We start from the raw sequence: 60,948 nt of genomic DNA, 5'->3' as shown, positions 1-60,948 counted from the left end.
GTTGAATGTCTAATTCACCATTGCCATTTGTTGTTTTATATTAATCCGAATACAACTCATTGTTAACTCTATCACCTAGATGTCCTTCGAGCCGGTCTAGGTGAGAATCGAACATACGTCTCCACTTTAGGAGGACAAGCCTCTTATCACTAGACCAACCGACCTAAACAAAATAATAATAACAATTTAAATCCATAAAAAATAATAATTTACGTCAAAGAGTTCTGCTCTTGTGATGACACATCGACTATCAAGTGTAAGCCGTCGGTATGGTTTCCCATGGGAACGCTCAAGTCAAACTCTGAAACCAGCGTGGACCCAGTTAAGACAACATAATATGGCCAGTGTGGAGCAACGGGCTCTCCAAATTGGAGATTGCGGTGACTTAAAAGTTAAAACACAAAAAATAAGAATAATATTATTATTATTAATCAAATGGCTTCCCACAAACTTTCAAAAATCTGGTAAAGATTTTCCGTTATAATTGCAACTAATTTTACCTATATCCTTCTCTTTTCCCACCATTTTCGTTCACCTGTAATGTTCTAATTTCAATCTGTAATATTCATCCCCATCAACCTCTTCCATTATCAAAGGTACATACATACATTCATACATACATACATCTCTATATTATTAATTTATAAACACTCTTATCATATACATATATATACATATATACATATTTAGGTTAGGTTTTATCATATCAAATTGTTGTGATCTATATTGTGATTACAATTATTATTATTATTATACATGATATGATTAATCCACATGAACCATAATTGCATGCATGTCTCTTTGTGTGCATATATGAATGCATGGCTAACAATAACCCTAATTCCAATCAACCACCTTACCCTTACCCGTACCCATACCAGTACCAGTATCCATACCAATATCCCTATCCTTTCCCATACCAATCACCGCCGGGCGCACCACCACAACACCCTCCTCAACCCTTCGTATGCCAGTATCCCGGATACATATATCCACTTTCTTCTCAACCAAATACTCATGATCAAAGTGTTGATGTTGATAGTGTGCCCACTATGAACACTCGTAGCATTGATGACACGTCGTGTTTATTGACTAGTTCCGAAAATAAAAAAGTGTCTCACAATCATCATCATCATCATAGTGCTTCTTATCCAAGTGCTTTCACAGGCTCTTCTTCTCATATGGGCTCACTTGATTCAACTCAACTTGTTGCTATACAACATCACGCGTCGTTAGATCTAGCCAACCATCAAAACTACCAAATCGTGCCGTTTGGGACACAGAAAAAGGCTTTAAAAGTTCTTTTGTTACATGGGAATCTTGATATTTGGGTGCACGAGGCGAAGAACCTTCCGAATATGGATGTGTTTCATAAAACAATGGGGGATGTTTTGAACAAGTTTTCCGGGAAACAAACGAGTGACCCCTATGTGGCGGTTGCTATAACGAGTGCCGTAATTGGAAGGACTTATGTGCTTACAAACAGTGAAAATCCCATTTGGAATCAACATTTTAGTGTACCGGTCGCTCATCATACAGCTGAAATTCATTTTCTTGTTAAAGATAGTGATGTTGTCGGGTCACAATTAATAGGAGCGGTTGCTATACCGGTTGAACATATATATACAGGGTCGAAAATCGAAGGTCTTTTCCCATTAATAAATGCAAATGGAAGACCATGTAAAAATGGAGCAAGTTTAGCACTTACTATGCAATATATACCAATGGCAAGGTTGAGTTTATATAAAAACGGCGTTGGGGCGGGCCCACAATATGACGGTGTGCCCGGACTTACTTCCCGTTAAGTAAAGGCGGGAGGGTTACTTTGTACCAAGATGCACATGTGCCGCATAAAAGTCTTCCGGATGTTGAGTTAAGTGATGGCACACATTATGTTAATGGGACATGTTGGGTTGATATATTTAACGCGATTACTGATGCAAAACGTCTTGTTTACATCACCGGATGGTCTGTGTGGCATAAAGTGAGGTTGGTTCGTGACGAGGAGAATGAGCCGGTGTGTGCGTTGGGAGATCTTTTGAAAATGAAATCGCAAGAAGGTGTTAGAGTGTTGCTTCTTGTTTGGGATGATCCTACTTCAAGAAACATAATGGGGTACAAAACAGTAAGTTTCTTTGTTTCTAATGTTAATTTAAGCTTGATAATAACTATGTGGCAAAATGGATGGTTTGTATAACAAATCAACGCGGTTCGGGTCAACGAAGGTAATTGTTTGGCTTCTGTTTAAACTCATCAGCTTGCGTTGACCCGAATCACCTTTTGTTAATAATTTTTTTAATAAAATTAGTGTGTTAAATATGACTACAAAATTTTACTATTTATGAAATCTTACCTTTGAAGAAGCGATTAGAAGGTTTTAAGCGTTAAAACTAAACTTTAACTCGTTTATTTTAAGCTATATTTTTAACCTGTGTGATCTACAATGATCAGTTAGTTCCTAAGTAATATGTTTTTTTGAACGGAGTAAACTGTGGTTTTTGTCCCTGTGGTTTGTTCAAATCTGCGGTTTTAGTTCAATAGTTTCAAATATGCGGTTTTCGTCCTTGCGGTTTCATTTCACTTGCAATTAAACCCGAATTCACTAACCCCGTTAAGTTTGATCGTTAAACCCATCAGCATGCCACTCACGTGAGGGGCAGGGCTGTTTTGTCCCTTTTCTCCCCAAATAAACCCCAGTCCAAATTCACAAGGCCCCTCACGTGAAAGGTTGGGGTGTATTTGGGAAAAAAGGACAAAACTGTCCCTCAAATGAAGGGCACGCTGATGGGTTTAACGACCAGACTTAACAGGATTAGTAAATTCGGGTTTAATTGCAAGTGAAATGAAACCACAGGGACGAAAATCGCAAATTTAAAACTATTGGCATTAAATCGCATATTTGGACAAACCATGGACGAAAACCACAGCTCACTCTTTTGAACGGCTGCCATGTCTAGTATGGTATATAACAAATAAGGATATGATTATGTACAACATAAGATGATATTGTTAACTGGTGTAAATGAGTTAAAATCTTCAGGACGGACTAATGGCAACTCATGATGAAGGAACTCGACGTTTCTTTAAACACTCTCCCGTGCAAGTACTGCTTTGCCCTCGTATGGCTGGTAAAAAACATAGTTGGGTCAAGAAAAAGGTACCTTTAGAATATTAATCTAACTAGTTTTATTTACTCCCAGCTTCATAACTATTTATATACATATTTTGTTTCATAGGAAGTCGGAACGATCTACACACACCACCAGAAAACCGTGATTGTAGATGCTGACGCTGGAAACGGTAGAAGAAAGATCATATCTTTCATAGGTGGACTTGACCTCTGCAACGGGCGATATGATAATCCACAACATCCGATTTTTAGATCTTTAGAGACCCTACATGCACAAGATTATCATAACCCAACATTCACGGTAATCGAAAGTTAAAAATGAAAGATTGAACTACGGTTTTCGTCCCTGTGGTTTGTCCAAATCTGCGGTTTTGTCCAATAGTTTCAAATTTGTGATTTCCGTCCCTATGGTTTCATTTCATTTACAATTAAACCCGGATTCATTAACCCGTCAAGTCTGGTCGTTAAACCCATCAGTGTGCCCCTCACGTGGGGGGCAGTTTTGTCCTTTTTATCCCCAAAATACACCTCAGCCCCTCACGTGAGGGGACTTGCGATTTAGGATTGGGGTTTATTTGAGAAAGGGACAAAACTGTCCCTCACGTGAGGGGCACGCTGATGGGTTTAATGGCCAAACTTAACGGGTTAATGAATTCGGGTTTAATTGCAAGTGAAATGAAACCGCAGGGACAAAAATCACAAATTTGAAACTATTGGACTAAAACCGCAGATTTGGACAAACCATAGGGACGAAAACCGCAGTTTACTCAAAATGAAGTATGTACAATTTACATGAAGAAATATGGAAATTATTAAAGTTTTGGTATTTTTCGTATTAGGGGAGTGTTAGTGGTTGTCCAAGAGAACCATGGCATGATTTGCATAGCAAGATTGACGGGCCTGCAGCGTATGATATTATGACCAACTTTGAGGAACGATGGGTAAAGGCGTCAAAGCCACGAGGCATAAAGAAACTGAAGACTACGACCGATGCTTTGCTAAAACTAGAAATGTTTCCGGAAATTTTGGGTCAAAATGATCAAACTTGCTCTAGTGATGATGACCCTGAGGAGTGGCATGTACAGGTAAATAAGATAAATAAAAAATAGAGTTAGTAACTGCGGCCCGTTTACTTTAAATGAATAAGAAGCACACTGTTTTTTCTTTTTTTTTTTAATAATATGCATGATATAATTATGTTTTGTGCAATGCAGATATTCCGTTCGATTGATTCAAACTCTGTAAAAGGATTTCCAAAGGACCCTCAGGAAGCTACTGCCAAGGTGCTGATATAAATCATTTTATTTTGGATTTCAAGGGTATATTTATATTTGCAAAAAAAAAAAAAAAAAAAAAAAACATTAATACTTTTTGAAAACATAACATTTGTGTGAAACTGTGAATATGTGATTAATAAACTTGTTGGAACAGAATTTGGTTTGTGGGAAGAACGTGTTAATCGATATGAGCATACATTCTGCATATGTAAAAGCGATCCGTTCTGCACAACATTTCATCTACATTGAAAATCAGTACTTTATCGGGTCGTCATACAACTGGAAATCTTACAAAGACTTGGGTAAGCAACATTCTTTTAATGTTATATTATCGTTCAGTTATTTTAACTCAACGGATTATTGTTAAAACATATAGGTGCCAACAACTTGATTCCAATGGAGATTGCTCTTAAGGTTGCTAGTAAAATTAGGGCCCACGAACGGTTTGCTGTGTATATTGTCATACCTATGTGGCCCGAGGGCTTCCCCACAGGTTCTGCAACTCAGAGGATTTTATTTTGGCAGGTATATTATTATTGGGATGTTATATTCAGACATCAGCATGTCAGGGCCTATATAACTCGTATAGGCCTATAGGACCTAATGTCTTGTATAGAGACTGAGGCCTATACGACTTGTATAGGCCTATACGGATTGTATATACGCCTAGTATTGGGTGTTGTCCAAGATTCTTGCCTTGTTATACTCTGGAGGACGTAGCCAACTTATCGTATAAAAAATAACAAAAATAGGGTGTTTTTTTAGAATTTGTTATAAAATCCCATTAAAAGTTAAGAGTTTTGATTCTATTCTAAAGCATAAAATTAATAAATATATGACGTCTTTTAAGACGTTGTGCCATCTGTATAGGCCTACGCGAGTCGTATAGATGGGACCTGGCGTCTGGTTATAAGGGTCTAGTGTATGTATAGCGCATGCCTTATTATTACATTCTTTGACTTCAATTTTGAAAGTATTAACTAATGATAATTTGCAGAACAAAACAATGCAAATGATGTATCAAACTATCTACAAGGCTTTGGTGGAAGTTGGTCTTGAAGAAGCATTTTCGCCGCAAGACTATTTAAATTTCTTTTGTTTAGGGAACCGTGAGGCGTACGACCATATTTCACCTGGCCTTAGTCCTGATGCTACTCCTCAGGTTAGCCACCTTCTATTCAAAAGGGGGTTGCGGCGCAACTTGTTGCCTGTTTGCCTGCCACTTTATTGTAATCGCTTTGTTGTAACTAATTACTATTATTAATCTTGAAAAAAAAAACAAAACATTATATTGCATTTAACACGGTGAACAAATAGCTGCTTTTGATTATTTGTAGGGGTTGGCACGTAAATACAGACGTTTCATGATCTATGTTCATTCAAAAGGCATGATAGTGGACGATGAGTTTGTACTTATAGGCTCTGCAAACATAAATCAACGGTCTATGGAGGGAACTCGAGATACAGAAATCGCAATGGGGGCCTACCAACCTCGTCACACTTGGGCTAAAAATCTCACCGATCCACGAGGACAGGTAACCAGTCGTATATTATTGTTATAAAAGTTTCACACTTTTTAACATGTGAAATGACATGAAAAATGTTATGATGGTTTTGTAAGATACATGGATATAGAATGTCTCTTTGGGCCGAGCATCTCGGCACATTGCATGAGAGCTTCTTGAAGCCCGAATCGATAGAGTGCGTGAGACAGGTTAGATCCATGGGTGAAGCGAATTGGAACCAATTTGCGTATGAAGAAATAAGTGAAATGAAAGGTCATCTGCTGAAATATCCAGTCGAAGTTGTTAGAAGTGGTAAGGTGAAATCTCTTCCGGGATTCGAAAGCTTCTTGGATGTAGGCGGTCAAATCATCGGGTCGTTTCTTGGTATTCAAGAGAATTTGACTATTTGATAAAAATGAGTTTTTGATTTTTGTAAAGAACCAACTTTTAGTTTATAGATTCTTTGTTGTTGCAAATAATTGACTTCAAATATGTATATGATCATAACAAGGAAGATTTACACTACAAAAGCATTACAAGTTTGAGAAAAGATTTGTTTTATCTATTTACATATATATTAAATTTTAGCACTTTAAACGAGCAAAATCGATAAAAAAAAACTGTAAGACATAATGATTAAACAGGTTAACAGTAACAATAAGTGTCTCGTGTGTTTATAGCTTATGAAATTGTTAGCTTAATAGTTGATTTAAATATCAAATGATAAAAACGCCAATGGTCCTTGGCCTAGTAGCATCTGATGTTTATTCTCATCAAAGTTTGAATCCCTTTAAGTATGCAATAAATATATTTTAGAGTACGTTTAAATCTTTTTTTTTTAAATCATCTATAAAAAACAAACCTTTACTACTTAAGATAACATCTTAAATTCGCTCGATCTAATTTTACGCTTTTGTCTAGCATAGTGTACTTTTTTATCCCAGTCAATGTCATGCCATCGGCACATCCAAAACATAATCTAATTGGTTAGCAGAGTATTCGAGTGGTCCATTAGGCTTTTTTTTGGCAACGGCTCTTCAGTCGCCAATTAAAATACGATAGCAACAAGATCAAAAGTATAAAACTTCTTTTAAGAAACTTATTCATGCGACATTCATCTTTTCCAAGTTCCAGTCAAAAACACAATCTGTGACTAAGCTAATTCTGCATCTTTAGCTGTGATTATTCTCAAAAAAATTTACATTCTTTCGAAAACAAAATGCACAAATGAATTGTATTAATAATCCTCATTTCGAACCGCCAAAAATGATACTTACAGGCGTGTCTAAACTCTAAAGTCTAAACCTTAAAAGATCTTGTCAATGCTGGAAGAAAAGAACCAACTGCTGTGACATCATCATTCATCTGCAATACAATTAACATGTTATTTTTAGAATTGTTATCCACAATTTTATACACAATATGCAAAAAATAATAATAATAATAAAAAAAAATAAAAAAAAAAATTATCTGTATACATTAACCGCTCTAGCTTCCAGGATAGATCATGTGCTTTCAAGTTTCAACGACCTTCGGTCCAACGAACCCCTTGCTTTACAGGCCCGTATTTCTTGATATGTCCCGTCAAACGGGACCCACATATCATTATATCAAAATCAAGATTACTTGTTTCAAACGTATTCAAACACTCATGTTTTCAACCAACGTTACAGACGTATGTGGATTGATACGGTAACCTTTTTCCTCCATGACATCAGCGAGCTCAGAGCATTCGTTAACCAACCCGTGTTTTAACAACCCGTCAAGAAAAATCTTCCACGCGACTTCATCCGCGTTGTATTTGTACCCGTCAAGCAACCCACAAAAAACCTCTTTACCCTTTTCACGCTTTCCTTCATCGTACAATCCACAAATCAACAACTTATACGACTCTAAATGTGGTAAAAACCTATGGTCAACCATACTGTTTATTAAAGTCAACGCTTGGTCAAACATTCGCAAGTAACACGAACAGTTTACTAAAGAAGTGTATATATGCTCGTTTGGAACGAGCCCGTTTGTTAACATATGACGAACCAATCTACACGCTTCTTCAAGTCGATTTTCTTTGCATAGTCCAACAGTCAACGCTTCAAAAGTTTTGACATTCGGTTCACAACCCCGTTTGACCATTTCTGTAAACAACTCGAACGCGGTCTCTAAATCCATTAACTTCCACACGTTACCAATATTTAGATCCAAATTTTCGAATTTTATGTTTTCCCTTTGTTGCAAGACTAAAAGATGCTTCACTATTATAGCATACGTATGATGCGACGGTTCACATTTTGCATCCATCATACGTTTTAAAACATCAAAAGCAGAATCTATATTTCGTGCACGAAAATGCGTATCGATGAAAACCGTATACGTCGCTGTATCGGGTTCTACGCCTTTCACGATCATCTCATTCATCGTATCTTCCGCTTCTTTGACCATCCCTTGACTGCAATACGCAAGAATAAACGAAGTGTATGTACAAACGTCGGGTTTCAGTCCGGACGAACCGATTTCAATAAAAAGCTTACGAGCATCGACAAAATCGTATCTTTTTAAAAACCCTTCAATCAAAATTGTAAATGTAGTGAGTTCCGGTTTGAACCCGATTTTTATCATCTTTCCTAAAAAAACTAAAGCTTCTTGAATCTTGTCGTCTTTACACAAGCCGTATATCACCACATTATAAGTCCAAGAATTCGGTAAGCAATCGTTAATAAACATTTTGTTAAATAAAGTCAACCCGTGGTCAACTTGCCCAATTTGGAAATATCCATTTATAAGAGTCGTGTAGAGAATTTCATTCGCTTTTAACCCCTTCACCTCTAAAGAATTTAACAATTCACGAGCTTCGTCTACACTCCCTCGGTTACATAATGCCTGTATAACCGCACTATACGTCCACTCGTCAGGATCAACACCGTTCTCTTTCATTAAACCAATCAACCTATAAGCATTATCGACATCATTATGCTTACAATATCCGTGTATTAGCAAATTATAAGTCACAACAGTCGGTGATAGTTTCATCGTCATCATCTTATCAAGTAAAGCCATAGCCTTGTGAATATTATCGACTTTACAATATCCACCAATCAACTCGTTGTAAGTACGAACGTTCGGTTTTACTTCTTTCTTTTCCATAATTTCAAACATCTTGATCGCATCTTCAACGTTTCCGTCCTTACAATATCCATCAATCAAAGCATTGTACGTCACCACGGACCCCACCACTTGTTTCTCTTCCATCATGTCTAACAACTTTCTTGCTTCGTCTACCTTTCGTTCTTTACACAATCCATCAATAAGAACCGTGTACGTGTGAGCATTCGGCCGACACCCTCGTTCACTCATTTCGTTAAACAGTTCCCATGTTTTCGTCATTCTACCAACCCTACTTAACGCAGATATTAAAACCGTAAACGTATGAACCGTCGGGAAGCAGTTATCATCTCCCATTTGACGAAACAACCGTAAAGCTTCGTTAATCCGCGTCGCTTCACAAAACCCGTGTATTAGATTCGAATAAGAAACGTCGCTTCTTCGACACCCTTTCTTAACCATCGCATCAAACACGTTATACGCACTATCAACGTCTTTATTCCGACAATGCCCTAAAATCAACGACGTGTACGTATGCGTATCGGGACTAAGTCCCGCCTGCAAAATCTTATTAAAATACACCCGGGCCACATCAACTTTCCCTAACTTACAATACCCATTCACCATCGTATTATACGTATAAATATTCGGCATAATTTCATCATCCAACATCTCTAAAAACACACATTTCATCTCATCAACCATCGAAAACCGACACAAACACATTAACAATGTATTATAACACCTAACACTAATCTTAAACCCACAACCATTCAATTCCCTCAAAACCCCTAAAACAAACCTGGCATCATGTTCGGTCAAACACGCCTTGACCATCGAAATCCGGGTCTTTTCGGCGGCATTCCACGCGCGATTGTTCACCAAGATTCTCAGCAATGATGCAAAGGACTCAACAGAAGGGTTGAATCCGGATCTTTGGGTGAAAAGATTGAAAAAGGTGAGAGCTTTATGGTGTTCAAGATTAGGGTTTGTGTTGAAAAGATGGGTGATTTGTGATGGGGTTATTGATGGGATTAAAGATTTGAGATGTGGGTTTTGGTGGGTATTTGGAGAAGAAATTAAGGTGAGTAAATCAGATGTAAAGTCTTGGTTTTTATGATTATTATTATTATTATTATTATTATTATTATTATTGTGATGATGATTAATGGGTGATGGTGAAACAGAGGAGTGTGTGAAATTGATGGTGAAATGAATTGGGTTTTTGGGTTTGAGTTTGAGGATGAATGTTGAACGTAACATCATCCATGTAATAATAATAATTGGGTTTGAGTTTATGGATTCATTTTGAAGGTCTGCAGAAAATGGTTTGCAGCGGCAGGTGAAGAAGAAGAAGAAAGGGGGAATCTTGGAAGAGTTTTTGGGCTTTGTGAGTTTTTATGGGTTGGGCTTATATTTTCATCTCATGGGCCCAAAATGCCATTTGAACTTTTTAGTTAACTAAATGATTATAATTGAAAAGTAGATGTGTGTAGTGTACACGTGCACAAATCGGGTTTTTTTTAAACCTGGTTTCGGGTATAGAATTAGGTTTGAGAATGACCAGTTATTGGTAATTCCTGGGTTGGGTTTAGGTCCGAGTATTGTCTCTAAAAACTATACCCTGTGTACTTGGTTTGGGTCAGATATATAACTGAGTATTCTAAAACCGGACATTTGAATACCCTATTATAAGGTATTGAAAAAACCCAATTTTCGGGTTTTTCCTGGCTATTTTTCGGTATAGATTGAGTTTTTTAAGGGACTGCACTTTTTATGGTATTTTTCCGGTATTTTTCGGGTAATTTTGGATATAATTCGGGTATTGGAAAAACCCGGTTCAGGTTTTCGAATATTACTTGGTACAAATCGGGTCCGGTTCCGAGTACGGGTTTTGATACTGTAGGTTCTGATACGGGTTCGGGTAGTAAAATCTCGAAAATATAAAAACCCGGTTCATGTTTTTTTTGTGCACCTCTAGCGTGTACAGGTCGGTTTATGGGCCTAAATTGGTTCGATTGAAAAAAGGTTCGGAATTAACGTAATAGATACCCATAATATTTTTCCTAAAACTAAATAGTCTGTATAATCTTATTAATTAACATTGACGAAGGTGATTTAGACCGGGTTTTGGTATCTACTCCTTGTCTTATGGTGTATTTAACAAAAACAAATACTAATTAACTCTAATTTACTTTTATTTAGTGTTATAGAGTAAATTATTAAGTTTTAAAATACACTAAGCATGATGAATGCATCAATTTTTCAAACAGGTTGTATGATTTAATAAGCTTTTCAACACATGAAATGAACTAATATTGATGTATTATTGGTATATTTAAAAACAGCAAATATATATTTTATAATTCATAGTTTTGGCTTGGGATACTTACACCTCTCCGACGGCATGATCGATGATAGGATTTTATGAAAACGTAGAATTAAAGTTAAGAATTTTTGTATAAAAGTTATGATTGTCATTTGGGAACTTAGTTGTGTGCTTTGGATGACCATTGCATGTTTTATATTATTTGTTTATAATATTTATTTATTTTTTGAATTTTTATCTTTTTTTATTATATGAAAATTAATAATATACTTATGGTTTGATGATAAATTGTTTCACAAATAAATGAGATGTTATAACCCAGTTTAAAAGCTATATGGGTTTGCTGAGACCAAAGATACGTTTATTTTTTACTACAAATTGTTTTTTTTAATTATAAATAATATATATCCTTCTTTAAATAAATCATATATTAATTTTTAGTATATCCCTACTTTATAAGATTATTATATAAAATATATGGTGAGATTAGTTTTTAATTTAATGAGATGTTATAACCCGTTTATGAAATATATGGGTTTGATAAGACTCACACCCGTGAATTCGGGTCAAATGCATGAGAAGCCTCCATCTAAAAATCAAGCAAATCTGGTGACTCCAAAAAAGGGGGGAGCGACCACATCGCGACACCTAGAATTTTGGGTTTTCGTTTATATATATATATATATATATTATATATACACACACACTAGTTTTTATCTCTCGTATTACGGGGGTTGTTTTACATTTCTCGTTTTTAATATTTATATATTTTTTTTGGGTTTAATTTTATTTATTTTAATGATATTTATAATATACTTAGAGCTTGATGATAAAAAGATTTCACAAATAACTAAGATGTTATAACCCGGTTTAAAAGTTATATGGGTTTGGTAAGACTTAAGACCCGCTAATTTTTTTTACTATAAAATTGTTTTTTAATTATAAATAACTTTTTTTTGAAAATCATATAATAATTTTTAGTATATCCTATTTTATAGGATTTTACATCAATAATTTGGTGGGAATAATTTTTAATTTAATGAGATGTTATAACCCGTTTAAGAAATATCTGGGTTTGGTAAGACTCATACCCATGAATTCGGGTAAAATGCATGAGAAACCTCCATTTAAAAATCAAGCAAATCTGGTGACTCCTTAAAAAGTGGGAGCGACCACATCGCGACACTTAGGATTTTTGGGTTTTCGTTTATATATATTACAGATTAAGTACAGTGTTCTAAAGACTCGGGCTTTGCCAACTGGCTACCAACCTCTTACGCTATTTTTATTGGTGGCTTGATCTAACCTAAACTTTTATTAAAAGAAAATCTATCTTTCACATTTTTTAACGTTCAACGAATCCTTCAAATAGCTACTAGCTAAATTCATCACATCCGGATATACTCGTCTTTTGATCCGGGGAAAACTCTTACATGAGGCCAACGCCCATGAACACTCGTTCAACGGCACAACAATGTGATGAGATAAAAACTCGTTCAGTTTAAGGATCTAACTAGTGAATGTCACATACTCCTCAGTCTTGTCTAGTTTCTCATCATCACCCTAATATTGCTAAAACCAAATGTTAAAACTAAAATCGAACATGGGTCACATAAAACACTAAGTCTCTTCCATAATAATTCACCACAAGCTCATCCGTTTCTCTCTCCACCTACCTAACCTAAATCAACTCAATAGTTTACACACATACACAACCTAAGTTTTTATTAAATAAATGTAGGGCATGGTTATCTTTTATTTTATTAAAAGTAATAATTTTATTATAACTACTAACTTATTTTATTTAAAAAAAAGTTATTTTTTTAAATATAAAAAATTAAAATGTCAATATTTATTTTATACATTAAAATATACTTTCTTGAACAAACACAGTTTTTAATAAAATTTATACTAGGATGTTATAAAAAACTAAGTAATGCTTTGTTATTTTTTTATTTCAGTTTAAGGGATTACAAGTTTTTTAGTAATTAAATATTAGAGAAGTAGTTAAGAAAAAAATATATATATATAGATGTAACTATATTTTGATAAGTGGCATGAGAGTTGAATAAACTTGTAGATTTTTAAGTTGTTCAAACAACTAGGTTGTTGCGTTTGTTCTTTTTTATTTTTATGAAACCAATATTAGGTTGAAAAGTACTAGTCTTAACTTTATATATAGATGAGACTAAAGTAGTAAAGTTCTATCCTTAGGTGACTTTCACTTAGAGTATCTATAACGGTGGATGTTTCAAACTGCCACATTAGCTCAATATAATATTTCAAACTGCCACCTAGCAAGTTGGGGTGATGGAAGTGGATGTTTTGATATTATCCAATCGCTCTTTAACCAACCGATGGATATGGGCTCCAGAGCCGATGAGGGCTCCTTCGGGGGTGATCATTCGAGGGAGGGCCTCAATGCTAAGCAATGTATTCAGAAAGTTGCCGATGGGCACTTCACGGCCGCAGTTAAAGTTTTGTGCTCTTCGGGTGTTGTTCCTCTTGGTGACGCTACTATGAAAGCGTTGCTTGATAAGCATCCCCTCTTGCCCCCGCCCGCCTTGCCTGATGCCTTACTCTCGGTGGCCCCTTTGGTTGTGGACGTTGAAAGTGTCCTAGGGTGTATTAAATCGTTTCCTAAAGGGACTTCATGTGGTAGAGATGGGCTTAGGGCCCAACATATTTTGGATGCCCTATGTGGGGAAGGATCCGCGATTGTCGTGGGGTTGCTTAAGGTTATCACTGAGGTGGTTAACTTGTGGTTAGGGGGGAGATGCCCTGTTTCTTTGGCGGAGTTTGTGGCCTCGGCCCCTCTAACGCCACTGCTTAAGCCCGACAATGGGGTTAGGCCTATTGCCGTTGGCGCGACTTGGAGAAGACTTGTATCCAAAGTGGCTATGAGGAGTGTTGGGAAAGAGATGGCAAAATACCTTGGTGATTTTCAATTCGGGGTGGGGGTCTCGAGTGGAGCGGAGGCGGTGCTTCATAGCGGGAATAGATTTCTTAATATGTTCCACTCGGATGGGTCGTTGGCTTTGCTTACAGTAGATTTTTCTAATGCCTTCAACCTGGTGGATAGGACCACCCTCCTGCAGGAAGTTCGTGCCAGATGCCCATCTATTTCCCTATGGGTTAATTTTCTTTACGGACAACCTGCAAGGCTATATGTAGGGAATGATTGTATCCAGTCAACTATTGGGGTTCAACAAGGCGATCCTTTAGGACCCCTTCTCTTTGCTTTAGCTTTACACCCCCTCATTCATCAAGTACGAGATGGTTGCAAGTTACTTTTCCATGCATGGTACTTAGATGATGGCACGATTATAGGAGACGCCATTGAAGTGGCTAAAGCCTTGGATATAATTAGATCTAAGGGGCCAAGTTTAGGGCTTGAGCTTAATATTAAAAAGACAGAAGTATACTGGCCGTCGTGCAATGGGGTAAAGGCAAAAGTAGGTTTATTTCCTATAGGGATTGGGAGACCGGAGTTAGGGGTAAAACTTCTTGGAGGTGCGGTTAGCCGGGATGCTGGGTTTATCAGTAGTTTAGCCATTACCAGAGCTTCAAGAGCCGTGGAACTAATGAGATGTCTTACTCGTCTGCGTGACCCTCAATGTGAGCTTCTCTTGCTTCGCTCATGTATGGGGGTGGCTAAAATGTTGTTTGGACTCCGAACATGTCAGCCTATGTTTGTTAAGGAAGCTGTCTCTGTTTTTGACAAAGGGCTTCGAGCGGCGATTGAGGATATTGTGGTATGTGGGGGTCCGTTTTTTGGGGATTTTCAATGGAGACTAGCCTCTCTCCCTATCCATTTCGGTGGTTTAGGGTTATATTCAGCTGAGGATGTTTCCACCTATGCTTTCGTCGCCTCGAGAGCACAATCTTGGAAGTTACAGGACCACATTTTGCGTGATTGGGTTGGATTCCGATTTTGGGTGTGCGATGGATTATTTGCACAACTCTATTCCCGATTTTGATCTTGGCGGGTTCGCTAATAAGGACACTGCCCCCCCTAAAGCCCAAAATGCTTTGGTGAGTGCCCTTTATAGTAAAACCGTCCAAACTCGTCAAAGAGCGGTATTAGAATGTCTTCAGGCTCCTCATGCTCAAGACTTTTTGACTGTCACCCCAATCGAAGGGTTAGGCCAGCACATGTCAGCAGTGGAGTACCGAGCCATTCTTAAATATCGTTTAATGATCCCACTGTTCCCAGTTGATGAGCCATGCTCGGTCTGTCGTAAGGTTTGTTTAGATAATTTTGGTGAACACGCGATTCATTGCAAAGAACTCCCTGGGTTCAAATATAGACATGATTTGGTCAGAGATGTCCTTTGTAATGTGTTAAAACGGGCGGGAATCTCGGCAAGAAAAGAGGCTCCTGTGAATTTCTTGTCGGATCCACGTGAAGGAAGGTCTACTCTCCGACCAGCGGACATTCTTGTGTTTGGATGGGCGGGGGGGGGGGGGACATGCTTGTGTGGACCTTACTGGGGTGTCCCCTCTTGTCGGGCTTAGGGACACCGGGTTTGTTGCTAGGCATGCCGTGCTAAAGGCAGAAGCAGGAAAATTGCTAAGCACGAGAAGGCGTGTGTGGAGAATCAACACGCCTTCATTCCTTTTGCTTTTGACACATTTGGGTCTCTTGCCCCCGATGTTGTTGCGTTTCTAAAAAGAGTTCAGCGGGTCGTGCACAGTAACTCGTCGACACCGAAGAACGATAACTTTGTTTTCAGTAGAATCGGTTTTGCCATTCAAAAAGGGGTGGCGTCGCAGCTTGTTGCCCGCTTACCTGCCTCTTTATTGTAATTGGAACTATTTTTAATATAATTTAACTCTTTGAAATTTAAAACATCAATTTTCTTCTACAACACCACTCGTCCGTTCATGTTAGAGTTTGATGCAGTTCCGGATGAAATATGCCGAACGAAAGTCCGGACTCTATCCACAACGCCACTCATCCATTCACAGAGCCGCATGGGGCATAGGGCGACCGGCCGGGACACTTAACTTTCAGTGGCAAAATTTTTTTTTATATATATTTATAAAAACAAATATATGTATATTTAATGTTTTGCCCTAATTATGCAATAACTAGTTTTGTCTAGTAGCAAAGGGGTATTACTCCCAACAAAAATGTTATAGGTTTTAACTTACTTGAGACATTTTTAAGCTTAATTTTATACAAAAAACTTTTTACACAACCTATTTAATTTGTAGCTAAGTAAGCCTATTTAAAAATTTAATTGTTGAAACAAAACAAAAAACCATCTACATAAGGCCTAAAATTTTTTGCTTATATTATTTCGTTACTCGTTAAAGTCTAAGGTAGCGTTTGGTATGCAGGAATGACATGGGGAATTGAATGATTAATTGAGTGAGAATGAAAAAAATGGTGTTTAGTTGTTCAACGGAATGAAATCATTCATTACACATGGAATCTCATTCCATCAAAACCATTCTTTCCCACCCGTGTCCCATTCTTTTTTTTTTTTCATTTCATTCCTTCACCATACTTTCTCAACAACGCCATCACCTGATCACCACCACCTCCTCCTCCATCGCCACCGCCGCAACCACCTTACCACCAGCGCTACCACCTCCATCGCCACCTGACCATCACCGCCACCACCAATGTCGTTGTCGGACCCCCACCACCTGATCGCCACCACCGTTGTTGTTGCCACCCTACCATCGCCATCACTACCATTTCTACCACCGCTTGACCACCCCCAACTCCACCCCCGCCACCACCACCACCTCCACCATTACAACCACTGCTTATGCTGGTTGACCACCACCACCGTCGACACCGCCATCACCATTTTCGTTGCCGGAACTACCATTGACATCGTCGCCATTGCAGTTTTTTTTATTTTGGTAAAGAAAATAAATATATTTTGAGATAGGAGTGTTTATTATTTCTCTTTCATTCCTACAATATTTTTTGGATACCAAATAACATAAAGTAATAATTAATTTCATTCTAATAGTTTAACCAAACAAAACAAAGAAAATGTAATGATCCATTCAATTCATTCTCCCATTCCATTCCCTCTTCTTTCCATTACCTCCAACCAAACATACCATAAGAGTCTTTTTATTTCAGCTCGGTCGGGACATATAAATTCTCAGAGACGACCATGTCTATTCACGTTGGGGTTTGCTACATCCGGACCTCCAATAAACACCCGGCATGTTTACTATATATGCCGACTTAAATCAATGGTCTTTTTCCATAGACATGTTCGAAATCAAGTTTATTTTTGTTAATATTTTGATCTGTTCTTTTTTGTCAATGTATTTTTTCCAAGTTTTTTTATATTGATTGCATAAAATATACAGTTTTTGTTATACTTGTATTTAAATTATGTAAATGATAATTTGAACTTTATAAAGATTTAAAAAAAAAACCAAGTCATGTGAAACTCATGGCACTAACTTTATACAAGTATTAAGTTAGGAAAATTATTACTCATTATGATCTATGATATTCCAAATTGGTTGGCAGTAAATCTGACATGTATGATGCATTCTTAACTTCATTTACAGGTAAGGTTAAAGTAGTAAACTTTCAAGGTAATTAGTACCTATATATGTATCATCCCTGAACCAACCCAATAGTCCAATACCATAACCAAGCACTTGATTATAAATAATCCAACAAGGCAATAACGATCCTAAACCCTCAAGTCCGAAAATGCCGCAATTACTAGATCAAACCCAAGGCAGCATCAAGGCCACTAAAGATCACTCGGATATTATTGACTCGATTTTTGAATCGGGTATTGATGCAACTGCCACTTCCCCGCTACCTTCACCAATCCGAATCCCCAAAGTTCCAACAACGGTGGGCCAGTCAAAAGACTACGAGAAATACTATGTTCCAAAAGGTCGTCTCCATTGGTCCATACCATTTTTGGAACCCGAACCTCAAGGCGGTCCAGAATCTCAAGCCTCGTTTCACAATGAGGCTCCTTTCAGACGACAAGGACACCCTAACAAGTTTGTACAATAAGCTTTGTGAACCACAAATGGTGCAAGAGTTAAGAAACTTCTATGAAGAAAACTCGACAGCCGAGTTTAGCGATATGGAATTCGCTAAGATGATGTTGCTAGATGCTTGTTTTGTTTTGTATTACATTAAATATATATTTGGTAAAGATTGTCCAGAGTTAAATAATAGGCAGATTAAGTTTGCTCATCTAGATTTGTTATTGATGGAAAACCAGATTCCCTACAAAGCTCTAATAGAGGTGGTCCAGTTGACGGACATAGCTGCTCAACTTTCGTTAGAATATTTCATATCTGAAAGCAATATTGTGACACTAATGTGGCCGAAAATGAAGCGTTTTAGTCCTATTAGATTTAACTTCGATGCCTGTTATGATCATCTTCTCCAGGTTTTTCATTGTTGTCTCACTGGTGTAGAAGATTCCGAGTATCATGTTTTTTTTCCAAAATCACGAATGGTGCAGTTTTCGCAATGCTAGTGAGCTTGCACATATAGGGATTCATTTCCAGCCAAGTGGGAGGATGTCGTTGTCTAGCGTTAAGTTCTCTAGAGGTTGGTTGTGGTTTTTAGCGAATGTAAAACTCCCTCGAATAAAAGTGAATGGTTCCACCAAGCATATAAACTTGATAGCATATGAATCATCCTTACATGATAAAAAGAGGCATGGGTCACATCGTACGTATGTCTACTTGATTCTCTAATTGATAGCCCTGAGGACGTTAAGATTCTTATAAAAGCTTGGGTGCTTGAAACGTCTTTAGGCAACGATAAAGAAGTCGTGCAATTATTCAATGAAGTAGCCAGTGAGTTAGTTCCAAATAATAGGGCATATGCGGAAACCAGGGTCATGATACAAGTACATAGTGAAAAGACTGTTTCCTGCCCACCTTTCTACCAACTTTACTCCCAACTGAAGAGTAATTATTTCAGGAGCCCATGGGCGGTTTTTGTACTTCTTGGAGCTTTGTTAGGTCTTTTTCTTAGCGCTGTTCAAACTTAAGTCTCACAGGCGAATGTGATAATCTCTGCAAGTCGTTAAGGGAGAATCATCACTTATAAGAGGCTGCAGGTCTATCTATCGTTCAATGCTTATTGTATGTTCTTTTGGTGTGTGTTGTTTGATTTGAGTGTTGCAAGTCCTATGTAAGCTTGGTTTTATAATAATGTAACCATGAAGTCAACTATGTTGCTATCATGAAAAAATAAAGAGTATGCTATATATGTATGTGTGCAACCATGATTGGTAAAATAATGAAAATATGTTTATTATTCTATGGTGAGTATATTTAGTTATGTTAATCGATTTATCATCCATGTAATGAACAGGTTCGAGTTACCGATTCATTTCTTAGAGAAAGGGTGTCTGCAAATGGGGTTTGCAGCGGCACACGAAGAAGAAAGGGGGAATCTTTAGGAGTGTTCACCAAATCGAACTTCGAATATTCGATTTATTCAAATTTTTATAAAACATAATTTATTAAAACTTTTAAAAGAAAATAGAAACTGATTTGGTGGTTAAAATTATTATCTCCACCAAAACTAACAACTTAACAAAAGATTGTAATACCATTCGCAATATATTTAATATTTATAGCTTGCCTTAAAAAATAATTTAACCCATAGTAAACAAACATAATGACATGAAAAAAAAAGTTATAAAATTCATGAAAAAAGAGGTTTTCGAACCATTAACCTTAAATTCTTAAAACCATATCAGCTTAGGGCTGTTCACGAGTCTAGCCCGAGTCTAGCCAGGTGGTTTCGAGCTCAAGCTCGAATTAAACGAGGCAACTCAGCTAGGCTTGAACTCGATTTTGAGGTTAAACGAGCCTAAGATCGAGCCAACGAGCCAAGCCATATCCCGAGCAGAGCCATGGTTGATATTGGCTCGGTTACAAAAATGACTCATCTCAGCTCAGATTGTTTCAAATCAAGTTTTTTTAGCTAGTTTAGGGGGTGTTTGGGATTGCTTTTTAAAAGTGCTTATGGCTTTTTGGAGAGGCAAAATATCCAAAATGCCCCTCCAAAAGCACCTAAAAGCTCCAATTGGAGCTTTTAGGTGCTTTTGGAGGGGCATTTTGGATATTTTGCCTTTCCAAAAAGCCATAAGCACTTTTAAGAAGCAATCCCAAACATGCTCTTAATTCAAGCAAATCAAGCGAGCCACGAGACCGAGGTGCACTGGAATTCATCATCTAAATTAACAAACCTACTATCAAGATTGAAGATACTTAAAAATAAAACATATCGTACTTAAAAGAACAAGATCATTCATGAACCAACATCATAATTAAAACAAGATGGAACAGATGGTACACTACCTGATCAAAAATCTTCAACTGGTGGTGTTTACAAGCTTTGCACGTCGAGTCTGCTCATCAACATCCACTCGCAGCCCAAGTGTGGTCAGCTCAGGCAAGTTGACTGAACCTTGAACTTCCAGTTCACTAACCACCCGTTGATTTTCCAAATTTCCTTCCAATAAGTTCCTCACACCCCATATACCCCACTCCCGCAAGAACGGATTTTCATCATCAGTGACACACTGCTGCAACATTAAAAGAATCCCATTTTTTTCTCTTATCTCATCTTGAACATGCTTCCTTTTATAAGCACAGTTCCCAATAACCGCAACAATATCCCTACGGAATCCTATATAAGGGCATAGTTTACCTAAATAAGTTGTAGAATCTTGATTCTCATCACGTTTTAATGTCTTCCTAATTACTGTCGGTGGCTCAAGATCACTAAGTGAATCTAAAAGCATTTGAACCAACCCTTGTGACAATAATGAATTAATAATATCCACATGACCATCAACTGCACAAATATCTCTTAGTATGCAAAGAGAATATCCAAGAGCGTTAATGTCGGGAGAATCAGTAGGAAGACTCGACTTTGGCCGTGAAATACAGTTAAGAACGCCTAAACTGGTTTTTAGAATCTTGAAAACATCTAAAGCAAAAACCTTGGAAGGTGTGATATGTTCTATTTGCTCGTTTACCATCTCAGATAAGATATTTAATAAAAAAGACCGATCTTGATGTAAAAGCCTCGAGAAAAAAGGTGTGAAGTAAGGTTCTTCAATGCATGTTCTTGAAAGAATCAGCTTTACCCAATCTTCTCCAAAACCGACGGGTACAAATATTTAAAAGAAATTGTTAAAATAACGACTGGAGTATCAAATTTTGGTTCTGAAACAAAAATATATACCTGTTGAAGCAGTACAAACAAGTTCCACTAGAAGAGGCAAAACATGGTCCGAGCACAACTGGTTAAGCCGTTCTTGGTTCTCTTCAATACAAGCATAAATGATCATACATAAAGGGTCACAAATCTCTTTCTTTCTAAGCTTTGCAATCTCAATAAACCGCAGAGAATAGATATGATTCCATACGACACTTTGATGTTCTCTTCCAGCTAATGAAACATTGGCCAAAACCTGTAATCCAATTCGAATCATCGCATAATTTGAATCATTAACAACTTCTTTAGAGCTGATTATATTCGAAACTATATCAACTCCATCATGTTCAATAAACGAGTTCTGATTTCGCAACTCTCCAGCACATAAGTTTCTCATGAGTTTCAGAGCTAATAAAAGCGTGCCACCACAAGAAGGATAAGATAGCGATATGCAGAGATGAAGTGTTGTGTTAATCATATTCTTGGAAGCAAGATCAGAGCGACCGTCACTCATTCTAGCCAATTCTATTAAACTCTTCAAAGATTCATCTAAAGTAGATGAATTTGCCACGACCAAGAAAGACTGAACGATGTCTGCAGGTACAGCATCCATTTCAGCAGCCAGTGATTCACTTATTTAGCCTGCAAAAGAGAATTGCAATACGTAGGCCTGTAAACAAACCGAACGAACACAAACATATAATCAAACAAATTTTCGTGTTCATGTTTGCTCATTAAGAAAACGGGCATGTTCGTGTTCGTTCATGCCCGTTCGTTTAAACCTAAACGAACAGTTCACGAACATATACGAACAAAAACAAACTTAAACGAACATAGTATAACATTCATAAACGAATGCAAATGAACATAACTAATCAAACACAACCAAGCCTCTTTATATGTGTGAACCCTTGGCTTGGGTGGGCTAAAGTGAAAGTGCACAAATTTTGACGTCATTTTACTAATCTCGTGAAAATAACGTTAAAAGTAGCGGAAGGTTAATCAGGCATCATGTGGTGGCGTTGATAGACAAAAGACAATGGTATATGCACCAGTCGGCCGATGTCCCGATGGTTGAGTGTTACGTGCCTTATGTCCAAGGCTTGATGCAAATCTACTATCGAGCCGGGGGTCTCACCGGATGCAGCCTCTCTATTCCTAAAGGGTAGAGGTAAGGCTGTCTATATCTTACCCTCCTCAGACCCTACCACAGCTTTGCTATTGGTGGGATTACAGAGTACGATGATGATGATGATTTTTATCTTTATATTTATATTAAGTTATTAACACAACTACTTAAGTGTTTATTAAAATTAAAGAACGTAAATAAACGGACATAAATGAACGAACAAAACGTGTGTTCATGTTCGTTTGGTTATTAAATAAACGAGCATAAACGAACTTCCGGCCGAACAGTTCATGTTCGCTTGTAATAACTCTGTGACGCATTTCATCGAACACCTTGTATGCACCAGTTTCAAGAGTTCTTACAGAGCAATAACATAACAACAGAAACACAGATGGAATAATATAAAGACTATAATCATAAATATTAGGTTAAAACATGAACAAACTAAAAAGCTACATGCTTTTTTAACAATTTTACTCAAATTAATGGTTTATAACTTTATATATTACAAAATTAAAAGCTAATTCAGATAATTAGGTTACCGTAATAATCAAAACCGAGAGTTGAGCAGAGTCGACGGAGCTTAATCTTCAGTTGTCGAAGAACGAATACAAATCGAGGTCTGGCAAGGGTAGAGGTGTAAACGAGCCGAGCTGAACCCGAGCTGACTTTTAACTTACGAGATCTCGAGTTGGGTTCGTTTCAAACTTTTTTTTAAAGCTCGAGCTCGGCTAGAGAGTTGTTTTTTGAAGCTTGAATTCAGCCGGTTATAATGCGTTTATTATTAATTTATATATGTTTTTTGTATTATATTTACATATTTTGAAGAAAAATTTAAATGAGCCTAGCTCAGCTCGAGCTCGTGCTCGTGTAGTATCTAAGCGAGTCAAAATTCAGACCAAACTCGGTTTTGCAGTGTGAAACCAATACATAAAAGACAAAGACAAATTTAAAAATATACAATGTTCAACTAACCTAAACGAGCTTCCTACGCGAGGCTCTTGCTCATGCTTGATAACTAAACGTGCTTTATTTGAGGCTTGAACTTAAAAAAGCTCGGCCCGGCTCGTTTCGAGCTATTTTTCGATACGAACTTGAGTAGCTCGGCTCGTATGTACCCGTTGTATAATTCAACGTGACACTAATTAAAGTATTTAATATGTGTCCTTATCTTCACCATAAAAGTTGTCTTTATCTTTACCAACTTCTACCATTTCACTTCACTTGAACCGCATTACTCACTCTCTTCTAGCTTCTACTCGGTCCAAATCCAACCTTCTCGGCAAGCATTTGATCTAACTTTGGCTTATTTGATTCACATTTTTTTTGGGCAATATAAACGATATTTCAAATAAAAGGATTCAATTATAATAAAGAGGCAGGTAAGCGGGCAACAAGCTGCGCCGCCACCCCCTTTTAAATAGCAAAACCGATCCTACTGAAAATAAAATTATCGTTCTTTGACGTCGTTGAGTTAATGTGCACGACCCGCTGAACTCTTTTAGAAACGTAACAGCATCGGGAGCAAGATATCCAAATTCACATTTAATCTTTACTTACCTTTTTGTTTTGCAACTATACAAAGATAAGGTTAGTAAAGATTTAAAGAGTAAAGATTATTAGTTTCATAAAATTCCGTAAAAATGAATCTGAAAAAGGGATATTGGATTTTAATAATTATAGTTTTAACATATTGGTCGGTGTTAAGGCAGACTTAAGAAATATATCAGGATACTCCCAACTTATTAACGGAGACTACTCTATTTCTTTTATGACGTGACAATCACTTCTTTGGTTGTTTCTCATAGGGGTGAGCATGATAAGAGTCGGACCCTTGAAACCCGGTTACCTGACTCATAAAACCCTTAATTAGACCCGAATAAATAATATAGGTAGAGTAAAGGGTATTTAAATTTCATCTTAAAGGGTAAAAGGGTTTCAAGGGTCCGACCCTTTTTCAAACCCTTGACCCTTTTACTAGATAGATATACATTAGATTCATGATTAATATAAAATTTATGAGAGGTTTGTATTTCATATATGATTCATCAGAAATTTTCAACTACTAAGAAAAATAAAAATAAAGGGTCATGCTACTAAATGGAAACATATATATGAAATCACTGAATTGTTCTCTACAAGTAATTTTTGAATGTGAATATTGCTTGTATCAATTCAAATGATTGCTAAACTTTCGAAGTTAAATTTTACTATGTTATTAAATGAAAGTATAATTGTTCTATGATTCATATATTACAGTCATTTATGAGATATGCAACTTGTAAATACAGAAAAATGAAATGTGATTACCGTCTTAAAGGGTAAAGGGTTGGACCCTTGAAACCCTTATTTATACCCGACCCTTTTATTGGTTAGAGGGTAGGGTCTCGGGTCCAAGTTTCTTCCTAAAAGGGTAAAGGGTCCGGGTAAGGTATTAGATAAAAGGGTCGGGTCTTACCCTTTGAACAGTCCTAGTTTCCCACCTTTCTCAATTACGTAATCAACATACCGGGATACTAACCAAATACTAACTTAGCACCAACAACACATTAATTGATGGGATTAATACCAACAAATGTCACATCTTGATTTCATGTAGGGTATGCATTTATTTACTATGTAGAGAGATATATCTAAAGATACTTTGTGGAAGTATTAACATAATAACATACGATGACATAATTCTAAACCATCACATATGCAAATCTTTTATTTCTTGAAATCAAGTCACACCGACGACAAAAAACACAGCACAACACAACACGTTACAACTCAAGTCGATTACATAAAGATCACACAACTTTAACCATGCATACGGATTGAAGCTTAGAACAACACAACACAACACAACACAACACGTTACAACTCAATCCCTATTGATCTATCATCTAATCATCAATCATTTTCATATTATTAAGGGGACTATTAAAAGCTTGAAAGTCACAATACTTGCAACTTGATGGCACGATAGAGCCATTAGCCAAACGTTGAAAGTTATTATGATTAGTGTCTGCTGGCTTCGTATACTTTCGTGAATCACAACAGAATTTATGACATCATCGTCGGGAAGGAAAATAGAGAGAACATCAAACCCTTGAAGAACTTGAGGGTCCACGACCGGGTAAAGAAATGCACGAGCACCATGTGCACTCCTTAGCATGAGAACGGCACCAGGGGCCATATACTCAGCTAAATGTTGAATAACCTTAGTTTTCTCGTGGATATCCATTCCCACCAACGCAGCCAAGAAAACCACGTCACTCTTTCAACTCATCGGTCACATCCATTATGTCAGTAGTGTGGAAGACCATTCTTTTGGACAAGTCATCATCATATGCAACGAGACGATAAGCCATTGAATTTGCTAGCGAGTCAATGTCATAGTTGTGAAAGGTTGTGTTTTTGAGATGGTTAGAGGCCAAGACAATTGAGGTGAGGGGTAAGGGGCCAGATCCCACAAATGCTGACACGTTTGGGGGCTTGTGACGTGGCAGAATAGTGTTGGTTAAGGATGTTATACTCGAGCCTGCTAAGTTTGAGGTAATTTGAGTAGTAAGGAAATACGTCGAGATGGTGAAGAGGATTTTTAAACGAGCCTAAAATGGTGGAGAAGTGAGCTTCAAGATGGCCCTCGGCCTCACCACATAGTTTAATAAGCTTAGACGTAATTTGTTGAATATTTTCCGGGAGAGTGGCTATGTTGATGGAAGAGCGAGGGATGCATGCGTGGACAAGCTCGGTGAAGAGGTTGTTAACGTCGTTACAAGGTTTGAGCGTTTCAAGCTTCGAAAGTTTTTCATAAATCTCGCAAACTTTCTTTACTAAGGTGATATTATCTTGGAAGGATTCCATGTCTAAGAAACACAAGAATTGATTTGGTTACAATATGTTGGTGTAGAATTGTTAAGAGACAGTTCATTTTTATATATATGCACACGTGGGTCCCACATATTATTATTATTAAGAAGGGATGAATCTTGCCTGGTTATTCAAAGCTTCAATGTTTTATTTATTACCATTGTTGTTTGATGCTAAAAACTATTATGTTTTCACATTTTCTTGTTCACACTATATTCATATATATTACTAATATACACATACACCTCTAGCTAGCAACATATTATATTAGTGTCAACTCCTAGGTGAAAACGAATTAACAATACTCGACGCTGACCTTAAACACGTCATGTTGATGAACGGTTCAGCACCATCGTTGCGCCCAAAAACAGTCGTATTTAGAGGTTAATAAAAAAACATGTGAATATATGTAGGTGTATTAGCTAATAATGATAATAATATGTAAGACTGGTCACTATGGTGAGGGGCTTCGAAGCCACTCCCCAGTGTCACGTCAGCGTCACGTGTGCACTGGGGGCTTCAAAGCCCCTCTCCAAAGATGCCCCTCAATGGTGACGGGGCTTTGAAGCCCCTTAATTTTTTTTTCTTTTTTAATTTAATAAAACTAACAAGTTAATATAAAACAAACTAAATAATAAAAATCAAACTTAATTAAACTAAAATACATAAAAAACATACAAATAGAAAAAAAAAATACAACTAATTTTCGGCGTCCGAGTCCTCGTTTGCGTATTTTGCCATTATCCTCTCTTTCTTTTTCTCCAAAAACGCCCGCGTGGCCGAATCTAAATGCGAGAGATCCTTTGCGAGGAGCTTGAAGTCCTTCTCTCATTGTCGTTCCGATTTAGCCTTCTTTCTTTCTTCATGCATGGCTTTGTATTCCGCATGCATCGCTTTTCTTTCTTCGTGTATTATCTTGAGTTCCTCTTTCGAGTGTTTTTTTCCTCGCGAAACTCTTTAAGTGCAAGCTCCAAGTTGTCAAACCGCGCGCTCACGTCGGAACTCATCGAGGATGTCGTTCTAGACGAAGGCCCCCCACCTCCTTGGCCCTTTCTCTTTCTATCGGACGTGGCAACTCATCCGGTTCATCAAATTGAAAATCGGGATCAATCTCGTTCAAGTTAAACTGAGAATGAGCATCCGACGCGGCTTGAGACGGCGATTGATCAGCCGAAGTAGACGTTGTTTTTGACCGTTTGGACGGTCGCGGTGAAGATGTCGGGATCGGATGCCACTTTGGTGAGCTCGTGCATTTCATCCAAATATCAAACATCCCCATGCTGAATTCGCTACCATGAAGGCGATTGTATTGTTTCAACATATCCTTAAGAAGGTCGGTGTCGTTCGTGCCGCTTCCTTTGTTGTTCTTAAGGCAAGTGTGAATTGTGGAGAAGTGGTTCATTTTTAAAACCATTGCCTTCCATTTGTTGGAGACGGAATCATCCCCGCGGTAGCGACCTCGACCCATTATCTCAAAAATTTACCACGTATTTCTCTCCAAAAAATCACGGTGCGTTTACCGTCACCTAACACCGAGTCTTCGGATGAGTCAATCTACGCTTGCGCCAACGCCGCTTCCTCATCGTCTTCCCACTTCTTCCTGTCGTACAATTCGGTTGGTGTTTCATCGGCAACGACCTTCTTTTTAGGGCTTTGCTTGCGACGAACTTGGGGTTCGTCGACTTGGGTTTCGGGAATTTGGGTTTCCACAACTTGGGTTTGGGGTGTTTGGGTTTGGGGTGGCGGAGGCATAAACGGCATTGGCATTCGATAAAACATATCGTTTGGAGGCATTGCGGGTACATTCTGGTTGGTAAAGTAAGGGTTGGTAGGGTCATTGTTTTTGAGTAAACTAGCCCACCACCTTTGAGACGGATCCCACGGGTTTGGGTTGGTGTTCGGGTTTTGGTTAGGGTTTGAGCTCGAGCTCGTGTTCTGGTTTGGGTTCGGGTTTGAGCTCGAGCCGGTGAAATTTGAGAAAGGATTCATGGTAGAGAGTTGATAGGTTTTTGTTTTGAAATTTGATAGTATTTGGTATTTGTTTGTGTATAGAATGATAAAATGAGTTAGTATTTATAAATAAAATAATTAGTTTTTTTTTGTAAAAAAAAACTAGCCGTTCAAATGAACGTTGGGGGGGACCCACCAAGCGCGCCGGCCGTTTGAACGCCCGATCAACGGCGCCCCTGGTCCAACGGAGCCCCACTATGGTGTTCAGCGTCCATCGCCCCTTGCCACCTTAGCCCACCCCGCCCCATAGCATATACTCTAAGGAGTAAACAAAGATAAGGTCAATGATAATAACATTAAACAAGAAGTTGCATTATGTCATCCCTGTCTCATTCACAACTTAATTATAATGTTTTTGATTTGAGACTTCATGCTTTTATTATAAATTATAACCGGTTTGGGGCACCCGATTTGAGTTGTGACCGGGTCGGGTTGGAAACCTATTTGTTTGTACATGTCTAGCTTAGATTCGAGTTTGGAACCATTAGTAATTTTTTGTATTATAAGTTTTTTTTTACCTTAATAAAACTGGTTTGAGATTATGATATATATACACATAACTATATAAATAAAAAATATATATTAATAGTTGCGCTGTTTTAGGATTTTGTTAAATGTCAAGCGGTAAAAACCAAACCATAGAACGAACCGTTTAGATCTTAAACCGACTAACTTATTTGGATAGCGTACATATACACATTATAATATTATATAGATATGTATATTTCATACACATATATAAGAACACAAAATGTACTTGATGCAATCATGTGTTTACATCAACATTGTTAAGAGTGATAATAGTAACAATAACAATAATAATCTTAAATAGTTGAATTAAAGAATTTGGATTATTGTAATCTAACTCTAAAAAACTGGAGAAAACAAATTTATCAGACTCAAAAAAAGGTGTCGGTTTACTTCTTGGTTTTCCTCGCCTTTTCTAGTTCTGCTACCACTTCTCTAAGCTCTGTTTGTAGATTCGAAACTCGAAGTTCCAGCTCTTCTACAGTTCCTCGTGCAATCGAGTGTTCGTACGGTTTTCGAAAATGCTGCGAAAATGCTTTTAAAGCTTCCACTCCACAAACCTGTGCATTAAATCATTTTTTTAAACAAACATATAGAACACAAGCCTGCAAATTATTATCTGACTTTTCAAGGGTAGGTTAGTCATTTTGCCTAAAAATTAAAAAAAACATTACAAGAATGAAATTTAGAGAAAACATGTGTACTGCATGACTGCATTGAAGGGTAGATTAGTCATTTGGCTCAAAAAGTTTCTGAAGCTTACTTAAAGATCAACAAATTGTGGTAAAGCATGTAATGTGTTATAGTGAAGGTTAAAGAATGATTGTATTCGAGGGTAAATTGGTCATTTTGCAAAAACAAAGTTTCCTGCTTGCTAGAGTAATCACTCAAGATTGCAACAAAGATCACATATCATGACTTCATACCCTTGAGGGGTCAATGATGATCATTCCAAGGGTAGTTTAGTCATTTTCTGACAATAAAGCTTTCAACTTGGAAAACCATACCTCTTCCGGCAGCAACGGCAGCTTTGTAATATTGAAGTCGTCATATAACATGTAGAACTGATCTAAATATTTCTGTTGCATTTTCATTCTAGCTTTCAGCAACTTGGATTCAACACCTAAAACCGGTACACTTTTATAAACTCAATAATAATAATAATAATAATTCATATGTACCTTCCTCATCAAACAGCACTTGATTGATGATAATATTATGTGAATCTATCTCAAATTTAGTGAGTTCTTGCACCAATCTCTCTGTCTCGTATAACGACAGGAATTCTGGGATGCATACGCATACAAAAGTTGTCAAGTCCTATTAAACAAGAAAAAAAGTCAAACCTTTTGATTTTATACATTAAAGAAAAAGAATTTAAAGCCGTTACCGGATCTTTGAACTGCTTGTTGACTTGTTCAATCACGTCTTTCATGCCCTCGAGCTTTCCAAGTATTGCATCCTCACCAAACTCTTCTCCAACGCCAAACAAACGACCCATCTGCCATTAACATGACAAAAACAAGTCAACTCATACAACATGAATATGTTGTCACTAGTTAAAACTTAAAAACATATATTTATAGAAACAAAAAAGAAAGTACCTGACCCAACAAGCCACCAAATTTACTCTTTAGGCTCATCATTTTGGTAAGACCTTTTTCTAACGTTGACGGGAATTGTAATAACCGAAGCGTGTGACCAGTGGGAGCAGTATCAAATACTATCACCGAGTAATCCATCGTTTGCACCAACCTTATGTCAGATTTAACAAAAAGTAAAAAAAAAAGGTTATATAATTGAATGTCCATTATTATATACTGCCTACATTTCACTTGAGGTGTCTTCCTTTGACTTTTTAATGTCAAACCTTTTAAAATCTATATAACAAATTAATGTTTTTTTTTCAACATTATTTTCCTAAAGTTTTCCTATTTTCAAAACTTTATGTTAAAGAGTCTAAATTAGCAATTAAATTTATACAAATAACAAATGCGCATTTGTACAAACGATGAGGTTGGAAAAAGACAACTTGACATTCGAAAGTCAAAAGCAGACACTAAAAGTGGACAGAAGAAATTTATATAAGTCACAATATATCGACATTAATTCCAATGTTTAAAGAGTATATTCGAGTGAGAAACTTATATATGAAACAATAAAGCACATGCTCAGTAAATAACTCTATGAACGGAAATCATTAACATGTTAACAGTTAACAAAAATCATCTAAACAAGCTTCAAATTAACCCACAGTACATGTGGGAGCGCTTGCAGGCACCGTGTGGACTAACGAGACCAAAGATGTCAAATACCATGGTAAAGCCATATTGTCTATATTCCTATCGATCATTTTTTGTTTATTACAAAGCGTTGATAAGTTTTTAATAAAATATAAAAAGGGAATCTTACTTTAGCATCTCTGCAAAACTCATAGCTTCATCGATTCCAGGAATCGAATTTGCTAAATCTGACAAGAAACCGTCCATTCCTTCTTGCCCGTTTTCTCCTTCCTCCACATTCGGATCCACCTCCTAGAAAAGATAACACTATCCATTATATCACAATATTAAGAACCATAACTCGCCACAAGTTATATAGTTAACGAAGATCGTTCCGCCACTTCATCATATCATGCATATTAGTGAAAAAAGAATACTAAAGCGGAAACCCCTTGGCCAACTAACAGAATCAACATAAGTCAATTACATCAATCACCAATGTGGTTAAAGGCGCCAAGCCCGTAAACCGGTGCAGAAGTCATTCATAAATGAACACAACATACATTATTAAATTTTGAGTTCTAACAACTTGATAATGTTCATATAACTCACAAACTTTCAAAATTAATCAATAAAAAGAGCCAAGACTATTAAACTTAAACTAAACACATAATTATTCTAAACTTTCAAACTATTAACATATCCTATTTAATTCATAATTTTTTCAAAATACCCCCTTCAACTTTCACTTTCTTTCAAAACCGACCCATAAACTTTGAGTTCTAACAAGATGCTCTGTTTTTGCAATTAGCCATCCCAATTCACATTAACTCCAAAATTAACCAATAACATGAGCCAATACTAACCATATCATACAAATTAATGAACCCAAATGCTTTGTTTCAGGATTAACTTCCAATTAATAAACTTTAAATTTCAACAAAATGCTCTGTTTTTGCAATTAACCATCCCAATTCAATTCACACTAATTCAAAAATTAACCAAAATACTAGCCATTGCATACAAACTAGTGAACCCAAATGCTCTGTTTCATGATTAACCTCCAATAAAATTTAAATTCTAACAAAATGCTCTGTTTTTGCAATTAACCATCCCAAATCAAATTAACTCCAAAATTAACCAACAATAACAGCCAATACTAACCATAGTATACAAATTAGTAAACCCAAATGCTTTGTTTCATAATTAACTTCCAACAAACTTTAATTTCCAAGTTCTAACAAAATGCTCTATTTTCACCCTTAATTCAAAAACCAACCAACAACAATAATAACAGCCAATACTAACCATAGCATACAAATTAGTGAACCCATTAACCAAAGTAGGAGCCTTTGTAAACCTCTGCTGGAACGCATCGCTGAGGTTATGAGCAGGGTCAGTAGAAATAATAAGAACAGAGGATCTTGCAGACGCCAACAAGATTGATAGAATTGAGCTGCAGGTAGTCTTGCCAACACCACCTTTGCCACCAACGAATACCCATTTCAGAGACTGCTGTTCCAGTACGTTTCGCACCGTTCCTTCAGGCATGTCACCCATTTTAATCCAATCTTGATTTGGGTCTCACAAACCCTGGAATTTGGGGGTTTTGAGGAAATTGATTTGGGATTGGTTTGAGAAACGATCTGGGTATTGTGTTTTTGAAATGGTGTGTGTGGATTTGGAGGGATTTGGGTTCAAAGATTGGATTTTTATTGTTGTGAAATTGGTTGAGAAACAGAGGATTTTGGTTTAATTTGATCTAACAGGGTAAAAATCATATCTTAATATTTGTTTTATTAGTTTTTTTTAAATGGCCGATGAATCTTTCAAATTAAATACTGACTAGGGGTGCAAATGAGTCAAACTGCTCGCAAGCTACTTGTGAAAAAGCTCGATCGAGTCAAGCTTAAACGAGCCCGAGCTCAAGCCTAAAAGAAAGCTCATGAGCCGGCTCGCGAGTCTAAACGAGCTTGTCAATTATATAATTATTATAAATATATATACTATATATTTAATAATTATTAATTAATATATATATATAATTTTATGAAAACAGATAACTAAATAACATATATTATTATATATATAAAGTTATAATGAAAAAAATCCACAAAATAATTATAAACATTTAAAAGGTAAATTAATAAATATTAAACGAGCCGAGCTCGAGTTTGAAAAACTACGAAACGAGCCGAGCTCGAGCTTTATAAATAAAGATCGAAACGTGATGAGCTTGAGCTCGACATATGTATAAGTTAAACGAGTCAAGCTAGAGCCTGGTCGAGCTCGGGCTCGACTCGACTCGACTCATTTGCACCCCTAATACTGGCTAATTTATCATATCGGGACATACTTGTCTTTCGATTTGAAAAAAACTCTCATCTAAGGTCAACACGTTTAAATTTTTAAACTAATAAGAATTGTATATTTTGTCATTGTTTTTAAAAAATATTGAATTTAGAACTCATTATGTATCATCAACATTGTTCTTGTAACCAGAGCGGTATGGCTGGATCATGAATCGTCTACGTTTCCAACCTTGTTAAGTACTTTTGAACCGTCTTCATTTGTGCTAAATAGTTATGGTTGGGATCGGTAAACCAAATCGATGGTTGGACTGCATTTTCAATTTATTCCTTCAAAAATCTCATTTATTTTATTGATATATTACGGGTTTTATAGTTAACATTGTAAATACCTTGATTTATATTATTCAAATACACATTTTACTTTTAAACCTTTTTTATTTAGAGTTAATCACTCGGATGCTTCATGTGGTTTAGGAATACTGCACATTTGCTCCTTACCTTTATAAAATTACTAGTATGCTCCGCAATACTTTGTAGCGGGTAACATAGGTGTTCCTTGCATGGATGATCGTTAGTTTTTTTAGTTAAATTTATATAAAATGACTAGAATACCCACCATACAAAAAAACAAAATAATTGTGGGCCCGCATCAATTCATTATAATGTCGCCAGTTTTTAAGCTGATCTGACTGGTTTTACTAAAGGAAAATAGAACTCCACACAAAAGTAAAACCTTTATGACATGATCAATGCCATACCAAAAAGGGAAACTCTTCTTTCATATTCATTCGTTGCATAATTCAAACGCTATCCATTACAACCCACGTCATAGTTATTGCGTACATTAAATCCGACATGTCATGAATGGTCTTCGAGCGAGGATGAAACCAAACCGGTCGAGATTCCCCCTTAGTTATCATTAACTATTTACAAAACTCGTACCGAACTAATAAAGAGAGTTGTAAGTGAAGAAAGTGGCTACAATGGTACCAATGCAAATCACCAATGAAGGAAGCAATGTGATATTCAAGAGCTCACTCATACCCCAATATCCCGCAATCGTAATCGTTCCATCTGCAACCACTCGAGCTAGCGTCCCAGCTTCGGTTGACAACAGCCCGCCATTGTAGGTCCCACGTGATAACCGAGATGACATCACTCGTGATAGTAGTGACAAGTTCACACCTATAAATTAATAGTAAAAAAAAAATAAGAAAAAGTTATAAATTATTAATCAACTGTATATAGGAATACAATGAGAATTATTATTTATTAATAAAGTAATAAACCTTCAAGAACTTCAGCAGACACGAACGTTAGCAAAGCCGAGAAGATATATTGTGGAGCCGAATAGGGGATGATCATATGAAAGCTTAACACGATACCTAAGCATACCATTATCTCCGACGCCAACAAAACTTGCCTGCAGTAACAAAATCTTGTTCGTAAATACAGCATATATTTAAAAAACTTCAAATGTATGTTACTTATGGGATATTCGTAGTTTTTACCTTTCTTCGAACACGTTGCTAATGTAACTCCCGACAAAAATGCTGACCGGAAGAACAGTCAGCCCAAGAAAAGCAAGAAACATGGCGACGTTGCTTGTTGACCACACAAAGTAGTATGACGTGACGACACTTGATTCCGCAAGTAAAATCTCCATAGCATATTTGAGCATGAAGTATATTATGAGTTGAACCTGTTATAAATGGGCATTTTTTGTTTCATGATCTAAAGTGTTTATAAATAATATAAAAAATATTTTGTTAGGATGAAAGTATGGTTTTTGAAATGAACCTTGACCGATGGAGTAAGCAGCCGGTATGCAGACATAATAGATGTCACGGGCTTCCGGTTATCTTCTGATAACTCGTCACTAGGATCTTCATCTTCTTGTTGCTCGTCTTCATCTTCGTCTTCTTGGTTTTTCCCCAAATCCAAAAGTAACGGCTCGGAAAAACCAATTTCTACAGTCGTAGTACCTGCTTCAACAACGTGACGCGTTTCCTTTTAGCTATTTTTTTATTTGGCCCGTTTGAGATAAAAACTCGAAAGTAAATTTATAAGTGAGTGTAGTCACGTACGGGGTGTTTCGTGTTGCACGATAATATCTTCTTTCTCGAGTGGCGGTTCTTTGAAAGAGAACCATAGCCATAGTAAATACACAAACCATGCAAACGCCATGAACCACCCGGGTAAAGTATCTTGGTTAAAAGTGAACCCGAAGATCTTAAACTGTGTCTGAAATAAGCAAGCCAAAGCGGGCCCACAAGCCATTCCGAGAGCACTTGCGCTCACGAACCCGGCGGATGCTTTCATTCTTAGCTTTAGAGGCACGCAGTCGCTAATATACCGTCTGTTAACCGCCCGAGCTGACCCCAGTCTAACAAACAATCAAGTCAAACTCTTCATAAGTCTGACTTTTACGGTCACATAAAAAGTCAAAGTGGTATAGATAGCGTGCTTACCCGCAAAACAAACGTCCAACGAGAAGAACATATATCGAGTTAAGATCATAAGCGAGAGCGTACATAGTATTGCCCATAAGAAGAACAATGCTGCTGAATATAAGTGGTTTGATGTATGATTTATTCGACCATGCACTAAAATAAACCGAAGAGAAAACTTGTGCAACCGCCATTGACCCGATGACTACACCACAAAACGTGGCTGCAGCTCCAAGGCTCAACGAGTAGTCGTCTGCGGTCGGTACAATGATGTATGTATTCACCATATATAAAAAAGTGTTCACTAAGTTCAAAAGAAGTGACATGAAATGATATCTTTCGTTCCCAATATTATCTTCGGATGAAGGCGATGGCAACTCGTCTTGCATTATAAACGCGTGTTTTCCCAAATAGTGTAGGAAATCGGTTGAGTTCAGTAGTCGTTTCTCGGCTGCTTTTATTGATTCAACAACCGGATCCTGTAATTTGTAGCAGCAAATAAATAGTTAGAGTTGTGCATTAAATAGAAAAAACCGAACATAAATAACGGAACTCAAACAAAAACCGACAGTTTAGTTTTATATTTTTGTAAAAAAGCGAATTTTCGGTTCGGTTTTAATTTTGAATGTGGTTTTAAGCCAAATATGTTGACCCAAATGTATTATAATTAAGAGTGAACTGCGGTTTTCGTCCCTGTGGTTTGTCCAAATCTGCGGTTTAGTCCAATAGTTTGAAATCTACGATTTTCGTCCCTGTGGTTTCAATTTGCTTGCAATTAAACCCGACCCCACTAACCCCGTTAACGCTGATCGTTAAGCCCATCAGCGTGCCACTCACGTGAGGGGCAATTTTGTCTTTTCTTTTCCCCAAATATACCTCAGCCCCTCACGTGAGGGGGCTTGTGAGTTACGGTTGGGGTTTATTTGGGGAAAGAAAAGACAAAATTGCCCCTCACGTGAGGGGCACGCTGACGGGTTTAACGACCAGACTTAACGGGGTTAGTGTGGGCGGGTTTAATTGCAAGTGAAATGAAACCATAGGGACGAAAAACCACAGATTTGAAACTATTGGACTAAAACCGCAGATTTGGACAGACCACAAGGATGAAAAGACAAAATTGCCCCTCACGTGAGGGGCACGCTGACGGGTTTAACGACCAGACTTAACGGGGTTAGTGTAGTCGGGTTTAATTGCAAGTGAAATGAAACCACAGGGACGAAAAACCACAGATTTGAAACTATTGGACTAAAACCGCAGATTTGGACAGACCACAAGGATGAAAACCGCAATTTACTCTATAATAAAATAACCATTCATTAATTAATACAAAAAATTTAGTCAAGTGGTAAAACTAAAAAATTCAAAACCAAGTGCTTTTCAAAAACTAAAAAACAGAACTTTTCAGTTTTTGGTTCGGTTGAAGCCCAAACCCATGCACCCTCCGATAAATATATAAAATGATTTAGACGAATCTTACAAAATGAAAAAAAAAATAATAACAAAAATATACATACCGAAATTGATTTCAAGAGTTGTTTTTCATTGATATTTTTTTCATATGATTTACATTGAAGGAAAGACAATATATACAATTTTACATATGATCATATATGGAAGTTGCAAGCTGTTGGGGGCTGTAATTGTGGGTTTAATTTGGGAGATGATGTGATTATAAAAAACTGATCCCCTAAATTTCTCTTTACCACCAATTCTTCTAACACTCCCCCTCAAGCTGAATAATAGGATTTCCGAAATTCAGCTTGGATAAGCAGTTGGTAAAGATTTTTTCATTGACGGCTTTGGTCAGGACATCTGCTAATTGATCTTCAGACCGAACAAATGGTAATTCAATAATTTTTGCTTCTAATTTCTCTTTTATAAAATGTCGATCCACTTCCACATGCTTTGTCCGGTCATGTTGAACGGGGTTTTCTGATATTTGGATAGCTGCTTTGTTGTCACACAAAACCTTGCTAGCCTCTTCAATGGACATACCAATTTCCTTAAGGAGCTTCTGTATCCACAAAGCTTCGGTTATACCACGAGCTATCCCTCGAAACTCTGCTTCAGCACTGGATAGAGCCACTACCTTCTGCTTCTTACTCCTCCATGTAACAAGATTCCCGCCTACTAGAGTAAAGTAGCCAGAGGTAGACCTTCAATCTCCTCGATCTCCTGCCCAGTCTGCATCTGTATAAACTTGAGTCTTGAGATGCCCGTTTGGTTTAAATAGAACTCCATGTCCAGGTGTTCCCTTCAAATACTTGATTATTCTCCAGACCGCTTCCATATGGGACTCTTGTGGTTGATGCATAAATTGACTTACCACCCCTACAGCATATGCTATATCTGGGCGAGTATGAGATAGGTAGATTAACTTCCCAACTAGCCTTTGATACCTTCCTTTATCTGTTAGCTTAGCTCCTTCTTCCATAAACAGTTTCTGGTTTGCAATCATCGGAGTTTCTGCTGGTTTACAATCAATCATTCCTGTTTCTGCTAGCAAATCAAGGATGTATTTTTTCTGACAAATAAAAATTCCATGTTTTGATCGTAAGACTTCAATTCCGAGGAAATACTTAAGTCTCCCCAAGTCTTTCATTTCAAACTCTGAAGCCAAGTTTGCTTTTAGATTCAGTATTTCTTCTTTGTCATTTCCGGTGATTATCATGTCATCCACGTAAATAATCAAGCAGGTGACAAGTTTTCCTCTTTGTTTTAGGAACAGGGTATGATCCGAGTTGCTTTGCTTATATCCATATGACTTCATGGCCAATGTAAACCTCCCGAACCAGGCTCGAGGTGACTGTTTAAGCCCATACAGTGATTTTTTTAAACAGCATACTTCTCCTTGTTTAAATTTTTTTGAGAAACCTGGAGGAGCTTCCATGTATACTTCTTCTTTGAGTTCTCCATGGAGGAAAGAATTCTTAACATCGAATTGGTGAAGTGGCCACTCTTCGTTTGCTGCTATTGAGAAAAGAACTCGAATGGTGTTAATCTTAGCAACCGGAGAAAAAGTCTCGGAATAATCAATTCCGTATGTTTGCGAATACCCTTTAGCCACCAGTCTGGCTTTGTATCTTTCAATGGTTCCATCTGGCTTGTGTTTTATGGTAAAGACCCAGCGACATCCTACCGCTTTCTTCTCAGGAGGAAGAGTACACCTTTTCCATGTGTCATTTTTCTCTAGGGCATCCATTTCTGTTTTCATCGCGTCTACCCACTCTTTTGATTCAAGGGCTTCTTCAAGTGTGGTTGGGATGACTTCGGAGTACAGAGATGTCTCGAACTCTTTAGATTCTTTCTCAAGATTTCCTACCGCAATATGTGCCATAGGATATCTCGAGCCCTTGGGTTCTTTTTCCGGGGTATACCGTTTTGGGGGAACACCTCTGTTTACTCTGGGAGGCAAAGTATATCTTTCGACATTTGGTTCTTCATTGATCAAGCTGGGTGATTCATCTTGGGTCTGACTGGGTGGTTCATCTTGTTCACCGCTAGTTGTCTCAGATATCAGGTTGGCGGGTGTATGATCGTTGGCGTGGCACTGTTAGTTGATTCATCATGAGTTGTGGGAGGTGACTCAGTTGTGGGAGGTGACTCATCCAGATTGTTGTGAACCTTTTCTTCTTCTTCTTCAGATAACCAGGCAGATTGTAACCAACTCAGCGTGTCACAATGTTCCCTCTCCCCCTGACTGCTGTGTTGGGAGTAATAGTATTCTGCTTCGAGGAAGTCACAGTTCATGGTCGTATGCATGTGTTTTGTTTTTGGGTTATAGCAACGGTATCCTTTTTGGTTAATACCATACCCGACAAAAACACATTTTTCTGCACACGGGGCAAGTTTGTTTCTGTTGGCCTTTGGTATGTGGACAAACACGGAGCAACCAAACACACGAGGTTCAAGGTTTGGTGGTGGAGTAATTTTTGCGAGCTCCGATAGGGTTTCCATGGGAGTTTTTAGTCGGAGAATTTTGGTAGGGAGACGGTTAATAAGGTAAATTGCGATAGCAACCGCTTCAGGCCAATAATACGTTGGTACTTGAGACTCAATCAATAATGCTCGAGTAATTTCTAGCACAATTCTATTTTTTCGTTCTACCACTCCATTTTGTTCTGGGGTGTGTGCACATGATGTTTGATGAATCATTCCCTTGGTTTCAAGGAATTGCTTCATGCGTGTATTGACAAATTCACCACCATTGTCAGAGCGGAGAATTTGGATCTCCCTTTTAAATTTGGTTTTGACCATCTCATAAAAAATTTCAAATTTACTTACCACCTCAGATTTGTTTTTTAAAAAATAAACCCAAGTCATTCTCGTGCAATCGTCCACAAACAAAACAAAGAAACGATAACTTTGCCCTCCAATAGTTGGAGCAGGGCCCCAAACATCAGAGTGTATTAAACTGAATGGTAAATCAACTCTAGTATTGTTAGGCTTGTACGTTTGCCTATGACTCTTTGCAAGAACACATGTATCACATTTGAAAGCATGTTTTGAAGAAAACAACTTGGGAAATAAAATGTGCAAGTACCCTGTAGAGGGGTGTCCTAATCTTCGGTGCCATAACCAAGCTTCCCGGTTTGCAGTTCCATGAGCAAGCATTACTGTACCGGATTGGGTCACCTCGTCCACGTAATATAGCCCTTGTCGCTCAGTGCCACGCCCAATGATCATGCCCGTCCTGATATCCTGTAATATGCAAAACGTTGGGTGCATTAGGACAGTACAATTGAGTTCCTTTGTCACATGACTTATTGACAAAAGCTTATGTGACAATGTTGGGATATAAAGACAATTCGATAATCTCAAGGTTTGAGAGATTTCAATAGTTCCTCCATATTTAACCTCCATTTTTTCACCGTTTGCAGTTTGAATTTGATTTTTTTTAGGTTTCGTGCGTGAAACCAAATCTGAAAAATCATATGTCATTGTGTCAGTAGCACCGCAATCAAATATCCAACATTCATTTTTTTCAAGAGAATTCCCTGCTATTTTTGCATTTCCCATTTCAAGGGGGGTGTTTTCTGTATTTGTTTCTTTTCTGAGGGTGTCTTCTGGAAAGTTAAAGGATAAAAAAGAGGGGTCTGAGAGTTTCCCCTCAAACCCGATACCTGTCAGCCCTTCTTCTCTCTGTTCCGCCGTTGCAACACCGCCAAAGCCATACCCGCCATCATTGCTGCCGGTTGCGCCGGTAGCACCTTCAGTGTTGCCCGTAGCCATGGCAGCTTTTCCTTTCTCCGACGTGGTATTCTTAGCCCCCTTTTTGTGACCATCGTTCCACCACTCGGGGTATCCAACAATCTTAAAGCACTCTTCTTTGGTGTGTTTAAGCATACCACAGTGGGAGCATTTTAGATGGCTTTTATCTGGTTTGGCGTTTGGTGGTCGCCGGGAGCCCTTCGAAATCAAACTGGACCCGTTAGGGTTTTCCGATCCGGAGGCTACGAGCCCCGCCGCAACACCCATTTGTTCTGTGTTCTGGTTTGTGCCCAAGATGTTTTGATGGGCTTCTTCCTTTCGAACCGAAGCATATGCTTCTTCAACGGAAGGAAGAGTCTCTAATCGGAGTAATTCCCTTTTTATGGGCTCGTACTTCCGATCAAGGGCACTTAAAAATTGAAATAATTTTGTATCTGACCTGAGTTTGGTATAGATTTTAATGTCTTCGGGGCACTTCATCGGATTTGGATCGATCCGGTCGATCTCGCCCCATATTCCTTGTAGCGCGATCCACAGATTTTCGAGCGACAAGTCATTCTGCTTGATTCCATTGGCCTTGACGTGAAGATTGTAGGTTTGGAGTTTATCCTTGCCGCTACTATACGTGACGGCAAGAGCATCCCATAATATTTTGGCAGTGGGAAACTCGGTGAGGTTGCTTGCCAAAGTAGGTTCGATGTTCTGTATGAGCCACGAGAACACGATCAGATCGTCTTGTTCCCATTGCTCATATGTCTCATCTGTTGGGTCTGGGGAATTTGAGGTAAGATGTTTCAACAAGTTTTTTGATTTTCCACCGATGGCTACTCGAATCATTCGAGACCATAAGGCATAGTTTTGGCTGTTGAGTTTCAAGTTGATCTGAAGGCTATCAGAAAGTTTTGGGTTTTGTGGTGAATGGTTAAGGCCATTCTTAAGGAGATTGGCTAATTGGATTGAAAGGTCTGAACCATGGCTACCGTCTTCGGACATGGCAGCCTGGTTTGGTTTTGAAGATGGGTTTGTAGATGATGAGCAGGTTGTTCCTAGAATCAGAAACACTGCTCTGATACCATGATTTCAAGAGTTGTTTTTCATTGATATTTTTTTCATATGATTTACATTGAAGGAAAGACAATATATACAATTTTACATATGATCATATATGGAAGTTGCAAGCTGTTGGGGGCTGTAATTGTGGGTTTAATTTGGGAGATGATGTGATTATAAAAAACTGATCCCCTAAATTTCTCTTTACCACCAATTCTTCTAACAGAAATGTCAAGATTCGGTTGGTCATAAATTGAAACATAACGTCTATCGTCGTCTTGCAGATCAGCAAGATTCCTAGTAATGGATCCAACAACAGCGGATATGCCCTGTATGTACATAGTTGTCAAACAACAAAAATCATCTATGTTTCCAAATGCAATAGTGCGGTTATTAACTTATTATCGTACCACATGCTTAAACACTTGTCGCAGCTGCGAATAAGGATGGTTTGCTCGAGTTTTGACATAGTAATTAGTGAACTTATACCCGAACCGCTTATCAAACTTTTTAAGAATTTTCCTTAGACCAATAGCATTCATTTCAACAAAGAACAATAGCCTCAAAAGATCTCTTCCCACTTCTCTATATCCTTCTCTTCGTTCGATTATCGAGTCACTATGTTGTCCATGCACATCATACTCGTCATAATGGTCAGCAAGACTCGATAGCCTCGTCGCGAGTTGACCTTGTTGTTTTAGTAAAAACAACACTGTCTTCTCAATCTGCAACCAAACAACATATATTATAGACTTCATGAGTTTTTTTTTTTAACAACACAAATGAACCTGTTCATCGAGCATTTTGGAGAAATCGCGTAGAACATAATCGCGATTATCTTCGACAACCTCGTTTTGTTGTGCATAATGTTTCACTTTCTTCTTTAGTAACTTGTAGTCGATATAGTAACTGAAAACATTAAAACAACAACATAATAAAAACTTTTGTCCTACATTTTATTGATGTGTATGAAAACGAAAAAAACCGATCCGAAAAAACAAAACTGAAACAAAAACCGACTGTTTGTTTTTATGTTTTTGTAAAAACCGAACTTATGGCTTTGTTTTTGTTTTGCATGTAATAATATCCGAAAAAACAGAATCAACCCGAACCAAGTTTGTAGATTTTCATTTTTTATTTGAAGTAATTTATAAGAACTTAATAAATAATATATATAATCAACTAGTTATCAAACAACTAAATAAAATAATGATTTAGTTCCAAATTCATTATTTCGGGCCACTTTTGCATGTAATAAAATCCGGAAAAACAAAACCAACCCAAACCAAGTTTGTAGATTTTCATTTTTTATTTTGTATACCAAGTAATTTATAAGAATTTAATAAACATGTAACTCATATATTTAGCCAAAATTTATAATAATCAACCGGTTACAGTTAACAAAATAATTCAGTCCCAAATTCATTATGTCAGGCCAAATTTTTTTCAGCCCAAAATTTTCAAGCTCAAATGACAAACCCAAACAACCGAAAATTTACAGTTTTCAAAATCTGAAATTTCGATTTCTGGACCCAAACCGACCCGTGCATGCTGCTATATTTTGTTACTTGATGATTAACACAGTTTAAGAACATTACCCTTTCCATTCTTGAATCTGCAACTCCTTCAACTTCTTCCCGAATGCGACCATAGTTAATATTAACCACCACACTAATTACAACTCTGCAACATATGAATATATGTTTCAAATATATAAACATCAAACAACAGAGTTAGCATGAGTAACATGCAAACTTGTTTCATCAAATTTGAGGATTGTTACCATTGAGATAATAAGTAATTAACAAAAATGAGACAACACAACACAAGATTTTGTTTGTATGTTAAATCAGTCCTGGTGCCATTGGAATTTGATCATATGAATATATATACGTGTCACCAGTGGAATCAGTAGTTCATGACTTCATGCATGAAAAAAAACAAAAACTATAACGTACACGTTGTTTTGTTGGTGTATATATATATATATATATAATAATTTTGTTTGAGCAGAATATGCTTTACACAAATTTAGTGATTTTATTTATTTGTTTTAAGATTGAATGGTATTTAATAACTTTAGGTTATGTGGCACTCTAGTTTTATTTTCTGTGGTAACACATTATAAAAAAGTATCCAATTACAATAAAGAGACAGATAAGCGGGTAACAAGTTGCGCCGTCATCCCTTTTGAATTGTAAAACCGATCTTACTGAAAACAACGTTATCGTTCTTCGGCGTCGTTGAGTTACTATGCATGACCTATATCTATTTATTCAAATAACTACGCAAAACAATTTTTGCCTTGAGTATTCACAGTAAGTTTTATATAGAGAGGGCGCGGTTTATAATTTATTGAGGAACCGTAAAAAAATTGGGACTGGAGAATCATGAATTTCACATGTAAAAAGTTCATAAAAGACATTTTACATGCAAAAATTCATTTTTGTATAATTTTTTCTGAAGTTTTTGCATATAATCACATGTAAAATGCATTTTACAAAACTCATTTTTGTTTTTTTTACCTTTTTAACTATTTCAAAAAGAGAATATATTTTTTTTACTTTTAAAATGTTTTTGTTGAAAAGGTTTCAACATGTGTTTATATGTAAATGTTCCAAAAAAAATGTAAAAGCGAGTCTTTTACATGTAAACATTAAATTTTTAATGATTTATTTAGATGTAAAACACATGGTTCTTTGTTCATCAATGAACCCACTATATGTGTGTGTATCCAATAAACAATGATCAAATATAACTTAATAAGTACATACCAAATTTATTTATTGGGGTGTCATAATTAGTTGTATCAAATAAATTATTTCATAATATGGATATTTTGTATATTTGCTGATTTAAAGGTTTATTTAATTGAAGATTTACCTTTATAGAAGCTTTTATATTGGTTGGGAAAAATCAAATAGCAGATGTGGTTCATATCAAAGTTGGCCCATATGAATATGCATGATTTTCACCCTCCATGATAATAACAATCATATTATTTTATGTGGTGGTTATGGTTAGTCATCTTTTATCTTCATCAACTTTTTATGTCTAGAAAACTATAGAAGAAAAAAGTATTCACTCGTATTTTGGATCTCAAAATAGATATTTGTAAAATTTTACTAGAGCAAACTAGTAGAATTGTTTTTAGTGTATAGATGTATTCCCTCACATTTGATCCATAGAGTGCATGTTCTTATGTTCTTTTATCTGCATGAAAAATAATACAGGAGAGGGAGTGTTGAAACAGGGCCGTCCCCTAGAGCTCGATGGCCTTCATAGACCTTACACAAGTTATAAAAATAGGCCTAAAAATATATTAAAAGACATTTAAAAACTTCATTGCCTACCCCGCACATGCTCTAAGCCAGGCTTGTGTTGAAACACTGTGACAGTGGTTTGCGCCTAGCGGTGGTAAGATTGAGAACCGGATACAGTGGTGGTGGCGGCAGAGTGATAGAAAACAATACAAGGCTCGAGCTAGTCTCACTTTGACTTATAAGAGCTCGAACTCAGCTTGTTTCAAGTTCTTTTTCTACATTAGCTCAAGCTTGGCTCGTGAGTTGTTTTTTACAAGCTCGAACTTTGTTCATTTGTTGTTTATTAATTAATTTACATGCGTGCTTACTTATTGAGCACACCTAGTACCTTAAACAAGTTAACCTTAGCTCGAGCTCGATTGTGCAGTGTAAAACTATTATACAAAAGTCTATAATATGTAAAACTTAAAAATACACAAGGTTTGTTAAGGTTCGACGAGCCTAAACAGTCTTCTCATACAAGGCTCGAGTTCAGGCTCAATAACTAAGCCAACTTTAAATGAGGCTTGGGCTCGGCTTATTTCGAGCTTTTTATTAATCAGATCTTGAGTAGCTCACTAGCTGAAGAAACACTAAGTGACCCCGGCAGATTACGGATAATCTGGGGGTTAAGTAGATGTTTCCCACGAGGGTTAGGTCCGGCAAAGATGGTTATTCTTCTGATGACCTGCAAAACAGACACCGTGAGCTCGTCACTGAGAAGGGGGGGGTACCTCCTTGTGACCACCCTCCGGCGTGAGAATCAGACTAGATTGCTCTGAATATGTGTATATTAAGAGAAATAGCTAGAGCAGATATATGATGGTATAAGATATGATATAAGATACAAGATATAAGATGATGATACCGTTCCAAGGTGTTGGAGTATTTATAGCCGAATGTAGGTTTCCAAGCAGGTACAGCCAGCTGTATAATATTCCTTTTCTACCAACTGTGGGCTACGCACGTGCCATGCTGGTGGTTGGTGGGTAGGCAGCGGCTGATAGTGACATGGCCGGCCGTGTACTATTCCTTTTCCACCAACTGCAGGCTATGTACGTGCCACGACAAGGGTTGGTGAGTAGGCAGCGGCTGATAGTGACATTAAGTACTAGAGCGTGCTCCTCGTCGTACTGTTGTCAGTGAGCTGTCGCTGCTTTGGTCAGATCTTGTCTATTTTGTCCATACCTTGGCAGGTATAGTACAAAAGATCCTCCAGAAGCGTATGGACTGGCTCATTTGGGCGGGAGTATTCCCGGCTTGCTCATTCCTTCTTCAGATGACATTACTGAATTATTGAGAGTTAGTGCCTTGTGCGTGTAGCCTTGCGATTAGTGCGGGTAGCCTCCGCTGATGGCTTGTATCCGCAGCTGCGGGAACAGGCGGGGTACTTCACCATTGGGAGGCTTTTCCTGCGGGAACAGCTGGCGTATGCGCGTAAGGTCTTCATCTCTCTGAGCATGGTGGGTCCTGCGGAACCAGTTGGTCTTCGCGCAGACGTCCCTCTTCAAGGTGAGTCTTGCGGGTCCAACTGGGCTCTACTGGGACCTACCTCTTCAAGTCCCCCCAATCCAATGTTCTTCTCATGAATTGTTAATAAGTGAGGTGAACTTTTGGACTTAAGCAAGGGGTTTTGAAAAGGGTTTTTAGTTTTAAGGTTGTCCGTGGGGATTCTTCCCGCGGTTTCCCTAATGTCACGTGCAGAAATTCCCGACTTTTCTGCTTGATCTTTGGGTATGATGCGGGTAGGTGTGTAACCTCCTCGCAAGTCAGGAGCGTTGAGTTTCACTTGTGTAGATTCTCCACGAGGTTTTGGTAGTTTTAGACATAGTGATCAATTATGTTAAACAACCAATTCCATCTTGGAGCTTCAAACAATCTAGTTCTCAACGTTCCCGCTATGCGGGGATGTTATTTCCCTTTCCACAAGCATGGCCCAGAAGATCCTTCTTGGTTTTAATTCCCTGCGAGTGCTAAGTATGTGAAGGGTTTCGCCTTGACACTATACCGCACTAGTCTTATAGTTACTTGACTCCCAAGGTATTCTTGGCTTCAATTCCCTGCAGGTGCTAAGTATGTGAAGGGTTTCGCCTTGACACTGTACCCGCACTTGTCTTACGGTTTCTTGGTTACCAAGGTAAGGGGGTGTAGTCCCTCTTATTTTTGAATCTTTTTGAATCTTTTTGAATGTTTTTGAAATTCGAAGAGTTGGTGAAAGGATAAGAACAGTCCAAACTGTTGAAGGGACGTTAGCGTCGTCCGACAGTTTCTTCTGACAGTTTCAAGACGTGCAGGCAGTTATGGCGACGTGACAGTATATGGTCATTCCAGACGCTTTTTCAGGCGCATGGGCGCGAATTTTACGGCACGCGTCTTGTCGACAGCTGTTGCCAGCTTGCTTTCCACGTGTCGTTGTCTCATTGTGCCTGCGCTTTTTCCTCTTCTCCGCATTAAATTCATCGCATTCATTGCGATGGGTATATAAAGGGGGAAGAGGATGCATCTCAACGTACACCTTCACCTCCTCCTTCTTCTTCTAAGCGATTTCCGGCGAATACTCTAACTTTTCCGTCGAGCATTCTCCTGAAATTGTTCTCTTTCATACCTCCAAAATGTCTTCTACTTATGATCCTGAGGTTACTGCCGAAGAGTCCGACGTGTACCCTGAGAATCCGATGTCCGCGTCTGACAAGGACGATAAGAGTACTGCTGGTGAGTGCCAGTGTGCTCTTTCCGTCGACCTTTATCAGTACATCGTCAAGAAGTTCATGCTCGAGCTTTTCGAGCCTGAGTTTCCTGAGCCTCACCAGACGGTGTACGATGCCCCCAAGGGCAAGATAGGGGTGTATGCTGCATTCTTCATCTATGGGAATCTCAGGTTCCCATTGACGAAGTTTGTGTACCGTGTTTTGGAGAAACACGGTGTACACTTAACGGAGGTGCACCCGATGGCGATCCCAAAGGTTCGCCACTTTGAATGGGTGTGCCACATTCTGGGCGTTGAGCCCCGCGTCGACCGCCTGATGACCTTCTATTCCTGGAGGTGCATCCAGGGCTGGTATACCTTGGTCACTCGGATCAAGGGTTTGAAGATCTGTGCTACCGAGCGCAGTCTTCGGTCTTGGAAGCGGGAGTTTTTCTATATCTCCGCTCGCGTCATCCCCATAGCGATGACGTTCAAGAACGGGAGAGCACTCCCCAACCTTCACGCCTCCAACTACCAGGAGACTGAATGGTTTACCAAGATCTCCCGGATCCAGATTCCGGTTTACCACTTTGCGGAGTCTGGGATAGTGATACTAGGGATGAGCCGGGTATGGAAGGATGCCGGTTCTGGGACGCCGCAAGTACCTATCATCCTTGAATACGGTTCGAATTCTATTCCCTACGGTATGCTCCATCTCTTTTTGCTGATTTAGGGTTTTTCTAACTGTTTCTGTTTATTTTCAGAGGGAAACAACTTGCAATCTCTTCTGCAACCGCGTGAGAGCGGTGGTCCCGCTCGGCTGGGTACTCGTGCTCTTGATGAGAACGAGTTGCCCATCCTGGAGCAAACGGCGGATAGGTTCGTGGAGGTCTACCCGCCGGGCCACGAGATTTTGAGCGCCGCGCGGCCAGGTAAGGTAATCTTTAACCCTCGCCCTCTTCATGCTCAAACCTCTGCTGGAGTTTCCCTAATTTTATCATCTTCTGATGAGGGATCCGCAGATGGGCCTTTCTTCGTGAGGAAGAAGAAAGCCGCCGGCGTGAAGGGCAAGGCGAAGGTCGCCTCCACCGCCGATCAGGGAAATCGGTCCGACTCGGAGACCGAAAGCGAGGAGGCAGTGGGGAACCCTGGTGATGGTGAGACCACTGTTCCGGAGGTTGAGACAGTTGTCACCTCCGGGCAGCCTAGTACGACGACGGTGACCGGCGTGAAGAGGCCGGCTCCATCGGGTTCGTTCCCGCCTATCAGAACCTTCAAGCTCAAGAAAACTCGTAAGTATAAATTAATCTTACCCGCAATTCTTTCCGCCATTAATATTTTGTCTTCGTGCAGGCGTGGATGCAACCGCATTCCAGAGTGGAGCGGGAAGAAGCATCTCTGGACCCATGACGGTAGGTTTGGTCAATCTACCCGAGGCGATGACCCAGGCGGCTGCGCCTGTGTGCAGTGTTGGATCAGTTGCTCATCCCGTTGAGGCAACTGTTCCAATTGTGACGTCATCTCCGCCGGCTGTCAGTGCCATCTTTACTGCATCCTTCACTGAGCCGGCGGTGATTTTTTCTGCGAGCTCCTCCGCAGCGGTGGCCTCGGTTGCGAGTTCACCTCCAGTGAGTTCACCTCCGATGGTCTCTACCGCGGCGGCTTCAACCGTGCCTCCGGCACCGGCGACTACCTCGTCCCCGGCCGGTTCATCAGGTATGTTCAGGGTTGGGGCTTCTAGCCAATCTCTGCCTCCTTCCCATCTGCCTGACCTCTTGGATAGATATCCCTTAGGTTCGGGTGATGGGTTTGGCGGCTACCGGCCTGTTGTCGACCCTATAGGTGCGTAGGGTTATTTTGGCCTATTTTTTTTTATATCATCTTTTCCTATCCGCTTTTTGTTTTTGCAGTTTCGGATTCCAATGAGGTGTATGTTCCACGGTGGAACATCTGCCGTGGAACAACCCTTCGAACGGCTGTGGACTGCATCGAGTGGGCGCGTCACGCAGCCCCAAGTGGTGCGTTGGGGGAAGCCATGTCTAGCTACCAGGAGGGTAGGCTGACGAATGAGCTTCGGATTCTCCTTGCCCGGATGCAGCCGCGCGTCGAGTTGCTTTGTCGTGAAAACGACAAGTTAAAGGCGGCGCGTAGCCAGGAAGTGGCTCAGGCGCGGGCTATCCGGGAGGAGAACAGGAGACTTGCCGCCATTGCTGCGGAGAAGGAAAAGGCCTTCAAGGCCCTCGAGGTTGAAGTTCAGGCCCGGCTCGAGGCTCGTTCCAAGGCTACCCAAGCTGTTAACGAACAGCTTAGGTTGGCTAAGGAAACTGCGCGGAACGCGACCGAGAGGGCCACCAGAGCTGAAGCCATTGCTGAGCCTTTGCGCGCTGAGAATGAGGAGCTTAAAGCCAAACTAGAGAGGCTTCAGCAGGCTCATGATGCTTTGGCTTTAGAAGATGCCAAAAAGCTCCAAGAGATCTTGGACCAGAGGGGTATGCTTGACCACACTGAGCGTAAGCTGAAGGGCGTTGAAGAGGCTGCTGCTAAATAAGTGTTGCTTGCCAACCTTAACAAAAATGAAGCCGAACGCGCTCGTGACCAAGCTCAAGCTGCCCTCCAGGAAGCTCAGATCACCAAGGAATGGCTTCTACGGGAAGCGTTGTCGCAGGTATGCGTAGCTTCATAATATCTTTACGCTTTTCTTTATACTTAGAAAAGTTTTTGATACATATATTTTTTTTTTGTAGGTTGTGCATCGGATCTTCACGAACACATGTTACGACGATACCATGAGCGCAGCCCTCAACGCTTCCCATGAGGATGGGGAAAAGGCTGGTTTCTTGCTTGGTCTGGGGTTTGTTGAGAAGGGCATCCCGCCTTCCAACTTCCCTCTTTATGATGTGGACACTGAAGCTACTTACGACCAAGCAGTGAACCAGTATGCTGCCTTCCCACATCCGGTGGTGGAGAAGGTGAACGAAATTGCTGCTGCTGAAGATGGGTTAACTATTCTCAAGGCTTTCCTTGAACCGCCACAGCCAACTGATGGTGCGGGTTCGAGTGGGTTTGGAGGGAGTGGTCCTGAAGTTTGAACCTTGAGATCCCTTCCCACCGTTAGGATAGATTTACATTTCTGTAGGCGGGTAGATACCTGGCCATTCTTGTAATGTTTGAAATGTTTGTGCGGGTATGACCGTCACTTTCACTTAATGACTTGCTTTATAAACGTTATATGACTTGCTCATGCATATTATAGTTTAATTTGGCACTTGTTTTGCCTCAAAACAATATATGATTCGCTCGTGCATACTTTAGTTTAACTTAGCCATTTTCCAAGTGTTTTGAATAAGTTAACCTTTCAACGCGTGGTTGTCAATAGGTTAGTGTTCAGTTTCCTCTATCATGATTGTGCGGGTAGGACCGTCACTTTCATTTAGTGGGATGACCAAACTTCACCTATAACTGACCTACGTGAAGGTTTTTCTCATGTTTTCCTTAGAAATTTTTGCCGTTTCTTGTGTTTATGCGGGTTTTGCCGCCGTCCACACGCAACGACTTCCCCACTTATTTATGCGGTGAATACCGGCATCAGTGTTTTGAATAACCTTTCGACGCGCGGTTGTCAATAGGTTAATGTTCAGTTTCCTCTCATGATTGTGCGGGTAGGACCGTCACTTTCATTTAGTGGGATGACCAAACTTTACCTATAACTGACATGCGTGAAGGTTTTCCTCATCTTTTCCTTAGAAATTTCTGCCGTTTTTTGTGTTTATGCGGGTTTTGCCGCCATCCACACGCAACGACTTCCTTCCCCACTTATTTATGCGGTGAATACCGGCATATCAGTGTGGTCAGATCATAAGTATAAATGTAAGACCATCAGCGTCAATGTGATAAGGAGAATCATTTCCATTAGAAGTGGCTCTAGGCCTTTTCTTTACAAGTTTGGAATTGATCTACATGCAGCCTGTGTAATTGAGCTCCCTTACATGTTCTTGGGATGGGGGTGTCATCGAGCCTTTCGAGCCGATATGCACCTGGTTCGGAATCTCGTTGTTTACGCAGTATGTAGTCTCCAACATTGAAGCTGCAGTTTCATTCGTGCTTTCCCCAACTGGGGTTCTACACGCATTAGCCTGCTTAGCGTTCATTACGCCACGAGGTGTGTGAGTTTCCCATCTCTGACAAATGCTTCGACGACGTCCTTCAAGGCTACGCATTCCTCCGTGGTGTGGCCTTTTGTCCTGTGGAAGTCACAGGATTTGCTTTGATCAGCGTTTGGACGCTGTCGGATTATTGGAGCCTCTGGCCATGGGAGCCTCTCGGTGGCGAATATCTCGGTGACGCTTTTGGTGAGTGGCGTCCATCTGGAGTTCCGGTTCGACAACTGCATGTTATCCTTTCCGCCTAACCGCTGGTGCGAGCCGGATGAGGTGCCAAAGTTTACCCTTGACTGCCAAATACCAAGCTTCCTCTTTTTGTTTTGTCGGGCGGTAAGGACGTTGTTTTCTCTTGTTTTTTGAGTGTAGAGGTTTGTGCTCTGGGGAAGATCTCTACCCAGTTGCTTTTCCGTTTCCGCGAAGCGTTTAGCTGCTGTCATGATGGCTTCCCATGTGGATGGCATGCCGTCTTTACCCGTCAATGTGCGGATAAGCTCTGGGTATTCGGCGCCTTGGATGAAAGCTGCGCGAACAAGATCCTCGCTTATAGTACCCAGACTCAGCTTCTTTGAGTTGAAGCGAGTGATGAAGTCTAGTAAAAACTCATATTCCTCTCAGATGCAGTTGAGGATCGTCCATTGCTCTTCGGTATACTTTCTTTGTTGACTGAAGTGTTGGCTGAACTTCTGTTGGAAGTCTGCCCAATCGTAGATGTGGTGGACCGGTAGACGGTCAAACCACGCTCTGGCTGCCCCAATAAGCGTCATTTGGAACATGTAACACCACGTGGGTTCTGTCCAATTGCTGACGGTTGCCCCCGCTATGAATCTGTTCAAATGATCATCTGGGTCAGATATACCATCATATGTGCCTATGTTGGACATTTGTTTGGCACTTTTCGGGGCAATTGCTTCCGCAATGTCCCTTGCAAATTTGGACGTTCCCGCATTTGCAACAGTTGGTCTAAAGGTTTTGGAGAAGTCCCGTGGTTTCCCCCCGCGTTCCTTGGTTTGAAGGTTTCTCCAAAATTCCTTCTTGGTTGGAAGTCTGCTTGTTTACGCTTCCCTTTCGCCCTATGGCGCGGGTTTGCGTCACTGTCAAATTCTTCCCAATCTTTATCATACTCGCACTCATTACTCATGTTGAGCTGTTGAGTGCTTCCGAATTCGTCAGCCTGTTGGAGTGAACGTAAGCGTTCATCCAACTCAGCTTGGAATTTCTTCTGACGTGCTTCCGCCCACGCTTTAACTTGATCAAGTGTTTGGCGGGGGAGCCTCGTCTGTTGTCTCTCCAACTGGGTATCGGTGAATCCCAGGGGAGGATTATTTACTGCACTTGCCCCGGCTTGGGTAACCGGGGTAGTGTTCGTAAATATTGTGTACTCGCCGGTGTTCCCCCCAGTAGCTGGGGTTGTGGTTACCGGAGTTTCTTGGTCACTCGCTGGCCTTGGCACCGTAGTAACCTTAACCATCTTTCCAGAGGTTTTGAAAAAACTGAGAAAATTAGTTCTAGCTTTTATCCCACGGATGGCGCCAATGAAGAAACACTAAGTGACCCCGACAGATTACGGATAATCTGGGGGTTAAGTAGATGTTTCCCACGAGGGTTAGGTCCGGAAAAGATGGTTATTCTTCTGATGACCTGCAAAACAGACACCGTGAGCTCGTCACTGAGAAGGGGAGGTACCTCCTTGTGACCACCCTCCGGCGTGAGAATCAGACTAGATTGCTCTGAATATGTGTATATTAAGAGAAATAGCTAGAGCAGATATATGATGGTATAAGATATGATATAAGATACAAGATATAAGATGATGATACCGTTCCAAGGTGTTGGAGTATTTATAGCCGAAGGTAGGTTTCCAAGCAGGTACAGCAAGCTGTATAATATTCCTTTTCTACCAACTGTGGGCTACGCACGTGCCATGCTGGTGGTTGGTGGGTAGGCAGCGGCTGATAGTGACATGGCCGGCCGTGTACTATTCCTTTTCCACCAACTGCAGGCTATGTGCGTGCCACGACAAGGGTTGGTGAGTAGGCAGCGGCTGATAGTGACATTAAGTACTAGAGCGTGCTCCTCGTCGTACTGTTGTCAGTGAGCTGTCGCTGCTTTGGTCAGATCTTGTCTATTTTGTCCATACCTTGGCAGGTATAGTACAAAAGATCCTCCAGAAGCGTATGGACTGGCTCATTTGGGCGGGAGTATTCCCGGCTTGCTCATTCCTTCTTCAGGTGACATTACTGAATTATTGAGAGTTAGTGCCTTGTGCGTGTAGCCTTGCTATTAGTGCGGGTAGCCTCCGCTGATGGCTTGTATCCGCAGCTGCGGGAACAGGCGGGGTACTTCACCATTGGGAGGCTTTTCCTGCGGGAACAGCTGGCATATGCGCGTAAGGTCTTCATCTCTCTGAGCATGGTGGGTCCTGCGGAACCAGTTGGTCTTCGCGTAGACGTCCCTCTTCAAGGTGAGTCTTGCGGGTCCAACTGGGCTCTGCTGTGACCTACCTCTTCACTAACGGTTAGACATAAATGAACTTTTGACAGAGAGAAGTAGAAAACCAATGTGTAATATATTATATATGTGTAATATACATATACATATTACTTAAAGACAAAGTGTATGTATGTATGTATGAAAATACATGAAGAGAAGGAATATTTGACTTACGGTTGTAGGGTATGTTAACGTGTAAGCCTTCTGAAGATTCACTTCATTTCGACTTGAATAGATATGAAGACAAGTGGTGTGTATCTATATATAGAGAGAGAGTATGAGTAATAAAGTAAGAAGGAGGTGGAAGTGTCCTTATAGATACGCAAAGGTCACTACTATATATAGAAGGATATTGTGCATATGTAAATAGACTTTGCACTTGTAAAATGTGAATATTACTATTTCTTTAAAAATTTTAGTTGTAATGTGATAGCAACTTGGTTTCTGAACTAATGGTATTATAGTATCGGTTAAGGTTTGAGATATTTATTATTTTAAGTTTAAAACCTGATTTAATGGGGTTATTCCAATGTGATGGTGTTTTCCTATATGATGTTTCTGGGTGAGTTAGACTCGGAGTATCAAAACCAGTATGAATTGTTGGCATTCCGTCTCAGAAAGACTCGCCCAGGTATTGAAAGTGGTACCAAACATCAGTATTGTAAAAATCGGATTCCAAGGCCGACTAGTCGGTCCTTGGAGCCCTACCTTGGAGACTTTCTTCAAGTCAGTCTACATTAGTCGGAGGCGATCAAAGTCGGGCGAGGCGGGCTAGGCAGTCAAAAGTCGGGCTAAGAATTTCAAAAAGTCGGTCAAAAGTCGAACAAAAAGTAGGTTTAGGTGGTCAAAAGTCGGGCTAGGATTCTCTAAAAGTCAGTTAAAAGTCATTCAATAGTCGTCGATTCAGCTAGAGTACCTTTTTGACGTGAAATATGCTTATTTTGACAATTATACGATATCCAAAAATAAATTTTCTTTATATTTATCACATACGAGTGCTCTCTGAGTACTTCGAGTGCCAACTCTCCAGTCAGCCGTCTAGAGTCCGCCTAGCGACTTTTACAACCTGCCAAACATTAGAAGAAAGTTGTATTACGACAAATATTAACACATTCTAGAGATGTTACATGTAACTAATCCTATGTGTTGTAATCATGGGAGACAAGCGGAAATGTTGATTAAATGATTTTCATGTGACTAAAAGTCTAAAACGAATTAAAAGTATATTGTTCATATCATTTTTAGTTACCTATATGGCTATATGATTAAACTTTCCTTGCCATGTTACTTAAATAAGTTAACTTTATTATAATCTTTTTTATGAAATTAACTAACAAACACTATTAACTTAACTAATATATGACATTTTATATGTAAGTAATTAATTACAATATTAAAAGTAGTTTTACTTACCTAATAATTTATTAACATATTACATGTTTAAACAATTTGTGGATGAGTCTTTTGTTGTATCCTGTTTGTTTTCTTTACACTTGTCCAATAAAAAAAAAAAAGACGCGTGATTGTCACAAAAAGAAAATATTTTCTGGCCATGTAAAAATATAGCAATTTTAACACCACATATATGCACTTTATATATAAATCCTTTGGACAAAAATACGTTAAACGTTGACAACAAGTATAAAAATAACAATTATGCATGTGTTATTTCTTGCATGGGCAGAACTTAATAGGGGCGAAGAGGGGTTCCGATCCCTCCTCTTTTCGGCTTAGAGCTTCTAAATGCAGCCATATATAAATTTTCGATAAATATAGCTCATATATATATTTTCAATAATATTTATAGGCTTAGAAGCGGAAATATATGATTTTTGATAGCCCAAAAAAAAACAACTAAAAGAACTGATTATTTGTTTTGGGATTTATGGTCTTTATTAGCAAACAAAATTTGGTTACTAATTATGTGTATGAATTTAATATTAATTTCTAATATGTTTAAATTACGCCACTGATCTTGTATTTGTTTAGAAGGTATTGTTTATAACAAATATAACCGAGTGTTAATCATCAAAATATCAAGAAAAACATATAATACGAATTACCATTTTTAAAGGAAAAAAAACATATTATTTTGAATTATATTTACTTTAGCCTTACCAAAACAACATAGACTAGAATTTCAATTACTTTGAATTTTAAGGGTAAATTGGTTAAACAAGTTAACAGTTGTAAAGAAATTGTAACCAATTCGAAAATGTATTAAAGTAGTTGTATATGGCTTGGCAGGGTTATAATGAAGTAATGAGTTCGTTGGTTAAACTTATAAGATTTTCGATTATTATTTTACACACACTCAAAATGCGACTAGCTAATTAAACAACTTAGAAATATCCACTATTGAATAACACGTGTTTAAATACATGGCATGTTTATTAAACGGATTACACTCACATACGTAAAATATGATTATTTTCATCAAGGACGCGTCTAGGAAGTGTGCAGTGATGCCCGGAATATTCCTCAACTTCCTTTTAACTCCACCATAAAAATGTAATTAAACAATTCTTGATATTGGATATGATATCAAATAAAATGGCATCTCACATCAATGAAGAATATACTCTATTAAGGTTTCAAAATTGACACATTATTTAATTCCTCTTGATGGTGATATACTAAAACATAATGTTTAATAAACCTAGATATTACTAAATTTTAATTGTGAATTTGTGATTCGCAGATTAATAACGCCAAAAGTTAGTGATGTAGCATGTGGTAAGGGTATACACCTTTGAAAGGTAAAGTTAAATGTTTGGTAAAAAGCATGCTTATTGCTTTCATACTTGATGCATGTTTTAATATTAACCATTCATATTTAATTGAATTTCAGTTGCTAAAAAACAAAAGCATGAGAAGATATTTATAACAGCAGGATTATTATAGCAAACTAAGGCTTTACACAAATGGTCAAATTTGACAATCTTGTGTTAAATCATTAAAAGACCTGACCGTCTAACTAACTAAGAGATGACATCTAGATTATTCAACACATTTTTGAAATACTTATTACAAGACTTATTTCTGAAACTTACTAATTAAAAGACTTCATGAACCACTAAAATATTTCTTATAACCAAGCACACTTCACATCTAACTTGTAAAAACACCCGCCTAGCCAACCCACCCACCTAACCAGTTTACAAATTCCTCAAACCTTGGTTCGTATGTACTAGCTCCAAACCCATACGGTTTTGTTAGTAATTTTCAAATTCCTCAAACCTTGGTTCGTATGTACTAGCTCCAAACCCATACGGTTTTGTTAGTAATTTTCACAAAGCCAACGTATCATTTTAAAGATCTTTTTCATCGTAAGGTCATGCATTATACTTATGTCGTACCTAGTTTCATCGCAATCTTTAGCACCCCAAGTGTCATTCTTTCTCCTTCCTCGCTCCACAACGTCAACCTCCTTCACCATCGCATCGCATCTCAAATTTCTTCTTGAGGCGGAGACTACTAGTTCGACCGCACAAATATAGTGTCCACAAATATAACACACTACCTAATAAACGTCTCAATCCCGATTTCTTGTCAATAAGAACCACCCTACTCTCAACATCCCTAAACTCATGGTTTTGGTGGTTACCTAGGCAATATTGTAATTTACATGAATTTGTTTTTTTATTCAAACTTTAATGAAAATACTTTTTGAACATTTAAAATAATTAAAAGACAAAAGATTCTTTCTTTCTGCTTAAACCTATGAAAACTTGCCACCATTTTCTACCCATCACATCCACAAAGTTATCAATTTAGTCATTCCATAATTCTAATATAGATCATTAGCATTATCAAAAATTCAAAACATAATAACTTGTGCATTGAACTTCTGAGTTCAATTTGACACTCCATATCTAATCTTCTAAACCAGCCACATCCCTAAGCACCCATCCAATCATATAAGCTGCAAAACCCGCAAGTGCACCATTGAACAAGGTCCCGGACACGGATAACGCGTAATTCTGTCCTGCGATCTTCGCCTTGGCAGCTCCAAGAGCTGCCAATGCAAGCGCGGACAAAACACACGCACCAATAAACTTATGCGTGTCATTGTGCGTGAACGGAATAAGGATGATAAATGCAAGTATAGGAGCACTACCAAACACCAAAAATGCTCCAAATGTTATCAAACCTTTCTTCCATGGCTTCTCGCCGTCGTCCGGCGATAAAACCCCGTCTTGGACCATCTTTTCATCCACCATGATATCCTCATACTTTGAAAATATGTTCACAACCTTAATAATAACAATAGTAGTTTTAACTATCAATAAATCATTAAAAGGATGTAACTTGTATTATTAATATATAATATATAGTTATAGTTATATACCGTTGTTGCATCATTGATGTTCATGCCAAGATCTTGATACCGGTCCACTAACGCTCGTTCTTGGCGTTTACGGCGGTTCGTGACCTCCCATTCAGTCACGAGCCGCTCCTTCACCGCCACGTCTCGTTCGGTGTTGCTAGAAACATAGTCTCCAAACCCCATTGATATACCATCGGCCACCAAGTTTGCAAACCCCAAAACCAACACATCAACTACAATGGCACAAACAATGACGATTTTTTTTATTATTTCTAATATGAGTTATGAAACACTGAAAACTAAATAAAAAGTTTATTACATATATATAAATCACTTTTATTTAACTATTTATTCATTGTGGATTAGTTATGAAAATAATAAAACTTAAATTATACTACATGTAGTTAAAAATATGTTTTTAAGTCATGTATCAATTAAAATAAAGTTATCCGTGTTTTAAATTTTTAAAGAAACTTAAATTTAAACCAAAATAAATAAATAAATAAATAAATAGACAAATAAAATTTACAGTATTTTTTTATACTTATTAAAAAGTAAGGCACATATGTAATTGATAAATCTAATTCCAAACAATCACCCCTAATCATTTTATATAATTTTTTATTGATAATATAGCTAGTAGCAATGTATCATTTTACAATTAAGATTTTTTACGGAAATAAAATGTTATAATTACATTGCATATAGTTAAAAAAAATACCCTTAAACCAAAAAAAAATCATCACGAAAATAATGCATATTAATACTAAACTATGTTATAAACCCGTGTATTACACGACTAGAATATATACTATATTAAATAACTAATTACAAATATTTAAGAATCCTAAATCCATATTTTAAAATAAAATAAATATAAAATTAGTTACATATTTAAGGTGTAATAAAAACAAACCAACAAAAAAAATCTTCAACTCATAGAATTATGACACGTGACACAACAATTTACTTATTTATTAAGTACATACACGTTCCAAACATTATAACTGACTAACCGGAAGATAAACGACCGGCCGAGATGGACGATATAAGCGAAAACGAAGTGATAATGGCATCGAGTCCGGCGTAAACTATACTCTTCACAAGTTCTCCTTTCCACGGTTCCTTTGGCCGTTCTCCGGCGTTATTAGCCGTCGTGTCAGGGAGGAGAGTGGCGGTGGCTCTACCGTCCATTTTATATTTTTTGTTAATATGAAACGTTACATTTTTTTTACCTAAGGTTTTAAATAAAGACAAATCACCAAATGGGTGGTGATAGTGATGTCGTGGCATCTTGCATGTCTAGTCACTTTACACGTGTGGGTGTTTGGTCAATCGTTGACTAATGTTGTGTAGGTTTGTTGTGATGAGTACACGTGGCATTATAATATTAGGTCGAAATGTTGAAGTGTAGCTAGTGGGTGCAATGTGGATCATGAACGTGTGGTGTGCACAAGTCTCTGGTTACTCGCAGTGACGGACCCAAGATTTTCATCTAACGGGATCCCTTTTTTTCGGTGTACATATTAACTACACAACGTTAGAATTTTTGTGGCAGTCGTCATTCCGGTCGGTTGAGGCGAGTATTGTTTAAAGAATATAAAGACCCAAACTTTCTTTCTAACTTATCTAAGTTTTCCTTAAATTGTTTGTTGATTTCTATAACATT

The 60,948-nt window shown here is 38.5% G+C and overlaps 5 protein-coding genes and 3 pseudogenes across 7 annotated transcripts; 2 read left to right on the top strand and 6 right to left on the bottom strand.

The window, feature by feature from the left end:
- Positions 1-821: 821 nt before the first annotated feature.
- On the top strand, positions 822-6,483 carry LOC143542846 (phospholipase D gamma 1-like; annotated as a pseudogene). The gene is made up of 10 exons (XR_013136966.1): positions 822-2,125; positions 3,041-3,157; positions 3,237-3,431; positions 3,970-4,215; positions 4,345-4,413; positions 4,562-4,709; positions 4,784-4,932; positions 5,405-5,569; positions 5,745-5,942; positions 6,029-6,483. The product of XR_013136966.1 is annotated as a phospholipase D gamma 1-like (transcript).
- A 1,070-nt stretch (positions 6,484-7,553) lies between these two features.
- On the bottom strand, positions 7,554-10,277 carry LOC143542875 (uncharacterized). Its single transcript, XM_077035347.1, has one exon. The coding sequence runs from the start codon at positions 10,275-10,277 to the stop codon at positions 7,554-7,556; it is 2,724 nt and encodes a 907-aa protein (XP_076891462.1).
- An 8,097-nt stretch (positions 10,278-18,374) lies between these two features.
- On the top strand, positions 18,375-19,414 carry LOC143542844 (putative UPF0481 protein At3g02645; annotated as a pseudogene).
- A 1,126-nt stretch (positions 19,415-20,540) lies between these two features.
- LOC143542874 (uncharacterized) lies at positions 20,541-22,328 on the bottom strand. Its single transcript, XM_077035346.1, has 2 exons — positions 21,575-22,328; positions 20,541-21,496 (listed from the first exon to the last, which is right to left on the bottom strand). The coding sequence occupies exons 1-2, from the start codon at positions 22,152-22,154 to the stop codon at positions 20,691-20,693; spliced, it is 1,386 nt and encodes a 461-aa protein (XP_076891461.1). The 5' UTR covers positions 22,155-22,328; the 3' UTR covers positions 20,541-20,690.
- Positions 22,329-25,558: 3,230 nt separating this feature from the next.
- Positions 25,559-26,810, bottom strand: LOC143542863 (nicotianamine synthase-like; annotated as a pseudogene).
- Positions 26,811-29,420: 2,610 nt separating this feature from the next.
- Positions 29,421-33,002, bottom strand: LOC143542862 (ATPase GET3A-like). Its single transcript, XM_077035337.1, has 7 exons — positions 32,597-33,002; positions 31,479-31,600; positions 30,671-30,821; positions 30,457-30,567; positions 30,248-30,386; positions 30,074-30,189; positions 29,421-29,626 (listed from the first exon to the last, which is right to left on the bottom strand). Exons 1-7 carry the CDS (start codon positions 32,846-32,848, stop codon positions 29,456-29,458), a joined length of 1,062 nt encoding a protein of 353 aa, XP_076891452.1. The 5' UTR covers positions 32,849-33,002; the 3' UTR covers positions 29,421-29,455.
- Positions 33,003-34,384: 1,382 nt separating this feature from the next.
- LOC143542872 (SPX domain-containing membrane protein At4g22990-like) lies at positions 34,385-44,102 on the bottom strand. Of its 2 annotated transcripts, none has more exons than XM_077035344.1 (10): positions 43,910-44,102; positions 43,100-43,220; positions 42,722-43,036; positions 42,536-42,640; positions 36,072-36,529; positions 35,688-35,986; positions 35,401-35,588; positions 35,112-35,302; positions 34,890-35,023; positions 34,385-34,785 (listed from the first exon to the last, which is right to left on the bottom strand). In XM_077035344.1, exons 1-10 carry the CDS (start codon positions 43,960-43,962, stop codon positions 34,547-34,549), a joined length of 2,103 nt encoding a protein of 700 aa, XP_076891459.1. In that variant the 5' UTR covers positions 43,963-44,102; the 3' UTR covers positions 34,385-34,546. The 2 variants fall into 2 exon arrangements, with proteins under 2 accessions (XP_076891459.1, XP_076891460.1); XM_077035345.1 differs by having other exon boundaries at positions 35,401-35,585.
- Positions 44,103-58,612: 14,510 nt separating this feature from the next.
- On the bottom strand, positions 58,613-60,473 carry LOC143542843 (uncharacterized). The gene is made up of 3 exons (XM_077035326.1): positions 60,296-60,473; positions 59,301-59,512; positions 58,613-59,205 (listed from the first exon to the last, which is right to left on the bottom strand). The coding sequence occupies exons 1-3, from the start codon at positions 60,471-60,473 to the stop codon at positions 58,825-58,827; spliced, it is 771 nt and encodes a 256-aa protein (XP_076891441.1). The 3' UTR covers positions 58,613-58,824.
- Between the last annotated feature and the right edge of the window lie 475 nt (positions 60,474-60,948).

Source organism: Bidens hawaiensis, unplaced genomic scaffold, assembly GCF_021521415.1.
Source record: "Bidens hawaiensis isolate Kalapana, Puna unplaced genomic scaffold, B.hawaiensis_p1.1 tig00012999_1, whole genome shotgun sequence".
NCBI lineage: Eukaryota > Viridiplantae > Streptophyta > Magnoliopsida > Asterales > Asteraceae > Bidens > Bidens hawaiensis.
The sequence above is the reverse complement of the archived record's forward strand: the minus strand, read 5'-3'. Positions and strand labels throughout refer to the sequence as shown.

What these genes read in the sequence shown, in the direction of transcription:
- LOC143542875 (XM_077035347.1), bottom strand. Translation starts at nt 10,277, where the DNA reads ATGATGTTACGTTCAACATTCATCCTCAAACTCAAACCCAAAAACCCA.
- LOC143542874 (XM_077035346.1), bottom strand. Translation starts at nt 22,154, where the DNA reads ATGGATGCTGTACCTGCAGACATCGTTCAGTCTTTCTTGGTCGTGGCA. An exon ending in GGAACTTGTTTGTACTGCTT is followed by an intron (nt 21,497 to 21,574) that starts CAACAGGTATAT and finishes TTTAAATATTTG; the next exon opens with TACCCGTCGGTTTTGGAGAA.
- LOC143542862 (XM_077035337.1), bottom strand. Translation starts at nt 32,848, where the DNA reads ATGGGTGACATGCCTGAAGGAACGGTGCGAAACGTACTGGAACAGCAG. An exon ending in TCACTAATTTGTATGCTATG is followed by an intron (nt 31,601 to 32,596) that starts GTTAGTATTGGC and finishes TATCTTTTCTAG; the next exon opens with GAGGTGGATCCGAATGTGGA. An exon ending in AGTTTTGCAGAGATGCTAAA is followed by an intron (nt 30,822 to 31,478) that starts GTAAGATTCCCT and finishes ATCTGACATAAG; the next exon opens with GTTGGTGCAAACGATGGATT.
- LOC143542872 (XM_077035344.1), bottom strand. Translation starts at nt 43,962, where the DNA reads ATGGTCGCATTCGGGAAGAAGTTGAAGGAGTTGCAGATTCAAGAATGG. An exon ending in CGTGCAACACGAAACACCCC is followed by an intron (nt 35,589 to 35,687) that starts GTACGTGACTAC and finishes ACGTTGTTGAAG; the next exon opens with CAGGTACTACGACTGTAGAA. An exon ending in TGCTTACTCCATCGGTCAAG is followed by an intron (nt 35,303 to 35,400) that starts GTTCATTTCAAA and finishes CATTTATAACAG; the next exon opens with GTTCAACTCATAATATACTT.
- LOC143542843 (XM_077035326.1), bottom strand. Translation starts at nt 60,473, where the DNA reads ATGGACGGTAGAGCCACCGCCACTCTCCTCCCTGACACGACGGCTAAT. An exon ending in GGCCGGTCGTTTATCTTCCG is followed by an intron (nt 59,513 to 60,295) that starts GTTAGTCAGTTA and finishes GTGCCATTGTAG; the next exon opens with TTGATGTGTTGGTTTTGGGG. An exon ending in ACATCAATGATGCAACAACG is followed by an intron (nt 59,206 to 59,300) that starts GTATATAACTAT and finishes GTTATTATTAAG; the next exon opens with GTTGTGAACATATTTTCAAA.